General features: G+C 43.6%; 1 long non-coding RNA gene across 1 annotated transcript; it reads right to left on the reverse strand.

The window, feature by feature from the left end:
* Nucleotides 1-35,251: 35,251 nt before the first annotated feature.
* On the reverse strand, nucleotides 35,252-46,289 carry LOC311241569. Its single transcript, XR_014620555.1, has 3 exons — nucleotides 46,202-46,289; nucleotides 43,069-43,161; nucleotides 35,252-35,364 (listed from the first exon to the last, which is right to left on the reverse strand). It is a non-coding gene; the product is annotated as an uncharacterized lncRNA (long non-coding RNA).
* Nucleotides 46,290-72,089: the final 25,800 nt, after the last annotated feature.

Here is a 72,089-nt window from a genome sequence, read left to right on the forward strand (position 1 = left end):
AGCCCGGAGCCCTATTTTCTTTTTGAAAATCCACCTAAAATACATACCTAAGTAAATGGGAGATTGCTCCGCTTCTACAAGGTCCATTTGTATGTTCATGGTATCTAGGGACATCTATGGACCTCAATGAATGTATTCCCAGTGTCAAAAATACTGTGTCTATTACTAGGCTTGCTTAAATTGTGATGAAAAAGGAGAATATGAATTATGATTTTTCTTTGCATCTTTGACAGTGAACACCATGCTAAAAATGAACAGACAGTAGCTTCTTGAGATCACGTGTACAAAAAATCTAAGAAAATTAATAAAGGGAAGATGATTAAACAGAAGGTTTTGTAGATACAGTACTGAATTCTGCCATCCGGACCCATGCAATTTGAAATATTATTATAGAATATAGAATATGAGGCCTATAAATGACCTTATTATAGCTATGTTGCACATCTATGGATCGGGCCAAATCTACTCATTCCAATGGCAGAGTTCAATTTGGATTTAGTATCACCAGGCGTGCATGAAGAACAGAGAATGAAATCTACTGTATTTACAGTCAGCTTTTAATTTTTGAGACAGCTCTGCCATTTTGAAAAAACTCGGATTTATTTCTGGTCGAAATTCGCGATCTTTTGAATTCAATTCCTAAACTCATATCTCATTAACACATTGGGCGCCAAAAACAAGTTAAGTCGTTATTGGCTGCCATGCGTTGAGCGCCAAAGACGAGTTAACTCGCGTTTAGATTGTTTTTTCTTTTATTCGATTTTAATATCAATATTACACTCACAGACCTATATGTTACAGCTGAAAGCCATACTGAGATGCAGAGTGCAGTACCAGCCAGATCCTGCTAGGTGGCAGTATCGCCCACCCTTTGAAACCCTGTTCCAGACTGTGTGTCACATCTAATGTCCTCCGGGCGGAGAATTCTGGTCTAGCCAAGTCTAACACTTCACCCAAGCAACTTGAAACGCTTCTAGCACACTCAATCCATAAATTGTGCCAAATTATGTCCGGGACCAGATGGACATCAATACTTGAAATCGCGATCAGACAATTGGAATATTCTTTTTGGAATAACCCCGATCAAAGGTAAGGACTATCTGACGTCAATTCCACCTTGATCCTACAATGATTTCATATCGATTCAGCTGATCAGCGTGTGGTGTTCAAAACGAATGCCCCCCCCCCACCCCCTTTAACACATTGACTGCCGTTCACGTAGATCTACGTTTCTGTGGCCCGACCGCTGAGTGCCAAAAAACATAGATCTACGTTTCTGTTTCGTTATTTCTTTTATTCGCTATTGCCATTCATAATCCATCGAGGCACCTTGTGCATGCTGTCCTGAATGTGTCTGAGATCGCAGACGGCCAATACCGCCGCATAACGCCTTGCAGCCGCTATTGTACTCCATTTGAAACTATGTAGTTTGTTTTCTCGGGCGAGCTGCGGTGTGGGGGGCGGGTTCTAAACACTCCGGCAAAAGAAGCACTTATAGGGATGGCATGGACAACTGACACCGCCCGCCCATTCATGTGCAATGCTGGATAACGTAGGAGACAGGCTCGCTGTGGATATCTGGAATGGGGATCAGATAATTGGATTATTCTTTTTGCAGTACATGAGACAAGGTAAGAACTATATATTACCAATCTTGCGCTGATCTGATATTTTCCACCCCGCGATCGAAGCGTGTCTGTGTGGTATGTGTGTGTGCTGTGTCCCGGTCACATCACGGCACGGATGGGCGCCCCGCTCCAAACCACCTTTCATGCATGCATGATGAAAGATAGTACCGATAATCTAGCGTTAATTTCAGATTGATTGTTGATCCAAGCGAGGAATGGCAACGTGTTTAGTGAATTCCAATAAAACGCTGTTTTCGCGTCTTTTCCTGGGATTACTCAGAATCACTCAAACTATACTCATATTCGCCACAGTATAAAACGGAAATGTACGGATGAAAAAATTCTGTTTTTTTGCATGTTGACTGGAAGAAACTCACTGACAATCGACAACGTTATTAGATCCATAGCTATAATATTTAATAGTTTTTAGCACTGCAAACACGGCATTCTCATAACTTTTTGAACATAACACTGGCCCTGATGTCCCACAGTGCCCCCTGCTGACTGGCACTTGATGTGTTAATGCATTCATGATTATACATAATACCTATTATATACATTAGATTTGGAAATAGTAGCGTGTCCAGGCGAGAAACGCCAACAACTTTAGTCAAATTCACATAGCGCCCTATAACTTAGCCAGGATCACTAAGAAACTATACAATACTCACCACGGGATAACGCGCGAACGTATACATGAAGAAAATTTACTCTTTTTTGCAAGTTGGACGGGAGATAGTTCATCTCAAATGACCATAGTATTGACCCCATAGCTATTATATAGAATATAGATATAGCTCTGCAAACATTGTGACGCACAGTGAGTGACTGTCTTTTAGCATGGCACCGTGAGAACGGGATATGGATAATGGCTGGCGCCCAAAGTGTTAATAACACTTTAACCTATTGGTAAACAAACATATTGCTGAAAATATACACTATGACTGCTGTTGTGACATGGTTAGGATGTTTACTGTTGGATACATAAAAAATTTAAATAAAAATCAACATTATATATACAGTCTCTAGAGAATGATTTATGACGTGATGTCATTTGCGGTCTGGTACCGGACTGCACATGTAGAAGAGGTTAACACATTGACTGCCACGCTGTTTTCGGGCTCAATCTATGCACTGCCACGCTTTAAAAGATAGGAGTCTGTCACCTTGTTTGTAGAGCTATAACTATATTCTATATTATAGCTATGGATACAATACTATGGTCATTTGACAGTGACTTTCTTCCGGTCAAGATGCAAAAAAGAGACAAATGTTCCATGCATACATTTGCGCATTATACCGTGGTGAATATAAGTGTTTTTAGATCGTTCTGGGGTAATTCCTGAAATGCTGAGCAATAGCTTTATGCGTGTATTATACTATAACTATTGCCGTTTCTTGCCTGGACCTGCTATTATTCTCAAATCAAATCTATATCATAGGTATTATGTTTCATCATGATTGCATGAAAGGGGGGGGGGGGGGGGGGTCATTTTTGTATGCTTTGATCGTCACCAACGGCATACATTGTGGACTAATGTTACACACACACATTCGGATCGCAGTGAAGAAATGCTTGGATCAACGCAAGATTGATATCATATAGCCCTTACCTTGACTAGGATGTACCCCAAAAAAAATATTCCAATTGTCTGATCGCAATTCCAAGTATTGATGTCCATCGTGTCGCCAACATAATCCACCACACATCATGCATCGGGAGCATTTGATTCTTCTCAATCCGACCGTTATAACCGCTCGTCTTGCCAGGGGAAAAAAAGAAGACCCAGAGACATATAATCGACGCACAGGCCGATTTCAAAGGGTGCTCAATACCGCAGACTAGCTGGATGCGGCCGGTATTGGCGATCTCAGACTCATTCCCTATGATGCCACCAGGGTCCCTGGGTGGATAATGAATACAAATATTTAAAAAAAGGAAAAATGACCCAGAAACGTAATAAGTAGTTTTTGGGACAGAATGAGTTAAGGCTTCTGACCAGTATGAATGCGCTGGTGTATTTTTAATTTTGCTGACGCACGGAAGCTCTTCTCACACTGGTTACAGTGGTAGGGCTTCTCTCCTGTATGAATGCGCTGGTGTATCTTTAAGCCTCCAGTGTTCATGAAACTCTTCTCACACTGGTCACAGTGGTAGGGCTTCTCTCCTGTATGACTGCGCTGGTGTTGCTTTAAACCTCCAGTGTCAGTGAAACTCTTCTCACACTGGTCACAGTGGTAGGGCTTCTCTCCTGTATGACTGCGTTGGTGTATTTTTAAGCGTCCAGTGTTACTGAAGCTCTTCTCACACTGGTCACAGTGGTAGGGCTTCTCTCCTGTATGACTGCGCTGGTGTTGCTTTAAGCCTCCAGTGTTACTGAAGCTCTTCTCACACTGGTCACAGTGGTAGGGCTTCTCTCCTGTATGACTGCGCTGGTGTTGCTTTAAGTGATTAAGTAGACTGAAGCTCTTCTCACACTGGTCACAGTGGTAGGGCTTCTCTCCTGTATGAATGCGCTGGTGTTTCTTTAAGTCTCCAGACTGACGGAAGCTCTTCTCACACTGGTCACAGTGGTAAGGCTTCTCACCAGTATGAATGCGCTTGTGTATCTTTAAGAGTCCAGACTGACTGAAGCTCTTCTCACACTGGTCACATTGGTAGGGCTTCTCTCCTGTATGACTGCGCTGGTGTACCTTTAAATGTCCAGAGGTAATAAATCTCTTCTCACACTGGTCACAGTGGTAGGGCTTATCTCCTGTATGAATGCGCTGGTGTCTCGTTAATTTTCCAGACTCAGTGAAGCTCTTCTCACACTGGTCACAGTGGTAGGGCTTCTCTCCTGTATGAATGCGCTGGTGTAACATTAATGTTCCAGACTCAGTGAAGCTCTTCTCACACTGGTCACAGTGGTAGGGCTTCTCTCCTGTATGAATACGCTGGTGTATCTTTAAGCATCCAGCCTTACTGAAGCTCTTCTCACACTGGTCACAGTGGTAGGGTTTCTCTCCTGTATGAATGCGCTGGTGTTTCTTTAAGTCTCCAGACTGACTGAAGCTCTTCTCACACTGGTCACAGTGGTAAGGCTTCTCACCAGTATGAATGCGCTTGTGTATCTTTAAGAATCCAGACTGACGGAATCTCTTCTCACACTGGTCACAGTGGTAAGGCTTCTCACCAGTATGAATGCGCTGGTGATTCTTTAAACTGTAATATCTATTGAAGCTCTTCTCACACTGGTCACAGTGGAAGGGCTTCTCTCCTGTATGAATGCGCTGGTGCCTTGACTCATTCATATCTCTGCTTGTTGTTGGGGAGCAATGCAGCAATTGTACCTGGAGAAGAGAGAAGTACACCAATGAAGAGTTCAGATTTTGTGTGTGTTTTGCATTCGTACAGGTAAGAGCAATTTAACGTCAATTTCAGCTAGATTGTGCCTTGTTTACATAGCCATCGCCCTGATCCGTGTACGTCCTCCTCAGGCTCCCTCCGCTCTGGCACAGCCTACCTCCTCAAAGCCCCCAGGACTAAGCTGCACAGCATGGGCGATCGAGCCTTCTGCTCTGCCGCTCCCAGACTATGGAATGCTCTCCCCATCCACCTGAGAGCATCACAATCCGTCGAGGCTTTTAAAAGGGGCCTAAAAACATCTTTTTAACTAGGCTTTTGCCTGAATTTTTTATTTTTACTTCTATTCATCTTATTATTATTTTATTCTTCCATTTCATTGGTTGTTTTATTCATTTTAATTGTTTTATTCATTGAACTTTTTATCTTTCTCTCCTGTAGCACTTTGAGATTCTCACAATATAAAGTGCGGTACAAATTGAATCTATTATTATTATTATTATTGTTGTACTAACGAATGCCGTTATTGACAATCAATTAATCAGAAACGACGCCCCCCCCCTTCATGCATTCATGATGGAACATTATATACCGATCATATGTATTTGAATTCTTTATTGTAGCGTGTATAGGGACAAAATGCCAATGGATTGAGTATAATAAAAGTCGCAGGCTATTACTAGCCTCCCAGGAATTACCCATTTGTAATACGTTTATCGGATCAATCAGGCTTATAGCATCCAGCATATTTCCACCCTATAACATTTCAGTCTGCCCAGCACCAAGACAACTGTTGGCATTGCAGCCTTGATGCTGCTTGTTAATCCTGTTGTGGCCCATGGCTGAAAGGCAAAGGAGGAAAGACCTTTTTCTGTTGATTTGGTCATATCCATCTGTCATAGTAGTTACCTCTGTGTCCATAAATGTGAAATAAGGTGTGAACTAAATAAATTCTTTAGATCTATTATGCTTATGTTGATCTGATAAATATATTACAAACAAATTATCAATAGGCTACTCTTGGGCTAAACAATACTCTTGGGCTAAACAATACATCGGTATTGTCAATTGTCATTCACTGTCAATATTTCTCATACTATCCCTTTACTCCATTCACGAGAAACCAGCTAGCTTACGAGTAAAGGAAACCTAAGCCATGGGGACTTTCCACTAGTGTACAGAGAACATGTTTTGTCTGAAACAACTCCTAACCACCAACTTTCTCATAACAGTTAATCACACCCCCAGGTCCAGTTATTGCTTATTATTAGCTCACCTGGCTCGGTAACTGTAAGGAGGAAACATTTTTCACACATCCTTACATGAACATAGTCTGTACACCATGTTCTCAGTCGCTCTATAGCCTAGTGTTGCACGATACACCGATACTAGAAAAGTATCGCGATACCCAGCTGTTAAAAACGGTTCAATACTCCATTTGATTAGTATCGATACTTTTAGAACAATAGACTGATGCTGTATTTACCATGGGTTGAGTGGATGAATGACCGGAGCTTTGCGTAGTGGGCAAGTCAACAGTGTCGACTGAGCAAATGGAAAATAGTAAGTCAGATATTGCTGAATGTCTTATTTCATAATACAAAGTTTCTGAATGGACGTTTGGATTAAACAAAGTTGTATGCAGTGATGAAGGGTCTTTCCCAGCAAAACACAAGTTACTTAACGTCACACAGGTCGCGCTATGAATGCTTAGCTTGCTAATGTTAAGATAGCAGGAGCCGTCTGCCAACACAGATGTTTCAACAAATGTATTCTCTGGGTGGTCCAATTTGCTGCAATAAAAATAATTGAAGTGCGATGAACAGACTGAAAACTTTATTTGATTAGATAAAATATGTTGACAAAGTTTACTTTGCAGTTGAAAAAAGGTAAGAAATCGCAATACTCAGCATATCGCAATATATTTTGAATCGCAATACTATCGTATCGTGACTTAAGTATTGTGATAATATCGTATCGTGAGGCCTCTGGTGATTCCCACCCCTATGCGCAGTGCAAGCGTTTCACTCGCATTTGCAACTAAAATAGCAAACCGGGAAAATTCTTTAGGAGCACATGTGATAGTTCCATGACCTGTCCTAAACTAATGTTAGCTGCTAATGTCAACCAAGCTTGTTCCAAACAATTATAACTAATCCTGGAGCTGCTCAGTGGAGTGGTTTCTTTCTCCTACAGTGAGGGAGGGGCTGAGTGAGTCTCTCTCTCTCTCCTACAGTGAGGGAGGGGCTGAGTGAGTCTCTCTCTCTCTCCTACAGTGAGGGAGGGGCCGAGTGAGTCTCTCTCTCCTACAGTGAGGGAGGGGGCGAGTGAGTCTCTCTCTCCTACAGTGAGGGAGAGGCAGAGCGAGTGACTCTCTCTCTCCTACAGTGAGGGAGGGGCCGAGTGACTCTCTCCTACAGTGAGGGAGGGAGGGGCCGAGTGAGCCTCTCTCTCCTACAGTGAGGGAGGGGCCGAGTGAGTCTCTCCCTCTCCTACAGTGAGGGAGGGGCCGAGTGAGTCTCTCTCTCCTACAGTGAGGGAGGGGCAGAGTGAGTCTCTCTCTCTCTCTCCTACAGTGAGGGAGGGGCCGAGTGACTCTCTCTCTCTCCTACAGTGAGGGAGGGGCAGAGTGTCTGTGTCTGTCTGTCCTGGGTGGTTCGTGCACGGTTGAACACTGCCATCGATGCAGAGGCTGGAGATGTGCATTATCACACATCCTGTTATACAAAGCTGAAGAATGATGCCCGTGCAGCTAAGTCCAAATCGTCAAAAGCAATAAAAGGTTCTCACAGCCAGCAGTATGATCCAAGGTAATTGCGTAGCGTGTAGCATCCATGCAGTTCAATAATTCCACATTTTCTTTTTGATCAAGGTTTTTATTTTATTTCAAGTCTGTGTTTTACAGCCATAGGTCCAAACAAGGAGCAACAGAAATAAAGTAAAATAAATTGGGTCAAAGCCCTCCCTCCCTCCTCACCCTCCCCCCACCCCAATACCAGACATATAAACACTTTTAAATCGCCAAACATTAGGAGATAGATACATCTTGCATTTTGCAGATAAAAAAACAACAATGAAGTGGTAAAAAGGCTGGTTACATCGTCCTTGTCATGCTGTCAGCTTCCATGCCTTCAAAAAAGGTTAAGAAAGGTTGCCAAATAGTATGGAATTTTTCTGTACATCCTCTGACAGTATACAGTACCTGATTTTTTCCAGTTTAATATGATACATGACCTCCCTCATCCAGTGACTGTATGCAGGCGGATTTGGGTCCTTCCATTTAAACAATATCAGTCTCCTGGCCAAGTGTGAGCAGAAGGCCAGCATTCTAGATTCGCACCATCTAAGAGAGGTGTCCACTGGGGCTACCCCGAATAACGCAATAAATGGAGATGGCTCCACTGCCTTTCCAAGTATCTTAGAGAAAGTCTCAAAGATGGTTTGCCAGTAGGTGTGTAGCTTTGGACACGTCCAGAACATGTGGAGCAGAGTGGCTGTAGCCTGTCTGCATCGATCACACGTAGGATCTATGTCGGCATATATTTTAGAGAGTGTCTTTAGACCAGTGCAGCCGGTGTACAACCTTAAATAATAATAACAGCATGTTTAACCTCTTCCGCCCGTGCGGTCCGCCGGAGGACCGCAGATGACATCACGTCTGTTGAGTGTTGGATCTCATTTGCATATTCACGCTGTGTGATGTCATATGCTTGTTTACGTATGTTACATTCACGTTCCATATAAATGTAAGAGCACCAAATAAACCTCTCTTTCCGGCAAGTGAACCGATGCGAGCAGTCATGTGTATTCTTTATTACCAAAGACAATTAATCTAGCTAGCAGTTATGGCTGCACCACCGCCAACAGGTTATGGGCCCAGGCGTGAAACAGGAGGAAGCAGATGGTCTACTCTAGATTGTGCTTTGATGGAGACGAAAGAAATTACGAATTATGGGAAACAAAGTTTTTGGGTCACCTACGTCTGATGGGACTGAAGGATACGATCATAAACAACCCTGACCCCGATCAAGAGTCGGATGAGGAGAGAGACGCCGCGGATCTCGATAAAAATTAACAGGTGTACGCAGAACTGATCCAGTTTTTGGACGACAAAAGCCTATCCATAATAATGCGAGAAGCAACAGACAACGGGAGAAAGGCTTTCCAGATGCTGAGGGACTATTAGGCGGGAAAGGGAAAACCCAGAGTAATCAGCCTGTACACAGAGCTAACGTCTTTAAAGAAGTCTGCAACTGAAAGTGTGACGGACTACATTATCAGGGCAGAAACGATAATTACAGCACTTCGGAAGGCTGACGAGAAGTTCAGTGATGAACTGTTGATAGCGATGATTTTAAAAGGACTACCCGACTATTTTCAGCTATTCAGTATTCACATTACTCAAGGCGACGATAATTTGGCTTTTGCCGAGTTTAAAACAAAGCTCAGAAGTTTCGGGGACACCGAGAAATATCGTGCTGACACTGAGGACAACGTGATGAGAGCGAGAGCATCCGACGGGTGAGGGAGAGAGAGGACTACAGGACTCGACATCAAGTGCTTCAACTGCAATCTGTTAATAAACTGCAATCTTCAACTGCAATCTGTTAATAAACTTTTCAATCAATCAATCGTGGTAGCCCTTTACTATCGTATCAACATGTAACATGGCGCGACCCCGGTCAGTCTCCTCTGGTTTAGCTCCGCGACGATTGTGCACACTTTTAGCTATTATGTTTGTTTTTTTCTACTTTTTTTATTAAAACATCCCTGGCGGGTACGTCACACGACCGCCAGACACTTATGGACCTAAACTCCGGACTCAAAGAGGAGTTTGGAGACACTTAACAGCTCTGAACTCTCGCATCACTGCTTACAACCTGGGCAGAGAGTCAGGAAACATGGAGGAGTACAAGGCTACAGTCTATACTCTGCGCAAGGCTGTAAAACTTGCAAAACGGACATATGCTGATAAACTGGAGACACAAATGGCACAAAACGACACAAGAGGCTTATGGCGGGGACTGAGGACAATAACTGACTACAAAGTCAGCGCCCCCTCAATGGGGAGCGACGACGCCTCTCTCGCGGACAAACTCAACTCTTTCTACGCTCGGTTTGGTGTAGACAGTGGCGCCGCTAGCTCAACGGCTAGTGACGTCACTGGCGCGCCGGCTGTTGTGGAGGGGGGGGGGGGCAACTGCGGGGGGGCGGGGACGCTCTCTTGTTGTCGGAACAGTGTGAGAAGAGCATTTATGCAGGTGAACACCAGGAAAGCGGCTGGCCCAGATGGTATAACAGGACGCATACTTTAAGTGTGTTCACCGCCATATTTAATCAATCCCTGGCGGAGTCAGTGGTCCCTGCCTGCTTCAAGATGTCTACCATCATCCCTGTACCAAAGAAACCCTCCCCAACATGTCTCAATGACTACAGACCGGTGGCACTCACCTCTGTGGTCATGAAATGTTTCGAGAGGCTGGTCAAGGATCACATTTGTGCCTCCCTCCCCAGTGATATGGACCGTATGCAATTTGCATACCAGGTCCACTGACGACGCGGTCTCCCAGGTACTGCAGAGCACCCTCTCTCACCTTGACCACCAGAAGGGGGGCTATGTGAGACTGTTGTTCATTGACTACAGCTCAGCGTTCAACACCATAGTCCCCACCAGACTGGTGGACAAGCTGATCGAGCTGGGTCTGAGCGCCTGGGTACTGGACTTTGAGTGAAAGACCCCAGGCGGTCAGGGTGGGGGGTCAGACCTCCAACACCATCACCCTGAGCATCGGGTCCCCCCAGGGCTGTGTTCTGAGCCCCCTGCTGCACTCACTCTACACACACGATTGTGTGGCCAAGTTCAGCTCCAACTCCATAGTGAAGTTTGCAGACGACACGGTGGTGGTGGGGCTGATCTCGGACAACGACGAGAAGGCCTACCGGAAGGAGGTTGAGGTACTGGAACGCTGGTGCCAGGACAACAGCCTGCTCCTGAACATTGGTAAAACCAAGGAGCTGATTGTGGATTATAGGAGAGGACAGCAGGAGACACACACACACCACTGAGGATAAACGGGGCTACCGTGGACAGGGTGAGCAGCTTTATGTACCTGGGGATCCACATCTCAGAGGATCTGACATGGTCAACACACATAGACTCAGTCGTAAAAAAGGCGAAGCAGCGCCTCTACCACCTGAGACAGTTAAGGAAGTTCAGAGTATCTGGGAAGATACTCCAGTCCTTCTACTCCGGAGCTGTAGAGAGCATCTCGACTGGAAACATCACTGCCTGGTATGGAAACAGCACGGCACAGGACAAGAAGGCCCTAGAGAGTGGTGCGCTCAGCCGAGCGTACCAAGGGTATTGCACTACCTCCCCTGCAGGTTCTATACAACAAGAGGTGCAAATCCAGAGCCTGCAGAATAATGAAAGACCCTCACCACCCCATCAACAGCCTGTTCCAGCTGCTGAGGTCAGGCAGACGCCTGCGAACCCCAGCTACTAGGACAGAGAGGCTTCGGCTCAGCTTCTTCCCCGAGGCCATCAGAGCCTTGAACACTGAACACTGAGTGCCACAGAACACTGAACTCTCCACACACAAGCACACATGAGCACACATACGACACGCACACTGTACATGCTGGCACACTAGCAGCCACTTTAACATGCGCAAGCACACACTCATGTAGGGGTGGACGGTATGGTCTAAAATTTATATCACGGTATAATTTGAAGCATAGACGGTAACGGTATATATCACATTATCAGTGTTTCGTTAGAATTATTTTTTTTGCCTGATAGGTAGGCTATATAAATAATGACATCCTCAAGGCATGTAGATTTATAATATTTTAACTTAAAACCAGGCTACTTTTGCATATACAGTCGTTATATTCCAAATAAAATAAGTCCCGAGACTCCGTGCTGCTGCCGACTTTAAATCAAATGGGTGTCTGTGGGCAGTCGCCCGACATTAATAAACAGCAGTCTGTTATAATCACATTTTTATGAGCTAACGAATTCCGTTATATTGGACATTTGTATTAATTATATCAAGCGAAGAACTGAGAAATTTGGCAGAGAGACGGCAACATTATCGTGAGTTTGCGTGATGACTCTCCACCTCGCAACGACTTATTTGCAAAGAGTATGTCGCTGCAGAGCAGCAGATTCAGCTGTTTTAAGGCTCTATCTGGGGACCGCTCAACAGCGACCCCCACCCAACAGCTGAATTGCCAATGCCTGAATTGGAGTACTGCACGGTGCCGGTACAGATGGGTGGGTTATGGTGGATTCTGCGGCTCTGCAGCTGCATATGCTTCTCGCAAAATCCAACATCCAGCTCGCGCTGCCCAGCCGTCAGAACACTACACATCATAATGTTCACAGCAAACTGTAGTTGATCACCAGGTATGTTTTATTAACGTAGAATAATTCATAAAATGCCAAGAACTGAAATTGAAACTTGCTGTGCGCCGCGGTGATATGCGTTTATTATGAAATGACAATTGCGTGTTGACACACCCACTGCGCGAAGCCTCCTAAATAACTTTTTCCAGTTTGCACATATCTATTATCTATGACTAATTCTATCTATTTTTAGGGGCAAATGCGAGTGAAATAGTCGCGCTGTGGTTACATGACGTCATTGCTATTTTAGAGGTGCTCTACCGGTTACAAGGTATAGTCAAAATCCATACCGTAGAGCAAATTCATACCGTATATACCGTCCACCCCTACACTCATGCTGCACACGCCCACACTTATGGCCACAAAGGAAAGGTCACTTTAAAAATAGTATAGCAACAGTAACAGTGTATTGCACTACCAAAGGACCTAGCATGTCCTCCATGCTCTGTAAATAACTTATGTACAAATACCGAGATGCCCCACTATGTTACCTGTTTATTGCACAATGTTGTTTTATTGGATTCTATTATATGTTGTACTACTGTATTGCACATCGCTGCGGGCAAGAACACCCGCATTTCATTGTATATTTGTATGCCGTGACAAATAAAACTCTTGACTTGACGTGACGTGTAGCTAGCTAGCTTGCTAGCCGGCATGATGAGTGTGCAGTGCTTTGCCCCACAGGTCTGAGAAGAGGACCTGCACATTTGACTCGTTCCCGAAACTCGTCTACATGCCCCGATTTAAAATGGTTCACGACAGTAGACATAATGCTAACGTTAGCTAGCTAGCTTGGTACTATGACCTGTGACGGGGATAAGGCGACAGCCAATAGCGCTGCGTACTGAACAACAGGCTGCCTAGTGGTAAATGTAGTTCTTTTTTTACGACATTAAAAAACCTTATAACTACCTTTGTTTCAACAAAAAATGCAGTAGTAGCTGGTCCATCAAAGTCTCTCCGACGATTAAACCCATTTTCGTCTTGTAAGGCGTCCATTTTGCATCAAGGAAATGGCTTTCCGCGCTCGTCAAACTCCATTGTAGTGTATGAGAGGTAGGGAAAAGTTACCTGCAGTGACGTCAGGGCACTGATAGCGTCTGATAAGCTTTTTTCATTGGCTCCATACATGTTATTCGTGCGTGGACATTTTTAACCCTTTCTGAGTGGAATTTCCAGCATCAAATGGGGAAAAAAATATAATGAAATTAGATACCAATGATGTAAACTACACATAATTGAAGACTAGGGTTTAACCTGCAAGTGGCACTTTAAGGCTCAAAACCTTTTTCAACACCTGCATAAGCTGCTGCAGAGCTATACTAAAGTAGGAATGCAAATAATATATATATATGTTCTTTTTCCTTTTAAACTGTAGCATTTACAGACAGTGGTGCTTAAACTACTAGTATTCTGTCAAAGTTAAAATGGTGCATCACTTGCAAATATTGACTGAGGGTAACCCACCCCATATCTATTAGTACTTAACTCATTCAGCGCCAGCGATTAGCCTTATCCTTGTAATGGCTGCGCCAGGTTTCAATAGCCTACTTTCACTGTGCGTAACTATGTTTGGAGAGCTATATTATTTTATATTTTTAATGTTAAAAAAAATGCATGTTAAGCTCTCCTGGTCGACAGTCCAAGAGAGGCTGACGGTATCACTCCTTGTCTTTTTAAGAAATATCAAGCTGATGAGTCATCCTACGTGTCTATATAGCCAATTAACACCCAGCTCTGAAATACACACATACAAGACGAGACATGCCACAAGAGGGTGCTATCAAGTCCCTAAAGCAAAAACAGGCTCAATGCAACGAAAAGGGCTGTATAGAGCCATGACTGAATGGAACAATTTGCCGGATCATATCTCTAAAGAAAAAACTAAATCAAGTTTCAAAAGACAAATGAAAAGGCATCTAGAAACCCGAAGATCGTAAGTTAATGACACAGCAGGGCACACATTTAGCACACAAACAAACACACACACGTGAGTGAGCCCTCATCAGTGCGATTCATTATTTTATTTTATTTTCATTTCAGGTAGTTGTACCTTAAGAGAATTGTAGGCTGGCATCTGTAAATGCAGATATAAGTACTTTATTCTTATTTTATTATCATTATCATTATTTTCTTTCCAATGAAATAAAAATCAGAAAATAAGTGGTATATGTTGGAAAATATGAACGTCAATGCTTGAAGGAAAATGGACTTTGGAAATCAGTTTTCATTCTATTTATTTACTGTTCTGTAAAAGCCTTGTTGAATGTAATGTTTTGTGTGGACCCCAGGAAGACTAGTTGTTGTCATGCAACAGCTAATGGGGATCCTAATAAACTCAATAAACAACTCAATATCTATATTCTATATTATAGCTATGGAGACAATACTATGGTCATTTGACAGTGACTTTCTTCCGTCGAACATGCAAAAAATTATAATTTTTCTCATGCATACGTTCGCGCGTTATCCAATGGTGAATATAAGTATAATTTGTGATCCGGGATAATTCCTGAAAAGCTGAGTTATAGGGCGCTACGTGAATTCTGCTATAATCGTTGGCGTTTCTTGCCTGGACACGCTACTATTTGCAAATCAAATGTATATAATAGGTATTATGTTTCATCATGAATGCATGAAAGGGAGGGGTATTTTTTTAAGTTTTGATTCGCCACTAACGGCATTAGTTTTTAACACAACACACGCTGATCAGCTGGATCGATATGAAAACATTGTACGATCAAGCTGACGTGAGATAGTCCTTACCTTTGATCGGGGGTATTCCAAAAAGAATATTCCAATTGCCTGCTCTCGATTTCCAGTATTGGTGTCCATCTGGTCCCGGACATAATTTGGCACAACTTATGGATCAAGTGTGCTAGATGGTCGGAGTGGTCGGATGAAGCGACTTACTTGGCTCAGTCTAAATTTTGCGCCCGGAGGGGTTTAAACGTAAAACAGGGTGAGATATAAGGTTTCAAAGGGTGCTCGATACTGCCACCTAGCAGGATGCGGCCGGTATTGCACTTTGGCGATCTCGGATTCATTTTCTATGGTAACACCAAGGTCCGTGGATGAATAATGAATCAAAATATTGAATAAAAGGAAAACTGACCAAATAACGAGTATACTCGTTGTTTGGCGGGGAATGAGTTAAAGGAAAACTCCAACATTTTGGGAAATTACCTTATTTAACATCTTCCCTGGAGTTAGACAAGAAGATAGTGTCCGCCCGGTTCTGTGTTTGTTGGTTAGCTCCGTTAGCTAGCAGCCTATCAACACCAGCCATTGGAATACTGTTTTCTAAATTGGGGAGGCTTTTAATCGTCAAGGTAAGAGGATTTTAAGTCATGGTATCCATAAACTTCAATCGGTTCGGATCCTTTGAATGAATGAGAATGTCAACAAACACGGCGACACGTTGAAATCACTGACTGCGCCCAGAGACGAGTGGTTAGGCAAAAAAAATTCCAAGTATATTTGCTTAGAAAACGTAATTGTCTAATTCAATTATTTTTTATTTCTCCACGTGGTAAATACACAGGTCACAACATGTTTACAGGAACATTTTGTAGTTGTATTTAGAGTGTATTTCGTGACTGTAGGGCACTGTAGGGAACGTCAGGCTACAACTCTGACCCACTTCCAGGGATGAAGCTAAGCTACGCTAACGGAGCGGCTGTTCCCTAAGCCTAATGCATGCACAGAGACAAAAAAGGTATGTATCTTCTTGTCTAACTCCAGGGAAGATGTTAAATAAGCTAATTTCCCAAAATGTTGGAGTTTTCCTTTAAGGCTCAGACTTTTTCCAACACCTGTATAAGCTGCTGAGGAGCTATATGAAAATACAAATACATATATATTCTTTTTCCCCCTTAACACTTTGATTGCCACTCACGAGTTTTCTCTGATATATAATAGTTACGTTGAAAGCCACTCACGAGATTTCTCTGAATTCTTTTTAGCGATCTGAAATCATATTGAATCACGCGAGCCTACCCTAGCCTACCGAAGAGCCGCCGGCGATCAGATGTGGAAAAAAGCACCCCCTATCGTCTCCCAGATGACATCAGGGATTTTGGAATGGACTCAATGAAAATGGATGGGGAAAAAAAATCCTGTACTCCACATTTTCCAGTCCACTGATGCAGCCGGGGTTACCAGAGTTCATTATGGATCCTCTGAGCGTCGCGGATCATGAGTTCTACTGTATACACGTTAGATCTATACACTTATCGATTTTTTCGAATGGTGATCAGGAATTGGAATATACCAGTTGGATACCATCTGATGTCAGGTAAGGAATCTATGTTATCAGTGTTAGGATAATCAGACTCGTTTTGATGAAGATATAAGCTGTTTTGTGAAATGTGCTCTATCGGTTTCACTGTAAAATCCATGAGGAAATGAAAACGGCTATTATCAGCGTGCGGCTCGAATGGGCGTGCATGTACGTATAATATTGATCATCTAGCGTTTATTTGAAAACGATTCATAAATAGGCCGACAAATATCAACGTTCTGGAATATTCCAGTAAAAGACGATTATCACAGAATGGCCCAGAATGGGCTGTTTTTTACCTCAAAACGGGTGCTTTTCAAAATGCTCTCAAACGGAAATGAAGTGATAAAAAAACAATCTGCCTTGACAGCACTGACTGGAAAATTATTCTTTGATAAGCGACGGGCAGATTAGACACATAGCCATAATTTAAAACATAGATTAGGCGATATTAACGTTAACATTGAAGTGGATGGTGGCATTCAAGCACTAAGTCGTGCGCCCCCTGGTGGCACTGAAAGTGTTAAACGGTAGCATTTAGAGTAACCGTGATGCCCCGCCCACAGGGAGTATACTCGTTATTGGGCACCATCGCTTGACCGCCAACAACGAGTATACTCGTTATTTGGTCAGTTTTCCTTTTATTCAATATTTGTATTCATTATTCATCTACAGACCTCGGTGTTACCATATAAAAATGAGTTTGATGTCTAAAATGTAACTAGGGATGTTAAACTATGAATGAATGAAAACTTTATTTAACAGATTGCAGAATGGGTACGATACAGTACGCTTTACATCAGGGTCCCCCATTTTCAATTCATAGTGACATTTATGACATACCCAACATATATGACATCATGACATTTATGGCATAGGGACATACAGGTATATAGTACTGTTACATACATGACATAAATATACAGTACTTGTGTCCATTGTCCAATGTCCATTAATGGAACTCTTGACCTTTCTGCATTAGAAGAAGCTGACAGAAATGTACCCCAACATGTGGGTTGCTCTGAGAATCTCTGTGGCTCTTCCCGTTACAGTGGCTGCTGCTGAAAGAAGCTTCTCTAAGCTCAAGCTCACCTAAATTTACCTGAGATCTACTATGGTGCAAGAACGTCTCAGTGGACTTTCCATCATAAGCATAAATCATGTGGTCTCAAAGCAGTCGTCTTATGATGACGTCATACAGTAGATGACTTTGCTGCAAGAAAGGTTAGGAAAGTAAGACTGTAAAGTGAGCTTGATGAGGGGGCTTCTAAGTATGTTACAAGTTGAAGCCTTGTGCTTGTGTGCCTTACTTTATTCATGGCAGTAGGCTACTGGTTAATATTAAGATAATATATTGTAAATATTTATTATAATAATGTCAGTCACTTGTTCACTGTTTTGATGTTAACTGTTTTGATTTTGTGGGTTATTTTCAATAAAAGAAAAATGTGAAAACAAGTGTGAGTGCATATTATTGGTAGTGAATAAACTGATGCAAGGGGGCGCCAGATAGAATCCTGCCTAGGGCAGCCAATAGACCGCTAAACCACACCCCAAAATAGAATTTGTCCAATCATATCACAGCAAAACCTTTGCTGCAGAAAACTCGGTCAACACCAGAAAAGCCATTTGTGGGCTGCATCAAACCAGACGGCTGTGATCAAAACCACTGTGTAAGAGTTCAGTTTATATGTTATTATCTACCTAATATCCGATGGTGAAACGCTGTGCGTGGGGTACCTGTAATTCGGACACCAGGTACCCTGAAAGACTGGATGGAGTATATTTCATACGTTTCCCGAAGCCCAAACGAAAACTAGAGAAATGCAAGCGATGGATTATGTTGGTCGTCGACCATGTTTGCTCAAAGGTAAGGTCAATTCATAGACATAATATTTGACGGCATGTATTAGAAACGTAGACCAAACTATTAGACTTTGACTGCAAACTAGCTCTCGTATATCCAACCCAGTTAGCTAACGTTAGCAGCTAGCTAACGTTAGCTGCCAACATGTAACGATACCGCAGATATTTCTGCATCATAAGGTTAGCTTTCTGCATCATAACGTGAGCCTTCTGTATCATAAGGTTAGCTTTCTGCTTTTCACTGACTGAGGGCATCCTACCCCATATTCTCTGTCGCAGGGACAATGTTTTTTCTGACATAGCTCATCGCTTTGTCTGCGTCCGTGAATTCCTTTTCTTCTCCATCATGTGTGATGCGGAATCGGGCCGGGAACCTGATGCCTTGACGCTCGCGTAGTAGCTTCCTCACCTCCGTAAACGCAGCTCTAGCCTTGGCGACGCCTGTAGCATAGTCTGGAAAGATCACAATAGTCTCTCCATTGACCCGTAGTGGAGCTCGAGCGCACGCCAGGCTCAGCACCTCGACACAGTCTTGATAGTAGGGGAGTTTAGCCACGATGGCGAGTGGCTTTCCATCTGATCTCTTCGGGCTCAGACTTCTATGAGAGCGATCCACAAGCACTTCGTTATCTAGCTGTAGCGCGTCTTTCAGCAGTTTTGAGACCGATGCAGTAGAGCTTGATCGATTAGTTTCCGCTACTCCCAGTATCCTGACGTTAAACCTCCTCATTCTTCCCTCCATGTCCTCACATTTCCCTCTGAGTCCGGTCATCTCTGCTTTAAGTCCTTAACTGTGCTTTGCAAATCTGCCACCTCGTCTGTCCACGTTGATAGCCCGCTCTGCACTTCCTTGATTGTGGCTTTAATTTTTTCAATCTCCGTGTGGACTGCCACGGTATTCTTTTGCATTTCCGCTTTTACCTCTTGTAGCTCATTTTTAATAAAGTTGAAGCCTTCGAAAAGTGCACTTTTCAGTTCTGATTTTATTACCGCCGAAATGTCTGCTTTTAGCGAGAGAAGAATCTCTGACTTCAAGGCTGCGGTGTCCATTCCTGGCATTCTTGGTGGGGTCTTTGACGTCGGCGTGTTAGCGGGACTCTGTGTCAAGGCTGTGTTGGGCCTAGCAGTGGATGTCCGGTGTATTTATAATTACGCAAGTTCGCCACCATTTGTCCACATAAACATAGTCCACTGACTTAAGAAATATATCCTGAACAAAATTCACCTAGTTTTGTGAAGTAAAACGCTTACTTACTAACTTAATAAAGGTCCCATGTTTTGCTATTCCTTTCACTATTTGGGCAATTTTACACAATTCCTGAGAGTCTATGGAACACATTGTTTTGTATTTCTAATCAAGTACTCTAAAGCAGCATTTTTCCACTTCAAGATTTCAAGCTGTTTTGGGCTGGGCTCCGCCCATACTCGCAAAGCGCTTTGAGTGACAGTCACCCACAGTCTGCATTGGCAGACAGAGAGAGACAGAGATAGAGAGGGAGACTAATTGATTTCACCCCCGGGGGGGCATAATCCTACGGGACAATGCATTGGTAACTTGTTTCAAATGACAATATATACCCCCGTGAATATTATTGCACGGATCGGAATACGCGTGGGAGTGTGCGTGTGCGGTATGATATTTTACAACTGGTTGACGTGACGCGAGTGCCGACAGAGAGAGAGCAGAGAACGAGCAAGCGAGAGACAGGGAGAGAGAGGGATACAGAGCATTTACACACTCCTGACTGCGTCCCGACTGCGTGTGTGCGTTTCCCCACACACACGCAGTCGGGAGTGTATGTAAATGCTCCGTATCCCTCTCTCCCTCCCCCTCTCTCTCTCTCTCGCTCGTTCGCTGCTCTCTCTGTCTGCACTCGCGTCACATCAACCCGTTTGAGGAAGTGTCAGTATTTCCACTCGCTCTGTTGTTGAGCGAATTGTTGATTGTGGGCGGTGACTACAACCAGGGGCTGAGATATGCAGATCAGCGCCTTATTCACGTCAGCAAAACAGTCAAATCAGAATGGCTTAGGCCATGGTTACACTGGGGAAAAACAGAAACGTTGTATTTTCGAATGATTACGTTTGCATGTCCAAGTTAAAAGGAAGCACCGTTTTGGCAGGAAAACAAGTTTTTCTAGCGGCAACGCTGAAAGGGTGTTTTCGTTTTGGAAACTCACCGAAACTCGCCGACAATGGTGCCATGTAATTTGCGCAAGCCGGATACGGAGCCGTTCTGCCCAATGCCCATGCGCAGTAGAGACAGACGCCAAATTCTCCCCTGGCTGGACCTCGACTCCGTCCATTAGTCCAAACATCAGAACTATTTCTGGGAGTCACTTGCAATATCGCGCTATAATTAATATGATTTGCTGTCTCCCGACACCAACCGGCCATATGGGGAGGCTATACAGGATATCAGCTGCGTCCTCCTCAGATTGCTTATTCATGTGTAACACGCAGTTATTTCCAGTGTTTACAGCAGAGCTGTCCCAAGTAGCTGCGGCTACCAACGTGTTGTCAAATTATGTTATAAGGAGCCCAGTCCAAACTACAACAGTCTGCATACCCTTAACAATTGTGTGTATTGAGCCGCATTGTATTGTACCCATTCTGCAATCTGTTAAATAAAGTTTATCCATTTCTACTAGCATTAACGTTACTACGTTAATAGCCTCGATGCTAACTATATACATGGAGAATGCCATTCACATTAGCATGTAGCTAACAACACCGGAGATCTTTTTGTGAGACTAAACTATCCACTCTTGGTGGTAAATTGTGTTTATGTTGGTTTTGTTTCATCAACAAATGAGGCAGAACACAGTGAATGTATCCGTTTTTGTTTATTGCACTTTTATTGCAGTTTGTTTTCTTGCTGAAAAATAAATGCTACGTTGGCTAAATGGCTCACGCGAGGTATTTAAAGATGGTGGACTGTTGTTTTTTAGCAGGAAGTGTAGTGGCATGTTTTGGCATTGTACTACATGTATATAGTAGACGAGACAAAACGACGTCTAACTTAACTCTTACTTGCCTGCCAATACGCAGCGTTCTGAAAAGCGAAATGAAATGGCCCTAGTGTAACCGCAGCCTTAGTTCAGTGGGGGAGGATCTCGTGACCTGGACTGATGTGCCAAAATGAGAATTAGAGACACAGACCCCATTGATACAACCCCACATTGCTAGAAAACAATGCTAAACACTGGAAGAGGTGATTTATAAGACAGGGGACCTTTAAAATAAAACAGGATCTCGGCGAGAGCTCAAACTAAACGCGTGCTACTCCATTGTCAGCTCAACAGTGCCCCAATAATTCCACATTTAAGCTTGCTGACTTGAAGAAGCTTCATGATCATCATCTAGACTCTAGAGCAACTGGGCAGATTGGATTGGGGTGTATGTGCACCAGAAAAGGTTCAAAGAACACCTTCTAGAGAAGCTAGGGCCTGACTGGTCTGAATACTCAGAGGGCCATGATGTTTACATGTCTCACAAGAAGTCAGTTGGTGCAGCTTTGACAGAGACTGCTCACCTTCAGGAATCAATCCATATGACATCTGGAGCGCTGGACTGTACTCATGTACAGTAAGAACGAAGAAGAACTCTGAATGAAGCAAGGAAGCTTCTGTTCACCCATAGCCTCAAGACCATGGACTCATCCCCCCCCCCCCAACCCAGCATGCTTTATTCCAGCATGTTAAGAGTGCCCTGCTCACAGCAGCTTTTGTCTCCAAAACACCCTCTCCAAAACACCAGAGATCCCAGTGAATGGGGCTGGGAATGGAATGCCAGAACGAAAGTGTGGGTGTCATATTGGACAGATCTGGAAGATGTCAGCCAGGCATGGTCACTGCTCCTCCACTGTGGCTATGTGGTTGCCTGCCTGTAAGGGCAACTGTAAATGCCATCGAGCCGGACTCCACTGTAGCACACTGTGCGAAGGGGGCTGCACTAATAATGACAGTGAAACCTGATATTTTAATTTCCTCAATGCATGGCTGATTCAATGGGTCCATAATTGTGTTTTCAACCCAAATTTGTAATGCTTTCCTTTAACTTCTTGCTTTTCAGAAATATGTTATTGTGAAAGAATGAATGACATTTTTGAATAAATACGCTGTTGCATAATGTTTTTTTGTTATTTATTAACTAAGTATGTGTTTTGATAATGGATGCTTTATACATGGGGTCAAGCTGAAGATTATCTTTCTATGTGACTTAGTTCCATAGTTATGGCTGATTTCTTGCTAAAAGTGACTTTAAAATAGAAAAATTACTTTGGAAATGGATTCCTCACGCCAAAGAAAATAGAAAAAGTTATATTATACAAGGATCTAGTACTAACAGGAGCTTAGATATGACATTATCTCTTTCAGACGGTGGCCATATTGGATTTTATGCATATCAGCCACCCGGCGGCTACCCCAACTTGTATGCAGTGATTTTGTAAAACCATATGCCCATACCTATTACATAATGTAAATCACAAATTGATGATACTCCTTCGAACGTTATGAACGCCAAACATTTTGGCTTCGGTAAAGCGGCTGTGTTGACTACGTTTGTTTGTCACCTGGGGCAATACCACGTCAATTCCAAATCAAACAAGCGGAACGTAAACGCTGGGAGGCTTATTATAGCAATTTGCCTGCTATTGTCCGGGGATATTCATCAGTGTCCTGGCCTGGGATGAGTCAGGATGAGTCAGGATTTTATTCTGCCAAAATTCAACTCATTAATGGGCACAAATACTTTTTTATATTCTGTGGCACTGGAGTGGAACAAGCTTCCAGTGGCCCTGAAAAACATCGAATAGGGGGGAAGCTTTAGACGCGCCACAAAGAAATGGCTAGCCAGTGAAGTATAAAATAGCCACGTCTAGGAAGGAGAGGGTGGGGCGTGTTTTATGGGGTTGCTATATGTTTTATTATGATGCTCTATGTTTTTTATTATGATGATCTATGTTTTATTATGATGCTCTGTTTTATTATGATGCTCTGTGTTTTTATGATGTCTGTCCATGTCCAAAATCAGGGACCATGATGGAAATAAGTGCTTGTACTCTTGTAACTGAGGGGTACAATTCCCTGACTGTATTGTTAGATATGATACTTACTACCACTACCTCTTGTACTTTAGACTCTGGCCACCCAGTACTAGGCATAAATAATTATGGTAAACACTCCCACGTAGATGAAACGATCCAACACAAATGTACCAAGTCGAAAGTCTGTGTTTAATAATAATTAATACATAGCAAAAGGTATGTAGAGCAATCACTTAATTACATTTATGATTTGAAATAGGATGCACTTTTATGGCAAATGAGTATTCGTTGGTATATCAATAGAGAACGTCCAATCTCTGGTGGCGCAGGCGGTAAATATACAACCTGGAATATTTAAGGAATAATAGCAATGATACTTTAATGATTATAGAACTGGATACACTAGGGGGGGATTCCGGTCGCTTGTAAGACAACTGGAGAAGGGGGGGGGGGGGTAGAGTCTGGCTGTATCCGTCTGGCCGAGGGTATCCTGGGAGAACCCACGGTTGTGCGGCTCGGTGCCTCAGCGATCCTCGATCCACAGATGAAAGCAGTTGGACTCTCTGTGGGCCGGCTTCCTCCGGTCCACGATGGAGAGACGTGAAGCGACCTCGTCGTGTAGAGCGTCTCCTCACCTGTCGTCCTCTCCGGGGGGGGGATTTCCAACACACGGCAGTGTTGGTCTTTATCCATAGAATAATCACTGTATACAAAGCATAATCCGTGCCTGGGAAGGCGGGCTGTCGTCGGTAGAATAATCCGGTATGCAGGTCCACTCGCTCGTCGGCTCTGGGGCTCCTCGGGTGCAGCCTCACATGGGGTCGGCCACCCTGGATAAGCAGCCAGTTCTACCCGAAACGATGGGGGTACTGACTACGATAGTATTCTCACCGCACGAAGCACTACATATGAATAGACTATTATTAGCTTAATAGACTACGTCCAACTCGACGATATAGTGCCAAATATGACTATTCAAATATTAATATACACGATGTCTCAATACCGATGGTAGGCCGAACTTGGCCTTACTCCCACACGTGGCGTCGCGGGGAGGCTTTACGTCTGTCACTCTATTGGAGGGTAAGAAACTGGACTAAAAAAGGAAGTCCTACTTTAGTAGCGCAGTATATATACGCACTATGAACAAATAGTACCATTAGTGGTGCGGTAGCCAGATTCCTACGCGGAACTAGGACTTGTTCGTACATGTTGAGCGGTACGTTTGAACTGGGTCTGGGGGGTATGGCAGCCTGGCACCAAGGTCTCGACCAATAGTAGAATGGAGACTATTATGGGATGTTCAGTAGGCTAGAATGGATATTCAATGCATATTGTACAAGGAATATACAAGGGATATCAGGGAATATTAGAGAATATACAAATACAATTAAATATATATATATAAATAAATATATATATATATTCGGTTTAATCTGGCCCTTCACAACAACTCATGTTTTTTTATCCCTTGGATGCTGTCTTTTACTCTACAATAAAAATCAATCAATCAAAACACCATACCAAATTGCAAAAACGATTTTTTGGAATTCCCTCTCAGCTAAGTCATGAGCAGTTTTGTGGTACAGTTGTGCTCACATTTGCAATCGTTCCGTGCCCGGGGACACCGATTCGTTCCCCAGACCACCTTTTCAAGTGGTCTCGGACATGGAACGGTTATCCGTCCCCGGGGATGGAACGCAGTGTTCTCACTAAACTACTTTTGGGTGTGAAAGCAACATAATGCTCTCCACCTGATCAACTAAGACTACAGTGTCAAAACAGACTCTCTAATGCTCTCCACCTGGTCAACCAAGACCAGTGTCAAACAGACTCTCTAATGCTCTCCACCTGGTAAACCAAGACCAGTGTCAAACAGACTCTAATGCTCTCCACCTGATCAACTACGACCAGTGTCAAACTGACTAATGCTCTCCACCTGGTCAACCAAGACCAGTGTCAAACAGATAAATGGTCTCCACCTGGTCAATCAAGACCAGTGTTTAACAGACTAATGTTCTCCACCTGATCAACCAATACTAGGGGTGTAACGGTACACGTATCCGTACCAAACCGCTCAGTACTGGATTTTCGGTTCCGTACGAGCTATGTACCGAACGAATTGCAACGGTACGTTAACGGGACGCACGCGCAGAACTTTTTTTTGTGTGCAGAATATTATTAAAAACTCCCAAGTTCAATCAAAATATAATTTGCGCAAAGTGCCAGGTTAGCATAGCCTCATAGTGTGGCGAACACACACCCCCTCTCTCTCTCGTGCGTGAGGTGGAAGGCGCCGTCTCTCGGAGATCAAATTAATGATATGAAACAGGACATGCATGATGCTTTTTTCTCTATTCAATAACGTTTTACCCTGAGGGCTGATTTACAATAATGTTCAGAAAAAGAAAAGTAGGCTACTTACATTCTTGACGCTAGAACTCGAGCTGTAGTTTACATAGCTTGCATAAAACTGTCCAGTGTCTTGAGGTTCTTGAGGTTCTACGCCAAATGTATATACCGGTACACTCTTTTTCTGGACACTTTTGTATCACAAACAGTACTGTATTTGCAAATCTGATATGTCATAAATGTATAGATGTAGCAGTACTGTCTATCTGTATGTCATGTATGTCATATATGTTATGATGAGTTGAAAATGGGGGACCCTGATGTAAACAAGACGAAAGTTTTTCTCTGGTCTGCATCCCCTTAACAATTGTATGTACACTAGGATTCGCCTGTTCGAATCCAGCTCCCGGCGTTGCTATCAGCTTGGCTGTCCTCTCACGCTGATACAATTGGCTGTATCAGGGGGTGGGAAGCTGAAGGGTGGGTCCTGGGCGTTGTGTACAGCGACCCCTACAGTTCGGTCGGGGCGCCTGCTCAGCGAGGGTTGGATCTGAGGAGAGATAGTGTGGCCTCCCACACGCTACACTCTCCCCGGTGAGAACCTGCGCGGCCAGGTTGGCCTGCCCCAGGCTGCACATGCGTCGGAGGAAAGCATGTGACAGTCTCCGGTCTCCCGGACCAACAGTAGGGGAAAGTATGCAACAACCAGGAAGGGTGGGATGAGAGAAAAATCAGGAAAAAGGAGGGGAAGAAAGATAAAAAAAAAAAAAAAAAAAAAAAATTGTATGTACTGAGCTGTACTGTACCCATTCTGCGATCTGTTAATAAACTTTTCAATCAATTCAATCAATCAATCCACAAGTTAATCAAAATCCGAAGTATTGGGGCGCCCGAGTGGCGCACACCGCATACTGCCTCGCAGACCCACGCGGCCGACCCAAGTTAGCCTCCCGCTCCCGGACGTATTTGCCGCATGTCCTCCCCCACATCTTCTCCCACTCTCCTCTGTCGGTCATGTCTGACCAATAAAGCTGGAAAAACGCTAAAAAGAAATCTTAAAAAAAGAATCTGAAGTATTTCCAACCGGGGCTTGAGATGCTCAGAGTGCAAACCACTGTCTTCTGGTTGTTGTTGTTCATTATTACTTGATTATTTTATTATTACACGTTGTTCAGCTCAATGATGACGCGTGTCTCCCATCTGTCATGCAGCGCATTCATGCCGACGGCCACCAGGGACTGTTATTTTCACAATGCGTTTTTTTTTTATTATTATTATTTTGAATATAGAATATTCATTGACAGCCCTACATAACAACAACTGCACACTACATCACCCCTGAGTGGAACATGGAAAGCCAAACTTTTGCTTACTGTACCGAAAACCCGTACCGAACAGTGACCTCAAAACTGAGGTACGTACCGAACCGTGGTTTTTGTGTACCGTTACACCCCTAACCAATACCAGTGTCAAACAGAATGTCTAATGCTCTCCACCTGGTCAAGCAAGACCAGTGTCAAACAGACTCTAAAACGCCACCTGGTCACCCAAGACCACAGTGTCAAACAGACCGACATTGTCCACCTGGTCAACCAAGACCACAAAGTTTCTCTCAAAACTCAGTCCTGCAAACCCACCTGGTCCCACCAGGTCTGACATCAAGGCCACCCCATCATCACTTCGCCTTAATTGGCTGGTATGAATCCACGTTTCCTGAGCCTTACAGCCATTGTGTAGTGTGATGTGTGCCTGGTGCCAGTGTCTCGCAGCCATTGAGCCTGTAGCCCAAGGTTGGGTGCTACCCAGTGGGGAAAGGAGGCCATTTACATCCTACACTGTAAAGTGCTAGGAGTGTCTAGAAAAGCACTATATAAATACAATGATAATTAATTCATAGTTTCAGGTCATGACCGTGAATTACATGCATGTATTGATTCTGAATTCCAACTCAACTCCTAACATGAGGAGACAGTGGCTCAGGAGGTAAAGCAGTCGCCTGGTAATCGGAAGGTTCCCGGTTCGATTCCCACTCCTCCCGGGCAGCATGTCGAAGTGTCCTTGAGCAAGAAAACGTAACCCCTAATTACTCCCAATGAGCAGGTTGGCACCTTGCACCGTTGGTGTGTGAATGTGTGAGTGAATAGGTGAATGTGAGGAACAAAATTGTAAAGCGCTTTGGATAAAAGCGCTATATTAATGCGCTATATAAATGCGCTATATAAATGCACCATTTACCATACACATAAGAAAAAGACAGAGATAAAGTAACACTCTTATCCGACCCAGATTTGACCATTGGGCTTCAACACATTGGGCTCCGGGGGTTGTGCCCATCATTGTACCCAGTCTGCCACCGTTGAAAGCCTATGGAGATGTTTACCTTCTTTGCAGGGCTATAACTTTTTTAATTGTATTGCTATATTGACATTACTATGGCCCATTCAACATCGATTATCTATCGTTCAGGATGTGGGAACGTTATATTTTTTCATTCATACATTGTTGTTAATACCTTCGAGAATATAAGTATGTTTTTAATCTTTTCTGCTGTAATTCCAAAAGCAGTAGTTATAGGCCCTGAAGCATATATAGATTATCGATTGGTGTTTCTTTTCCATACACACTATATTAAAAAATTAAAATGTATATGATCGGTATAAATTATGCTTCATAATGCGTGGAGGAAAGGGGGGGTCGTTTATAATTCCTTGATCGTCGGTAACAGCTTTATTTACTATGGGTTGATATATTGATCAGACTGTTTGCAGTGAAATGAATAAACAATCGGGTTGAAAATAACGTTACTGCCCTCTTACCGTGCGCCGATGAGACTGGAGGAGAAAGATCCCAATTATTCAACGCAGATCACCTACATTTACATTTAGTCATTTAGCTGACGCTTTTATCCAAAGCGACTTACAAGTTCTGTACGACAGGTCATCAGGAAGGATACAACTCTATCAGCTGAGTAACAATATTCATCAAAGTGTTGCATGTTACAGTGTAGGTTAGTTTATTAGGACAAGTGCATGACAGTAAGGTTAGTTAGGTTTTTTTTCTTTTCTTTCAGATAATGGTTGAAGAAGTGAGTCTTTAGTCAACGGCGAAAGATTGGACGGGATTCGGCTGTCCTAACTGGGGTGGGTAGTTCATTCCACCATTGTGGGGCAAGGACTGAGAATAGGCGGCTTCTCTTTGATGACCCTCCCGGAGCTTGGATAGGAGTAGGTCTAAGGCGGCCAGAAGATGCAGAGCGTAGGGGTCTTGAGGGTGTGTAGTTAGAGACCATTGACCGGAGGTAGGCGGGAGCGGTTCCCTTTGCCGCACGGTATGCTAGGTCGAGGGCCTTGAAGCGGATACGTGCAGCAATGGGGAGCCAGTGCAGGTCCCTAAGAAGTGGGGTGACATGGGCCGACTTCGGTAGGTTTGAGATCAGGCGGGCCGCTGCGTTCTGAATGAGTTGAAGAGGCTTGGTGGCAGTGGCCGGGAGGCCAGCTAGCAGTGCGTTGCAGTAGTCAAGGCGGGAGATGACTGTTGATTGGACGAGGAGTTGGGTGGCTTCTTTTGTCAGGAAGGGGCGGATCCTTCTGACGTTGCTCAGGAGGAATCGGCAGGTTCTGGTTGTCACTGCGATGTGAGCAGAGAAGTTCAACTGGTCGTCGAGGACAACACCAAGGTTCTTGGCGGTCGGGGACGCGGTCACAGCTGCATTCTCGATGTGATGGAGAGGTCGGTCAGGGGGGAGGATTTGGCCGGCAGGTGGAGCAATTCTGTTTTGCTTAGGTTCAGTTTGAGGTGGTTGGTCGTCATCCAGGCGGAGATGTCGGACAGACAGGCTGAGATCCGCTCAGAGACGTGGATATCTGAGGGAGGGAAGGAGAGGAAGAGTTGAGTATCATCGGCATAACAATGATATGAGAAGCCATGAGACGTGATAATGTTACCCAGTGATTTAGTGTAGAGGGAGAAGAGAAGGGGTCCTAGGACCGAGCCCTGGGGGACACCCGTCCGCAGGGGACGGGTGGCCGACAGAGTCCCTCTCCATGACACTTGGTAGGAGCGGTCATTGAGGTATGATGTCAGCCATGTCAGCGCAGATCCAGCCACTCACATTCCTGCGAGGGCCGCGAGGAGGATCTGATGGTTGACTGTGTCGAAGGCTGCAGATAGATCTAGGAGAATCAGGACAAAGGAGAGGCCTTTCGCTTTTGCTAAGTGAAGTGCCTCTGTGACCGCAATGAGGGCCGTTTCTGTGGAGTGGCCAGTCCGGAAGCCAGACTGATTAGGGTCTAGGAGGTCATTCTGTAAGAGATAAGCAGTAAGTTGGTTGGATACAGCACGTTCAAGTCTTTTAGAAAGGAAGGAGAGAAGAGAGACAAGACGATAGTTGCCTATGACGGTGGGGTTCAGGGTTGGTTTTTTTATGAGGGGCGTGACTCTGGCTTGTTTTAGGGAGGTGGGGACCACCCCCGAGTTGAGTGAGGAGTTGATAGTTGCAGTTAGGAATGGGAGGATGTCCGGTGCTATGGTCTGGAGGAGTGGGGAGGGTAGCAGGTCCAGCTGGCATGTAGTCGGACGGTAGATCCATTTCCGGTTTGTATGGCGCAATAAACACCGAAATCATATCGTTGCAGTCCCATTTAGGGTCCCGCTGCAGCACCGGGGGTTGGTTGGATGAATTATGAATGCCATGGCAAAAAAATTTAATATTGATCTGAAAAACGCTGTACAGCGATGTTGGCGGTCAACGCATGGCGGGCAATAACGCTGTACAGCGTTTTTGGCGCTGGATGTGTTAAAAGTTAAACCCGCTCTGATTTTCTAATTCTCTGACACAAAAGTCAAAACACCACTTCAGAACTAGGGATGCCCCGATCGATCGGCCACCGATCGTTATCGGCCGATAATCAGTATAAATATGCGATCGGTGATCGGTGATAATGCTTTATTTTTGCCGATCGTCAAAACCGATCTCACTCACTGAGTTCTGTCTCAGACACCGGGAGCTGCACACACTCCCACACAGTGGTGCGGCGTCTGCTCCTCCCTCCAGCCCCTCCCGCACGCAAACACGGGTCTAGTCTAGTCTAAATAAATAAACATAATTACGGTTATCTACCTCAACAACTGCATGTACGCGTCTCCCTGAGCTAACGTTAGCTACAGTTACAAAATGACCCAGTCAACCATTCACTTCCAGTCCAATACATGATGAGGCATTGTCTAACCGAACGGTATCTAGCCGGCCAGCTACTGATAGCTCCTGACATCAACAAACGCTCCAGCAAGTCTAGTAGAGATGTGTATGATACCTCCGCTAGCTCACGTTAGCTGACGCCAGCTCACTGTTCAAAACGAAATGTCCCACTGAACTAAATAGTTCACTGAGGCGCTGTATCAACGTTATATAGCCGGCCAGCAGTAGCCACAGATAGCTCCTGATATCAATGTTTTATAACACTAATTCGATGCGTATTCGAGCTGAGGGCATGTTGAATGTGATCAATAGGGTCCAGCTGCAGCTCCGGAGAATCCTGGCCGTAGCTGCAGGCTACTCGAGTATAGGGTCCAGCTGCAGCTCTGGAGAATCCTGGCCGTAGCTGGAGGCTACTAGAGTACACACAGACAGTGGAGCTTGTTGCGTGGCGGCGATGTCACGCAGATAATACAAGTACAAGTCTAATTATATAATATATATATTTTATAAAAAAAAAAAAAATTATATCGGGGCATCCCTATTCAGAACCCTGACTTGTATTGTTTAAAGTATAAGTGTTTACACTCACTAGAACAGATATTATGGCTAGATGATGCCTCAACCACAATCAAAATGTTTTATTGATTTGCTTGATTTATTTGGATGTATCTTAGCTAACTGACTAATCGTCCAAGAATCAGGAATAATCCAATCTCTCTGAGCTGGGTTTTACTCACACTAGTCTGAGCAGGGTTTTAGTCAGAGATTAGTTAAAAAGGGTACACAACAGGGGGGTGGTCAGGTGGTGTAGCGGAGATTGCGCTCGTCACCAACGCAGGAGATTCTGGGTTCGAGCCCAGCTCTCTGCGTTGCTACCAGCTTGGCTGGTCGTTCATACCAATACAATTGGCAGTATTAGGTGGGAATCTGGCGTTGTGGACGCGTCTATGCCAAACGCAACGCAGTTCGGTTTCCGGGTTCCTCTGATTGGCCGCGACCCCCACGTGACCCGCGCTAGCACGCCCCCTTATCCACCGCTGCCGCTACAGCTCGCCTGTGTGTTGACGCTCGCCTGTGTGTTGACGCGCGTGCTGACTGAGAAAGTAAACATTACAGTTCTACTTTATAAAATGCTAATTGTAAATATGTTTAAGTCCACTCCACATTACAGTTGATGCGTGATGCTGCTGAGGCGGTCGTTTCTTGACTGGCGTTGCATAAGATTTACATTTAGTCAGCTAGCTGATAACTGCATATTAAGATGACTGCGTTTCTTGACTCAGAGTGGCGGCGCGACAATAGCGTTTCTTGACTCAGGCGTCTATGCCAAATACAGCTGATAACTGCATAAGCAGCATATTAAGATGACTGCGTTTCTTGACTCAGAGTGGCGGCGCGACAATAGCGTTTCTTGACTCAGGCATCTATGCCAAATACAGCTGATAACTGCATAAGCAGCATATTAAGATGACTGCGTTTCTTGACTCAGAGTGGCGGCGCGACAATATTACTAAACAAGAGAGCTCTGTCATTGAAGTGGGTGGTGTTACCAACAGCGCGTTTCTTGACTCAGAGTGGCGCGTTTCTTGACTCAGGAAGCGAGCGGCAAAGCCGCTCTGCCGCGCGCGCTGCAACACACAGGCGAGCTGTAGCGGCAGCGGTGGATAAGGGGGCGTGCTAGCGCGGGTCACGTGGGCGTCGCGGCCAATCAGAGGAACCCGGAAACCGAACTGCCTTGCGTTTGGCATAGACGCGTTGTGGACAGCGACGCCTACAGGTCAGGTCTCGGCGCTTGCTCAACGGGGGCAGGACTTGGTGGAGATAGCGTGCCCTCCCACGCGTTACACTTCACCAATGAGAGTCCTCGCTGCCAAGTGAAAAGACGTCACTGGCAGTCGCCACATGCATCGGAGGAAGCGTGCGGTCGGCTTCGGGACGCCCTTGTACCGACGCATGCATCGGAGGAAGCGTGCGGTCGGCTTCGGGACGCCCTTGTACCGACTCGTAGGAGAACATGCATACAGCAGCCAGGTAGGGGAGGGGGGAAATTGGCACGGCGACTAAATTGGACGGGGAGAAAAACAGAAAAATCTGAGAAAAAAATATATATATAAAAAAGGTACACAACAGGGGTACATTGTACATCCCACTATCAAAGTATCTACTTTAATCTTCTGCGCAAACTAAACAGAGTGTGTTTGGTTAGAGTGTCTCTCTCTCCACACCGCTCTCTCTCACTAAGAGACAGTAGGCTATAGACAGACCAAACTCAGCCAGGAACAAGACTAGGCAAGCCTAGTTAAACAAGACCCAGCCAAGAACGAGACTAGGCAAGCCTAGTTAAGCAAGACCCAGCCAAGAACGAGACTAGGCAAGCCTAGTTAAGCAAGACCCAGCCAAGAACAAGACTAGGCAAGCCTAGTTAACACATTGTCTGCCAGGCATTGTGCCCATCTTTGTGCCCTCTCTGCCAGCGCTGTAAGCCTATGGAGTGGCTCACCTTCTTTGCAGGGCTATAACTTTTTAAATATTATAGCTATATCGACATTACTATGGCCCATTCAACATCGGGTATCGTTCCGGATGTGGGAACGTTATATTTGTCCATTTATACACTGTCGTGTTAGTACCCTCGTGAATATAAGTATGTTTTAGACTGTATAGCAGTAATTCCTAAAACGCAAGTTATAGGCCCTGACGCATATGATACATTATCGATTGGCGTTTCGTTCCTATACACGCTATTAGGGCTGTCCCCGACTAAGGATTTGGATGGTCGACTAGGATTGGCCAAAATTTACCGTTAGTAGACTATTGGTCGACTTATAAAAAGAAATAAAATAAAATATAATATTTTTTAATTTTTTTTTTTTTTTTTCATTTGGGCTGTGGGGGGTGCTTAATGTCTGAAGGAGTCGACTGAAGGCTTCTTGTCCTCTGCAAAAGCATGCAATTGGTCCACTGATGGATACATCTTGATATTTGTCTAGTCTAGTGTGTTCATTAGATGGGTGAAATCCTCTTTCAGTGCCTCTGTGCCTGTTTTCATAGGCAGTTAGCCTCTGGTATGCGTGCCATTCTAGGCCTATTTTCTTTTGGAAAGAATGATAAAAAAAAATATATATATACACCGGTATTAATACTTTTTTTTTTTTTTTTTTTATATATTATATTCGACTAAGAGGTTGGCCAGTCAACTACGGCCCCTTTCGACCGATTAGTCGACTAATCGATTAATAGGGGTCAGCCCTACACGCTATATTAAAAAATTCAATCGGTATACATTATGCTTCATCATGCGTGAAGGAAAGGGGGGGGGGGGGGGGTCGTTTATAATTCCTTGATTGTCAGTAACGGCTTTTTTTAGTATGGGTTGATACGTTGATCAGATGGATTGCAGTGAAATAAATAATCGAGCTGAAAATAACGTTAAGATTCCTCTTACCGTTCGCCAATGAGACTGGAGGAAAAATATTCCAATTATTTGACGTCGATCTGCTAGATCCATTTTCCGTTTGTATGACGCAATAAATGCCGAAAACATATTGATTCTTGCGTTTCGAAAGCGATCCAATGCACTCGAGTGTGTATCTAGACCCACGTTACAATATATCTCTGCCGGAGGAATTTCCCCGATGCACCGAGCGCCACTTCCGGTTTGGCGTGGAGTGTAACTCGCCGAGATCCACCAGGGGGCGGTATTGAGGCGTTGCAATATCAGACAGGGTCCAGCTGCGTCCCCGGAGGGAGGCTGGATGAATTATGAATGCCATGGCGAAAAAATTTAATATTGATCCCAAAAACAAGTTTACTCGTTGTTGGCGCACAACGATTGGCGGGCAATAACGAATATACTCATTGTTGGCGCACAATGTGTTAAGCAAGACCCAGTCAAGAACAAGACATGGCAAGCCTAATTAAGCAAGACCCAGCTGAACAAGACATGGCAAGCCTAATTAAGCAAGACCCTGCCAGGAACGAGACTAGGCAAGCAATTATAAAAAAAAAATTAATACAGTATATCTATATTTTTATCATGTAAAAGTTTATATATAAAATCTGCAAATTGATTATGCAAATCAACTCCAAATGTTATTTTCTTCCCCATCTTACCGCTGGCAATCTCTTGAGCGGTATTTCCAAGAGTCTTGTTTGTAGTTTAGCTCCACTTTTCTCTCCAAGCTCCTCATAACCTTTGATTACAAACCAGTCTGAGTCCTTTTCTGAAACTGAGAGAACCATCATATTTTTATTTGTTTATTAAAAATGATCCCCATTAGCTGATGCCAATGGCACCAGCTAGTCTTCCTGGGGTCCGAAGTCCCACATATCAATATATACACATACAAATATACATACATACGCACACACATATATACATGTATACATACATACACACACACTATATACATACATATACACTAGGGGTGGAACGGTTCACAAAATCTACGGTTCGGTTCGTATCATGGTTTTGGGGTCACGGTTTTCGGTTCGGTTCGATATACGTAGTTTTTTTTAATTAAAAGAAATTATTTACACTCCAAAAATGTAAACATGCTTCGCATTTATTTGAAAGAAAAAAAAAGGTTTACAGCGGTTTGCCTTAAATAATGTTTGGCACACAAAGACCGAACTGACTGAAAAATATAGGCTACATTTGTCAAAGTATTAACTTAGTGCAAACTAAATAATTAAACTTTTCTATTTTTGTGGCCACATTATAGACAAAGGCCATCAACATAAAGTATGCATATGCTCAACCAGCACTAGACTTTCCTTTCTTTAAAAAAAAAAACACAAAAAAACAATGTCAACAATGTTTAAAGGGGCTATGTATTATAAATGTCATTTTTCAGTCTCTAGCATTGTATTATAGTAATAGGAGTTCGTATCAATGTGTTTTAGGGTCTAAATACCATATTTGGCGGATTGCTCAGATTCAGCCCAGCCCCTTTCGTCGTCTAGTAAATCAGGTCATATTTTTTTTGAACGGCCAATACGCGTCATATGGCCGCTGGGTAGCGCACAGTGATGCGATTGGCTCTGTGGTTGGAGCTAATGCCCGCCCCATTCTACCTAGACTGACTGTACACAGCGAAACCATTTCCTCATACTCGAGAGGGAGAGAAAGGAAGAGAGAGGGAGAGAGATAGAGAGCACTTGGGGGGGGGGGGACCTGCAGCGTGCCACACACAAGCAAACGGGAGATTGAAAGAAAGAAGAAAAAAAAACCACAAGCTGCCGGCGGACTGTCTTTTTTTTCTCTCTCTCTCTCTCTCCCACCCCCTCCCTCTCTCGCTCTCTCTCTCTCTCTCTCTCTCTCTCTCTTCCCCCCCCTCCCTCCCGAGAGGGAGAGAAAGGAAGAGAGAGGGAGAGATAGAGAGCACTTGGGGGGGGGGGGGGGGGGGACCTGCAGCGCGCCACACACACGCAAACGGGAGATTGAAAGAAAGAAAAAAAAAACCACAAGCTGCCGGCGGACTGTCTTTTTTTTCTCTCTCTCTCTCTCTCTCACCCCCTCCCTCTCTCGCTCTCTCTCTCTCTCTTCCCCCCCTCCCTCCCTCCCTCTACCAGTGCAGACTGTGTGGCACTGTCACTCAAAGTGCTTATGGGCGGAGCCAGGCCATAACAGCCTGATTTCTTGAGGCTGAAAAATGATGGTTTTGAGTACTTGATTAGAAATATAAAACAATGCATTTTTTTTAAAAAAAACTTACAAATGTCTTCAATAGACTAACAGGAATTGTGTAAAGTTGCCCAAATAGTGCTAGGAATAGCAATACATAGCCCATTTAAATTCCCTGATTGTCAGTTCTTAATGGAAAGATTAGTTTTCCGCTTGAAATTAAAGTGCAGTATTTGAAAGGAATATGGCTGGATTTCTTATCAAAAGGAAAAGTGTCACTGTTATTTAAAATAAATAAACAAACAAATTAGAAGGCCATCAATATAAAATGCAACATAAATCAAACTAACACACACTGTACCATTTCAAAACAACACTGCTCTGTTCATTCTATTTTTTAAATGTGTACATTGTCGGTCTACATTTATTTAGACGAACAACATTATTTAAATATTGAGTGCAACACTAATTGTGAAACTGTTGTGACCTAACAGCCCTGGGACCATGATGGAAATAAGGGTCTTACTCTCTCATGTTATCCTTTGGATCCTTGTGTGTTTTTAATCCATCAATAAAATAAAATAAACGTAATTTGGTGAGTTGGAACTGTCTATGGGTTGGGGGGTCCGCACGGACAATTTAGCGTGTGGTACCTTCAGACCTTCTCGACTCTAACGTTACCGGAGTTGAATCGAGTTGATAACATGCAGTGGGAAAGCGGTAATAGTCCCGGTTGGAGTTCGTAAACACAGCCTTCTTGGATGTTGAATAAACGCCTATCATTGTCTTTCAACACCCCGCCTCTCAGACTCCCATTTTCTCCTCTGCTAGCTAGTATCTACGGTAACATTTCATTGGCTGTATTAGAGCTGGCGGGCTACCATAGTTTTTTTTTTTTTAAATCTTTTTCCCCCTCCTTCTTTTTTCCGATTTTTCTCCCATCCCACTGTTAGTCGTTATGCCAATTCCCAACCCACTTCCTGGTTGTTGCACACTTTCCCCTACTGTTGGTCCGAGAGGCCGGAGACTGTCACATGCTTTCCTCCGACGCATGTGTAGCCAGCCGGCAGCCAGCCTGGCCTCGCAGATTCTCACTGGGAGAGTGTAACGTGTGGGAGGCCGCACTACCTCTCACCAGATCCTACCTTCGCTGAGCAGGCGCCCCGACCGAACTGTAGGGGTCGCTGTCAACAACGCCCAGGACCCACCCACGGCTCCCTTCCCCCTAACTCAGCCAAACGAGTTAGTATAGCGATCAGCCCGAGCCAAGGCAATGCCGACTCTCCGGGAGTCGAGACCGCAGCCTCTTGCATTGGTGACTAGCACAATCTCCGCTACGCCACCTGACCGCTGGGCTACCATAGTTAAACATGCGTGTGTTGTACAAACCGTGCTAACGTTAACATTATGGCAAGATGTGTGTAGGCCCATGTAATGTTAATGGCTATGTTTTTAAAGTCGTAATGAAGATTGATTTATATTGCGCTTGCCATTTGCACAAACTGACTAGCACCTGCTGCTGCTGCTGCTGCCAGCGCGTTATCTCCCACCTCCATGCCAAATTAAGATTTTTTTTGGCGCATCCCCTGAACCGAACAATACACCCACGCCCCGAACCGCGGAGGTCGTGCCGAACGGTGTACGGTTCCAATGCGTACCGTTCCACACCTAATATACACACACATATTCAGTATATAAACATAACAACAACCTAACTTATTACAATCATAGAAAAAAAAGATACAAAAACAAAAAAAACAATATTGCAAATGAAAGATGAAGAGCTAATGCTTGGCTGTAAAGGGCAGCATTACCATCTTCAGCTTGTCACAGCTAAGAAAATAATAAGAACAAATAATTAAAAACTAAAATAAATAACCAGTGGACTACTGCTCACTAGCTAAGTAATACATTCGTAATTTATGTTTAAATGATGATTTGCTATTTAATTGACGTATGTGTTCTGGGCAGCTATTCCAATAAGTAATGGCTCGATAAATTACAGATTTTCGTAAGGCATTACATTTTGGGCGGGGTAACATGATTTTACCTTCTCCTGCCATTCTAGTTACAGTAAATTATTGTGTAAGTGACTGCATCTGATCATTTGACTATATAAAAACTCAGGCTTATAGGCGTGGATGCTGTTATTGTAGAATGTGACTGTATTTAAGACGAGCCTTTTATCTACCGATAACCATAAGAGTTCCCTATGTATACTGTTTATGTTTGTTGTTATGGGGCAATATAGGACTAGTCTGGCAGCTCTGTTCTTGGTAATTTGTAGTTTCCTCTGTGCACTGTCGGATGCAGAGGACCAAACAGGTGAGCAGTAGTCCAGGTGGCATAAAATGAATGACTTAAAGACCGGTCGCAGAATATGTGCTGGAACATAAGGACGCCATTTCCTTGCCATATAAAAAGGCTAGCCATTAACACTGACGAAGGAACACCCGTTCCGAAACATGTTTGTTCCAGGCTGCAATTAAAACTTTGAATCTGAGAGTGCTGGTCCGGCTTCCTGCTTTCTTCTACTTGCCATATAAATGCCATTACCCATTTTCTTAGCCACTGTGTCAATGTGCTCTACCCATGTCAGTCGACTATCTATTATGACTCCCAGTAATTTAACCTTATCAACCTGTTGTATGGGTTCACCAGACAAGTGTAGACTCTGTGTAGGATTGGCTAATAGTTTGTGACTGGTTCCTAGGATAATTGATTTAGTCTTCTTTGAGATGTTTACATTTTATCCAAAGCGACTTACAAGTTTTGTACAACAAGACAGCAGGAAGGGTACAACTCTATCAGCTAAGTAACAATGTTCTTGTGTTGAGTGCTACTGTGTAGTAGGGATGCACCGAATGGGAAATTCTTGGCCGAAACCGATACCGAAAATAGGAAACAGTTGGCCGAAAACCGAAAGCCGAAAGGCCAAAAATGATTCATAGAATAGATTTTTTTTTACCAATGTTGTTCAGCTACCTGATTATGGAAAAATATATGATTATGGCAAAACTTAACTTAAATAATAAATAATCACTATTATGGGTCTTTTTGTATCACAAACAGTACTGTATTTGCAAATCTGGTATGTCATAAAAGTATAGATGTAGCAGTACTGTCTATCTGTATGTCATATATGTCCTGATGAATTGAAAATGGGGGACCCTGATGTAAACAAGACGAAAGTCTTTCTCTGGTCTGCATCCCCTTAACAATTGTGTGTATTGAGCTGTACTTGTACTGTATTGTACCCATTCTGCAATCTGTTAATAAAGTTTTCAATCAATCGAGAGAGAGAGAGAGAGAGAGAGAGAGAGAGAGAGAGAGAGAGAGAGAGAGAGAGAGAAAGAGAGAGGAGAGAGAGAGAGACATCTGTGCTCTACTGAGCGCACCTTTCTAGTCCCCAGATGACTTTGGCACAGTAGACGCGCGACAGACAGCGTCAATGTGAGAAACACAATCCCTCCCCCTCTCGCTCTGAATAATATGCATATTAGATCACTCAGTGATTAACCGCGACGGGCATATATAGTAAATAAGGATAAAGTATGTTAAAGACGCATTTATTGGACTCGTTGCGCGCGGAGTTTACATAGAAACAGCGCGACTCCCGAGGAGATGCATTGCTCCCGAGTCCCAAGAGGAGTATCATGCAGGACTGAAGAGCTCACAGCGCGCATGTAATCACTGAATCCGCGTTTTGATGACATCATCACAACAACACGCGTTAGGTTACAGGTTGCTTCTGTTTCGGTGATGTATTTTCGGCCAAAAACTTTCGGTCACCGACATTTCGGTGCATCCCTACTGTGTAGGTTAGTAGATTAGGACATTAGGGCATGACAGTAAGGTTAGTTAGGGTTAGAGTTATTTATACATTTTTTAATGCCAGCTTATTTAGTTGTATCCAATTAGTTACTGCATATAACTCTGAAGATAAAACTTTGTGTAGATCACCACTAGTGTTTGCAGCATAATACAGTGTGGAATCGTCCGTGTACATTTGTATACTTGCTTTACAGAAAGCAGATGGTAAGTCATTTGTGAATATAGAATACAGGAGTGGTCCAAGACAGCTGCCCTGTGGCAAGCCACAATCTAGCCCTTTGCAGTTAGACATGCTGCCATTGTAATACACTTAGTCTTCTAACATCTTGGAAATCTATGTTTAGGAAAATACTATATCCATGTTGAGGAAAATACTAAATCTATGTTGAGGAAAATACTATATGTTGGGGAAAATACTACCGTAATTTTCGGACTATAAGCAGCGGCTTTCCCCCCCCATTTTTCGACCCTGCGGCTTATATAACGGTGTGGCTAATCTATGGATTTTTACAGCTAACTGGGCGTGCTCCCTCAGCTCTGTGACAGTCAGATCAGACTCCTAAATCTGCTGCAGCAGTGCACGCCTTGCCCCTCCTCCTCCCCCTCACAGACCCACGTCAACAAACCCTTACGGCAAGAGTCTAGTGAATGAGCAGCTCAGAGCTCCTCTTTCAACATAACTGAAGCATTAAACAAAATGACCCAGTCAACAAACTATTCACTTTAGTTTATTAATGCATAAGGTGTTGTCTAATGTTATCTAGCTACTGATAGCTCCTGATATCATCAGTTTGGCATTCGATTTCGCAGGTGCTGGCTAACGTGGCTATCGTTCTGTGAGCTAACGTTGGTACCTAGCTGGCGCTGGCTAACTAATGTAGCTATCGTTCTGTGAGCTAGCGTTGGTACCTGGCTGGTGCTGGCTAACGTAGCTATCGTTCTGTGAGCTAGCGTTGGTACCTGGCTGGCGCTGGCTAACTAGCTATCGTTCTGTGAGCTAGCGTTGGTACCTGACTGGCGCTGGCTAACTAGCTGTCGTTCTGTGAGCTAGCGTTGGTACCTGGCTGGCGCTGGCTAACTAGCTATCGTTCTGTGAGCTAGCGTTGGTACCTGGCTGGCGCTGGCTAACTAACGTGGCTATTGTTCTGTGAGCTAACGTTAGTACCTAGCTACGTTAGTACCTAGTTACCGTTACTGTTTAAACAAAAATGTTAATAAATGGGAGCTTCCTCAAACAGCCATCTCTTTCCCAACAATCCCCTCTGTGCACGAACCCTTACATATGGTAATTAAACATTAAAACACCTGCGGCTTATAGTCCAGTGCGGCTTATATATGTACACATCATTAAATGTAGCTGCTGCGGCTTATATTCAGGTGTGCCTTATAGTCTGAAAATTACGGTATATATATGTTCAGGAAAATACTATATGTTGGGGAAAATACTATATATATGTTAGGGAAATTACTATATCTATGTTGGGGAAAATACTATATCTATGTTGGGGGAAATACTATATCTATGTTGGGGAAAATACTAGTATATCCATGTTGGGGAAAATACTATATCCATGTTGTGGAAAATACTATATCTATGTTGGAGAAAATACTACATCTATGTTGAGGAAAATACTGATTCTATGTTCCTTCAGTAAGATTAGTACAGTATGTGTACAGATGTAGTGAAGATGTCGCTGTTCTCTCAGTTAGTTTACTATGTGTACAGATGTAGTGAAGATGTCTCAGTTCTCTTAGTTAGTTTACTATGTGTACAGATGTAGTGAAGATATATCTGTTGAGATAATATTGTACACCACTCTATACTGCACTCAAGCTACAAAAAAACCAAGCTTACAGAAACAAGTATCTTATAATGATGTCACGATAATATTACTTAAGAGGGCTAGATGGTGTAGGGCCAGTAAGATGTTTGTGGCTGCAGGACTTCCATCCCAAGCTGTCTTAAGAAATCTTATGTAGAAATGTATTTGCCGGGTAAATGACTATAAATGAGATCATCTTGGTTTTGTCCTTCAATCCCAGGAAACACTGAGACAGTTGTCTTTATGTACGACTCTGCATTTTATTTTCTTATCTTTCAAACTGTTTTTTTTTTTTTTTTTTTTTTTAGATTTATTTGAGCATTTTCACAGCTTTTTATGGCCATACAAGACCGACAGAGGAGAGGGAGAACGGGAGAAGATGTGGGGAGGACATGCGACAAATGAACGGGAACGGGAGGCGAACCCAGGATGGCCACGTAGGTGTGCAAGGCACTATGCGGTGCGCCACGAGGGCACCCCTAAACTATGTTTTTATGGTGATTTTATATGTAATTTATTCTATGTATCATCTTTTATATAATAAAATGTAGATTGATTGATATCCATGAGGTGTTTAGGAATGATAGAAATTAAGAACAAAATTACTTTAAAGAATGTAAGGAATGTAAATTAAGTGGTAAAATTATCACCTCTGGCAAGCTCGTCTATGTCCAGCAGACCATCCTTGTTGCCACGGGTGATGGGAAGCGTGTGGACGTCTGGACAATCCATTAGGGGTTTCTCTAGACGTTGACACAAAGATGCCCAAAACAAATTCATCATGGTGGACACAGTGGATTATTTGCCAAAAAAACTAAAGGCTAACTTACAGCAGGTTAAGAGAAAAAGATACTTTCGTGTCATGGTTCATAATGTACCGACAATGGCCTACATCTGCCAAACTTTCTTCTTGTACTGTACTTGTGCTGTATAATGACAGCTTATCTAATCTAAATGAGGGGAACCTCCACTTCCTAACAAGTTGAAATAAAGGTTTGAAACGGAAAAAGGAAATGTTAGCTTTAGGCTAGAGCGTAAGGTAGTCTCCTAGCTCTCCAAATCAATCGAGTATAGCATGCGATCTATCGATCTGGATTCTTCTTTAAAATGCCCATCCCTAACAGCAAGTAGAGTGAACATCTATTTATTGTGGTCCCTCGACCATAGCAGCTTCCAATAATAAAATACAATACATTTAGTATAGAAAAAAATTAGATGACTAAAATAAAGATTACTATATACAGTTCTAAAAAGTGTGCAGTGCAATACGATAATTTTAGCTTAGAATAAAATAAGATGACTAGAATAAAGAATACTATAGGCTACAGTTCTAAAAAAGTGTGCAGTGCAGATCAGGATGTAGAGATTCTAAAGATTAAGGTTGTAGGGCTGACCTTCGATTTTTTTTTTGGAATTTGAAGCTTCGGGGCCGGGATTCGATTTTAATTCGAAACTTCGAGATAAAAAAAAATAGCTTTAAAATATATATATATTTTTTTTATGTTGTGAGACTTGTACAGCACTTTGTTCAACTTTGTCAGTGCTGTAAAGTTGAAACCTTTTTAAATCTTAGACAAACGAAACACTTTGCTTTCATGAAATATTGTAAGCTGTCATTTGAGGCTTTATAAAAGCAGCACAATGAACACAAATCTGTCAGTGCCGAGTCCGACCTCATCTTAAATAACAAACAGCATTGCTTGTTGTAATTAACAAAGAGAGGCAGAGTTGATTTTGCACTAAAAAATATATATATATATCCTAATCCCATGCCCATCGAACGAAGCTTCGAAGCTTCGAAGTATTTAAGACAGCCCTATGAGGTTGTACACATAAAACAGTTCAGTGGATAGTATAATGAGAAAAATAATAGACCCACACACTTTATCAAGATATTTAAATCAAAACACTACACCATCCCCTTAATTTGGAATCATGTAAAAGAAAAATTGACAAATCAATAAGTTACTCATTAACCTTTTTATTTTCCATTTAAAAACTAAATAGAATGCAGGTACAATAATACAAACAAATCACACTACCTACTGTATAACCCTAATCCCCTCACCCTATACATCCAAACCCCAGTCCACACCCTCATCCACCACCCAACCCCTCATCCACCACCACACTTCCCAGGCAACACTGTTATGAGGATGTTAATCATCCTCACCACTGTCATCGGAGTCATCATCCCATATGTAGCCCTATCCTCAGCTTCCTTAGAAACATTTGCACAGTGTTTCATAACAATTTACTCAAGCCTAGTAATAGACACAATATTTATGACACTGGGAATACATTCCCTGAGGTCCATAGATGTCACTATTGATTGATTGATTGAAAACTTTATTAACAGATTGCAGAATGGGTACAATACAGTACAGCTCAATACACACAATTGTTAAGGGGATGCAGACCAGAGAAAGACTTTCGTCTTGTTTCCACCAGGGTCCCCCATTTTCAATTCATCAGGACATATATGACATACATGACATACAGATAGTCAGTACTGCTACATCTATACATTTATGACATACCAGATTTGCAAATACAGTACTGTTTGTGATACAGAAGGAGTCAAGAAAAGGGAGTATATACATTTGACGTAGAAACTGTACATTGGAGGAGGTTGGGTGGGGGGGGTTGGGTACACTGGGATATTGACAACCATACTGGGTAATTTACATTGGAGGTGGTTGGGGGGGGGGGGGGGGGCACACTGTATAGACAAGCAAAACTGTACATTGAGGGGGGGGAGACTCTGTACAAACAAACAAAATTGTACATTGGACTATTGACAAAACCATACTAGGTAAATGACTGTACATTGGAGGGGGTTGGGTTAGGATATTTACAGGGGCCAGTGTTGAATTGCAGTCTCCCGTAGGTGTCTCTTGAGAGAGGTTTTGAAAGTGGGTAGTGATCCACATTCCTTTACAGCTTTGGGTAGGGCGTTCCACATTGATGTGGCATAATTGCGAAACGTGTTTAGTCCCTTATTTGAGCCGAATCTGGGTTTAACATGATTTGTGGAGCTCCCTCTGGTGTTGTGATCGTGGTATTCACTGACCTTTGGGAAGTATTTTGCCATGTACATGGGTACCTTGGTCGTGTAGTGTATCTTGTAGACCAGGCCCATTGCAAGTTGCTGTACTCTGTCATCTACTCTAAGCCATCCTAGGTTGTCAAAGTGGGCAGGGGTGAGGTGGGTTCTAGGAGTAAGGTCAAGCAGTAGTCTGACCAGTTTGTTTTGAGATGTTTGTAATTTTGTTTTTAGCGCCTTTGAGGTGCTTTGGTACCATGAGGTGCAAGCATAGTCGCAGTTACTAGATACCAAGAAGTGGAGCAATCTTCCATTTACTTAGGTGTGTATTTTTAGGCGGATTTTCAGAGGTTAGGAGGTAAAGATGTTAAAATCGGATCGGATCTGATTGAGATTAAAGATTTTGAACATGGAGAGACCAATCGCAAATCGATCAGCACTTTCTCAGCCGAGCTATAGTAATTTTTTTCCGCACCTACTCCCCAAACTCTGCATGCGCAGATTGATAAACCTAGACATCTGGACAATCCCAAGACTCCGTGGGCAATCTGCGCATGCGCGGGGAGTAGGTGCTGAAAAGGTGACTATAGCTCGGCCGAGAAAGTTCAGATCGACTTGGGATTGGTCTCTCCATGTTCAGGAGACTCAGATTGTACAACTTCAAGCCTCCTTTTGAGCGCCGCTGCTGCAAGGAAGGAGCAATAAGAGGAAAACAAAGTAAACATAATTGTACTTACAGATGGTGTGGTGTCCACAGTCTGATGTCTGTTTCCACAAGAAGAAAGTCTTGGTCCAGTAGAGTTCTGCCACAGAGAGACTTCACACTGTAAACACACAAAGCGTTTGTTGAATAATCCAAGAATTTATGTGGAGTGTATCGAGGCTTGTGTTGATGACGTGTGTGGTGACCATGAACCTCACGCGCCAGTCGTACCACGTGACTGATTCAGGACATTTGGCGCACGATTCGCAACGAAGCGCAATAGTCTCCTATGACTAGGGTTGGGTACCTTTCACATTTGAACTGATACCGGTACCTGTGAATCGATACCGATACCCAACGGTACCTTTTTTCAGTACTTTAGTCTCTAAAATATTCTATGTGTTGGGGGGGAAATCCAAACTTCTAATAATTTATTATCATTATTATTTATTTAGAACAATTTGTTAACACATTAATTGCCAAGAACGAGTATAGTCGTTATTGCCCGCCATGCGAATATCGCCATCGTTATTTCGTTTATTCGATAACTGGAATGGCGATCAGATAATTGGATTCTTTTTTTTGCATTACATCAGAGACAAGGTAAGGACTCTATATATAAAACCTTGCGTTGATCTGATATTTCTTTCAGATCAAAGCTATCCGCGATCAAAGCTATCTATGTGTGTGTGTGTGGCTGTTTACCGTTGAGTGGGAGGAGGTGGCGCCCCGCTACGAGGGCCATTTCATGTATGCACGCGGAGATATAATAATGATAATCTAGCGTTGATTTCAGGATGATTAGATAATCAGCCGAAAAATTACAACGTGATGACTGGATTACACTAAAATGCCTTTTTTTCGTCTTTTTCCTGGAATTACTCAGAAGCACCCAAACCATACTCTATTCAAAACGGTATAAAACGGAAATGTACGTATGAAAAAACAATCTGTTTTGTACATGTTGACTGGAAGCAACTCACTGACAATCGACGGGGTGTATTAGACCCATAGCTATAATATAAGATATATTTTAAGCACTCGCAAATGTCGCAGTCTAAAACTATATCCATTGAATAAAGAAGGGGGATCAGCGACCCCTGCTGCTGGCGGTCAATGTGTTAATATATATATAATATATAATATTGCAGCGAGTTGTCTGCATCTAGCTTTGTAAAATGTAACAACACTTGCGACCGTTTTCGGCTTGCCATTGCCCCAACTGCTTTGTTGTTGAATCAAGTCAATACAAATATTTGGCACCGGTGGTTCTTATGTGAATCGGTACTCAGTAGTACCGACGTGATTCGGTCTGTACCCTTAATTCGGTTCGGTACCCATCCCTACCTATGACCTCACATTGTGTCGACTTAGGTATTTATTGCGCGTTTGTTTGCTATCTGTTCAACTAACTGAGCTGATCTCTCTCCTAAGTATTCACATAGTAATATTAATAAATGTGACAACACAGCGTATCCCTTGTTCTAATTTCTGTTACTTTAAAAGGTGAAGTGTCTGTTGTGTTCAAAAGAACTTGGATACAATAACACCTCACCGATGTTGAGGCATTATAAGATAAGATAATCCTTTATTGATCCCCTAGGGCAGTGCTTCTCAAACTTTTTCTGTCAGGCCCCCCTTTGGCGGACCAAAATATTTTGGCCCCCCCCCCCTCGCCCCAACAAAATAGTCATGAAATGGGCCATGTTTAAATTGATTGAAATAACACCAATATCTTGACCTTTCAAATTGTGCAACCACTTTACAACTGTGCAATTGTGCAACAACATAACAATACAGTCCAATACACACTCAAAGACTGTGCTTTTTTTTAAATAGAGACAGCGTGTAACATTGCAATACAATTCAATGGACACTCAAGACTGCTTTTTCAAAAATAGAGACATCTTGTAACATTGCAATACAATTCAAGGACACTGCTTTAAAAAAAGAAAAAGAATAGATAGAAAACTTTGTGAAAAATGTGTGAAAAAACTTGTGAAAGAACTTTGCAATTTGTGCAAAAAAGAGAAAATGTAAGTAAATTATGTGAGTCATCACAGCATTAGTGGCTGCAATGAGCGAGACCCCCTTGATGAGCGCCTGTAGCCCCCTTCTTTTCCCTGCCATGGCCTGCACACCGTCAGAGCAAAAGCCCACACATAGGAAATAAGCAAACAGTCTTTATTGCTGTCAGTCTTTGACAAGGCAACACGCATGTCATCCTCAAGGCTCAACTTGGCCCTATATTTTGTTTTCAGAGCTGTCAAGTTCACACAGATACTGTATGTGGTGCTGAATGGTATCAACACCTTAACTGCTGCATCATGAGATACTTGGTACTCAGCACCACACTCTGAAACTAGCTCTGGTGGTATCAGATGAGATTTCAAAGAGTTCTTCCAAGAGTTTGGATGGAGATGTGTCAGGAAGCTTTGTCTCAATGTTGTCTGTAAAGTTTTTTTTTTATCCAGAGTAACTTGGTGATCCTTTTCTGTGTTTTATTAAATAATGATTTTCAGATTTTGAGAAATGGTATTTTCATGGAGAACAGTGCAGCTGCAACAGATAGCACTTTAGTGATCATTTTCTGTAATCAAAAAAATAAAAAATAAAATAAAAATGAATCTCAAGGCCCCCCCCTGTCATGCCTCTGCGCCCCCCATGGGGGGCGCGCCCCCCACTTTGACAAACACTGCCCTAGGGGAAATTCAGGTGGCAAAGCAGCATGGGGGGGTACAGGGTGGGGGATGCATAGTCACAGTACAGTACAATATAGTAATATAAAATAATAATAATAATAAATAATAATGAAGTAATATAAAAAGTTATATAAAATATAAAATAGTAATATAAAAGTACAAACACAATACTCAATTATTACGCATCGTATATGAGTCTAGTGCAAATAATCAAGATAGTCATTGATGCGAGTCTCTAGTTCTCATGTCCCGAGTTGAGACAGTGATAGCTCTGGCAGCAGAACCGGCCGCTCCGGCCGCCCGAGCCCTTTATTGTAGAGCCTGATGGCTGCCGGCACAAACCAGCCCAGGCGGTTTGTGGTGTGTCGGGGGGGGGGGGGGTGAGTCTTAGGCTGAACGTGCTCTTCATTCTGGCTAGCTCCTTGTAGAGTGGGTGAGAGGGGTTCTCCAGGATGGCTTCTAGATTTTTCCTCATCCTCCTGTCAGCCACCACCTCTAGATTATCTAGCTCACCACCCACTACTGAGCTAGCCTTCTTCACCAGCTTGTTCAGCTTGCTGGAGACCCTCGAGCTTGTCCTTATAGATGTGCTTGGCGGAGCCTTGCATGAGAACAAGGAGGCCAACCAAGGTGGACCAAGCTCAGGTAAGCCATTTTAGGATGCAAATGTGACCCATGTGTTACGTCTGCGTTGTGTTCTGGTGTGTGTGGCAACTCGATTTGTTCTACACGAACGTTAACACATTGCCAGCCGGACATTTGCGAACGCATAAACTATATCTTAAATTATGGCTATGTGTCTAATACACCCGTCGCTTATCAATGACTTGCTTGCAGTCAACATGTACGAAACAAATTGTTTTCTCATCAGTACATTTCCATTTTATACCGTTTTGAATAAGAGTATAGTTTTGAAGATTTCTAGTGATTCCAGAAAAATTCACGAAAATAGCTCTTTACTGGAATACACAAAACACGTCGTCATTTATGAATCGTTTTCAAATAAACGCTAGATTATCGATAGTATATGTGTACTTATGCACACTAGAGAAGCGGGCTGAAAATTGATTATCCATGACCTGGTCAGCGCTAACGTCATACACGCACACACACACACACACACACACGTTGTGACCGCTGTGAAAAAACATATGATTATTACCCCAAAAGTGGTAAAATAGATTCCTTACCTCAGATCAGATGTTCTGCAAAAAGATGAATCCAATTCCTGATCGCCATTCAAAATATCGATCGCGTTTATTGATCCAATGTTATACTCCGGAACAGATAATCCACGCTGCTTCCAGTCCCCTCATGGAATGCACTAGTATCAGGTTGCATGTAAAATGTGGACCGGAGTTCTTTTTTCTGATGCAAGTCCCATTGACTCCAATCCAATGATGTGCATTACCATCCGGGAGACGATAGGGGGCGGTATTTGCCCTTTTCGAGCTCCGAGCCATTCACAATGATAATGTCAGGCTGGACGGATGAAAAATTAATGGATATCGCTTAGGGATGCCCCGATCACGTTTTTTGCCACCGATCTATGAGCCATATCGGCCGATACACTGCAGATACCGATTGTTTTTGGTTTTATAAAAAATATATATAATTAAATATATAAATTTGTTTTTATAAAATATATATATATATTATATAATTATACTTGTAGTTGTATTATCTGCGAGACATCGCCACCACGCAACAAGTCAAAATGCTCGCTATCTGCAAACAGCTCCACTGTCTGTGTCCACTTTGCTTTGGTCAAATCACATTCAGCATGCCCTCAGCGTTCCCAGTCAGAGCGAACTTGACTAACCGGGTCTGAAAGTAATATTAGCTGGGTAGCGAACGTTAGCTCACGAGCGATAGCTAGTTAGCCAACGCTAGCCAGCACCTGCGAAAACGAATGCCAAACTGATGATAACAGGAGCTATCAGTAGCTAGATAACATTAGACAACGCCTCATGTATTAAACAAAGTGAATAGTTGACTGGGTCATTTTGTTTAAAAAGTAACGTTAGCTAGGTAGCGATAGCTAGTTAGCCAATGCTAGCCAGCACCCACGAAAACGAATGCCAAACTGATGATATCAGACAGATTTGTACTGTGCGTGTATGTGCAAACGGGACACACATCTGTGCAATAGCACATACCAAAGTCACTGGCCCACTGTGTGCGTGTGTGTGTATCATCTGCGTGTGCAAACGGGAATGGGACACAGACATTTGAACTATTAATTAAGTGATTAATGCCTACGGTGGCAAAGTTGTAGCCAACAACTAGGCCTAATAAGAAAGGCAGTGACATTGAACAAAAAGGAGACACTGGCATTACCACCAGGGCCATCAGTAGAGGGGGGAGCTAGTGTTGCTCTTCTAGAAAAATAATCCTTTCAGGGTTGCCTATTGAAATACTGTACACCTCCAGTACAGAAACATTGTTTATGAGTTTGCGTGTCAGGTAGACCATTGATAGACAGGCGATTCTGCCAATTACGACGTCACACCGCTTGCACTCTGGCCGTCCGGCGCTGCAGCTGGACCCTATTGCCCACCTCTGCTGCTTGCACTCTGGCCGTCCGGCGCTGCAGCTGGACCCTATTGCCCACCTCTGCGGTTGATAACGCTAGCCAAGTTAGCTGTACACAAATACACAGTGGGCCAGTTACTTTGGTGTAGGGGTGTAACAATGCATTGCAATGCATCGATCCTACTTTGCAATATTTACAAAACATGACATTGTTTTCTAACTCTAGCCATGGGAAAAATGTTTAGCCAATTCACGTTAAATTTGTATGTCTTCCCTCCGGCTCCAGTGGGTGTAGCTTCGCTAGCTACAGTGGGTACATTGGGTGATACAGTGGGGGTAGTAGTGGGTGTAGCCTCGCTAGCTTGGCCAACTTCGCTAGCATGCTGGCTAGCGTCAGTATCTTGGTTAACGTTAACTATCACCTCTGTAACATGAGCTGCCTCGCCTGACTTCTCATTCTCCGGTATCTTTCGCGCAAAATAAAAATGAATGGGCTTCGACATGGCTGTATTGTCTGACTCAGACAGACGCTGATCATTACTTTCAGTTTCCAGTCGCGTGACCACAGGAAACTCTACTGTGATTGGAACGTTTATGCGGCTGTGAACTGTGGGACTTGTAGTTTAACGATTCTCGCAGCGGAGAAAAAAAAGAACGAATGAGGCTGTAATCTGCACTTGCACGCCGTGCGAGTAATTGATTTTTCAGGTTCGCACACACATATTTTTAGGGGCATATGCGAGCAATATGGTCGCACTGTAGAGCCCTGGACTGGGTAATTTTGTTTAAACAGTAACGTTAGCTAGGTAGCTAACGTTAGCTCACGAGCGATAGCTAGTTAGCCAAAGCTAGCCAGCACCTGCGAAAACGAATGCCAAACTGATGATATCAGACGTTGATATCAGGAGCTATCAGTAGCTAGATAACATTAGACAACGCCTCATGTATTAAACAAAAGTGAATAGATGACTGGGCCATTTTGTTTAATGCTTGTTATGTTGAAAGAGGAGCTCTGAGCTGCTCATCCACGCGACTCTTGCCGTAAGAAGGGTTTGTTGACATGACATGGGTCTGGGAGGGGGAGGAGGGGCAAGACGTGCTGCAGCAGCAGCTGTGTGGCTGTGAGAGAAGAGCGAGTGAGAACTCCGCTGAGAATTGGATCATGTTTTCCGTGCGTGTCATCGATCGGTTTTCATGATCGGCGAAAATAAAGCAATCGGAATTCACCGATCTCATATTTATACTGAATATCGGCCGATACCGATCGCTGGCCGATCGATCGGGGCATCCCTAATATCGCTAATAAAAGAAATAACGATTAAATAACGAGAAAACTTGTCATTGGCAACCAACGCATGGCGGCCAACAACGAGATATCTCGTTGTTGGCACCCAATGTGTTAAGAGCTACGTTACGAAGCAGCTCCCCCCTCTTGGACAATCTGTTATCTGTGATGCCTAGCTATTCTCCTGTTATCCAGAGACAGCCTACTAAGTCTAAAACGGTGCGCGTGTGGTCTGATGACAATTGTGATACATTACAAGGGAGCTTTGAATGTACCGACTGGTCTGTAATTTTAGACGATGATGATCTTGACCTGGAGCTGATAAGAGTCACCGCTTATATACATTTCTGTGTTGATGATGCCATCCCCTGTAAAATTATTAAAACTTTCCCAAATGATAAACCTTGAGTGTCTAGGGAGGTGAAGGCTGCAATTAACCGAAAGAGGGCATTTCTTAGTGGTAATAGGAGATATGATTAAACATGATTAAACATACTCAAAAGGAGCTGAAAGCTAAAAATAAAACATGAAAAACTTAAATATAAAGATAGGGTAGATTAGAAAGACAAATGTCCAAAACCAATACCAGGGGCCTTTGGAAAGGCTTTCAATCGATCACTGATTGGACCAACAATAGACCTATCTCAAACCCTGCCCTCTTTTCTTGATCCTCCAATCACAACTGTCGCTTACCTCGGACAAACTTTGTTGCTATAGGTTTGTTGCAGTTCTTTGCTATAGGTTCGACAGATTTTATTTCTCAGCTGATCAGGAGAGTATCCTCTCCTCTCTGGCTCAGCCTAATCCTGAGGACAGTTGTCCCCTCTTGTTATTTCTACTGAAGAGCTTCGTCAGGACCTATTGTTATTTCTACTGAAGAGGTTCGTCAGGGCCCTGGGCCGGATGGTATTTATCCTGCACCCTCCTCAAGGTCTGTGCTGCTGACCAGTAACCCTAACCTCCATCAAGGTAAACAGGGCCCTGCCGCCTGTATCAGTTCCGCAACCGTTTCCATTTCCGGGGTAGGCCTGATTGGCCGAGACGGCCACGTGACGCGCGTGGCACGCCCCCGCGGCAAGCGCGCTACTGCTGGAGTTCACTTCGCCTTTCACATCGCTGCCGTTGGCGAAAGCAGGATGAGGCGAGAGCGTAGATTTCGCTGTGTATCATTTAACATTTGAAAGGCATACATTGTTGTCATACAGAAGTACAGAATACTTTTATCCAAAATGCTTCTTACTGTTACACTGTACACAGAGACAAATGAATGACTAATTCGGTCAGAAATAACGTAACTAATAACGTTAGTAAGCACTGCTTATATGCTTATTATGTCTGCGGGGTACAGTAAACGTTTCTCCCGGTACATTCTGAAGAGCACACCGCTGTATGTTGGAGAACCAGCGGTCTTCCGCTCCTCCTCACTCGAGTGAGAGCAAAGCCGTGCACAGCTCAGCCCTGTCCCTGTGTGAGACGCGAGCAGGAAGGAGGAGATGGGAGTCCTTCCAATCGGAATATGTTGTTTCTTTACACATATGGATTATGAATATGTCTTTATAGCTACAAATGAATGACTAATTCGGTCAGAAAGCAGTAACACAACAGTTGCAATGTTGTGTTACTGCTTCTTCGGCATAAGCCCCAATAAGACCGTCGTCACCAGAGCTCAGCGATGCCGCTCGCGTGAGCATATTCTCCCCGCTGGTGATCGCAGCACGGAGGGTCGCGGACCAGCCTGGCAGCATAGCTATAAAGACATATTCATAATCCAACATATGTGTAAAGAAACAACATATTCCGATTGGAAGGACTCCCATCTCCTCCTTCCTGCTCGCGTCTCACACAGGGACAGGGCTGAGCTGTGCACGGCTTTGCTCTCACTCGAGTGAGGAGGAGCGGAAGACCGCTGGTTCTCCAACATACAGCGGTGTGCTCTTCAGAATGTACCGGGAGAAACGTTTACTGTGCCCCGCAGACATAATAAGCATATAAGCAGTGCTTACTAACGTTATTAGTTATGTTATTTCTGACCGAATTAGTCATTCATTTAACATTTTGGATAAAAGTATTCTGTACTTCTGTATGACAACAATGTATGCCTTTCAAATGTTAAATGATAAATGATTAAATGATACACAGCGAAATCTACGCTCTCGCCTGTATCGCCTCATCCTGCTTTCGCCAACGGCAGCGATGTGAAAGGCGAAGTGAACTCCAGCAGTAGCGCGCTTGCCGCTGGGGCTGCCGCGGGGGCGTGCCACTTGCGTCACGTGGCCGTCTCGGCCAATCAGGCCTACCCCGGAAATGGAAACGGTTGCGGAACTGATACAGGCGGCCCTGCCGCCCTGGGCCTGATGGTATTTATCCACGCTGCACCCTCAAGGTCTGTGCTGACCAGTTGTGCCATGTTTATCATTATTTTCTCTCTATCCGTCTTCACCTGCTTTTCCTGCAATGTGGTTAACATCATGTCTTGTCCCTATTCCCAAAAGGAACAATGTGCGTAGGAGCCTCACTAACCTGAGACCTATTGCTCTGACATGCCACATTATGAAGTGTTTTGAAAGGGTTGTGCTGGGCCGCCTCAGGGAGCAGGTGGCACCTTATTTAGAACCCTTGTAATTTGCATACAGGAAGAGTAGGAGTCGATGATGCACTGATTTTTATGTTGCATCAAATTTATAGCCTTGAATCATTTGACATTTGCCAGCTCTTGTTAGGGAAATGTTATTTGATTTTCTAGCGCCTTCAATACAATCCAGCCACATATCATAGCAAACAAAATTATCCAGTTAAACTGCATAACTCAACCAGCACCTGGTGCATGAAATATCTTGTTCCCTTGACCCATATTCACCTCTATAACAAATATGAAAATAAAACACATTATAATCACACAGTATCATTCAAATACGGCGTCAGTAACCTTAGAACAACATGTAACTCTGTTGCGTTATAATAATAACAATCACACTGGCCAGACTCAATTTATATCGTTGAACTAGTGTGGATTAGCTATAAGGCTATTAGGCCTACAGCCTTTCATTACACTATAACGACGTTTTCAAAAGAAACAGACACAAATAGTCTCCATACCTGTGTTGACACACATCAGATGCACAATCATTGGGTTTGGTGTAAAGTAGCTTGGTTTCACCTGATAAACAGAACAGAACTTTACGATACACTCACCAACCAACTAGCTCCTGTAGTCAGCGTAGAGCACTGGAGCTGATAGCTAGTAACGGACAATATAGTAGTTGTTGAGAGCTCCCCACTCTTCCCCAAGACAAACACCCCAAGAGAGCGACCACTCCACTTAATAACGTCCGACTCCTCACTAATAATATAGAACACATTAAATAGCTTACATAAGTAATAGACAATAGCTAGTAGCAAGCTAACTGGTATAATAGCCTATAGCTAGTTCGCCAGCTATTAGACCACTGCACTTCCGCGTTACATTGAAACAGCTAGCAAACAGGTTGTCTCGTTAGCATTAGCCTACTTTCTCCGAGACTAAACTAATACAAAGGTGGGTTAGTGATCTTGGATCCCAACAGAATGTACATATGATGAGTGGAATATTTTACGGAACATGTAGCAACAAGTAGATAACGTTTAAAATACGAATTACTTCTTCTTCTTCTTCTTTAATGGCAGATCGCGACCACAAAAGGCGCATACCGCCACCTACTGTACAATCCATTTTACAATGTCTTCTTCTTTGGAAGTAATGTCGGGTCGCAATCACAAAAAACCTACTGCACATCAGGGGCGGGGCTAGGGAGTGGCTACTTGGGCTCAAGCCCCGAATGTTTTCTGAAAAGCCCCGAATCTATTTAATTTTTTTTTTTTTTTTTTTTTTTTTTACAATTCATCATTGTTACATGAAAATATGTTTGCACCAGATTTAGCAGAAGCTAATTTCCATCTGTGGTCTATCCAGCTGCTAACTGTATTTGAGTGAGTTAAGTCTTGGTGTTATGGTACAGTAGACTCAGACCTAAGCTTTAAATCACAATCAACAAGTTGACAAAAACATAGCTAAAGTACGGCCATTTATAAATCAAAAGGACGCTGAAAACCAGATCCATGCCTTTATCTCAAGCCAACTCGACTACTGTAATGCACTCCTTACCGGCCTCCCGAAAAAATACGATGATAACTATTTTATTGCAATGCACTATTGCATTATTTTATTCTATTTTACTAACTATTTTATTGCACTGCACTATTTTACTTTGTATCAGTGATAATCAAACCGTAAACAAAGACGCATATTAACACTTTCAAGGTGGTGGTATAAGTTAAAAATTGTGGTGTCAAAGTAAAAAAAATCCGTGCCCGGTATCGCGGGCACCTATCTGGGCTAACCCCCGGATCTCCTACAATCCTAAATCCGCCCCTGCTGCACATCCCAGCAACTGGCCGGATAAACAAGACCCGGCAAATAAAAGAAAACAATAAAGAAAACCAATAAACCCCATAACACACAAAACAAAAAACCCATCCCTAACATCGCCACCCTATCCAAACCTAATCTATGAGTCACTCATTGCCTCCTGTGGGCTGACTCTGGCCTTCTTGATCACTCACCACCCCCTTCCCTAACTCTCTTACTTGATCATTCACACAACAACCCCCTTCTAATCTTCTTCTTCTTCTTCTTCTTCTTCTTCTTCTTCTTCTTCTTCTTCTTCTTCTTCTTCTTCTTCTTCTTCTTCTTCTTCTTCTTCTTCTTCTTCTTCTTCTTCTTCGTGTGATTTCCGGCAGACTAGACACCTTTCGGCGTATTGCTGCCTAACTGTTCGATCTTCTCACAAATTCTCTTCTCCTTCTACTCTACCGCCATCTACTGGAATCCTTCATCCCCCACATTGTCCAATGGCGTGCAGCTAACGCTGCTTCCTCCTGACTGATTCCCCCTCCGCGATACATGCTTCGGCTCCCGTGGCCTGACTCTGAACTACTCGCTCACTCACACCCCCCTTCTCTAACGCTACTTGATCAGCCACCCTCTGTAACTCCCTCATAACATCCTCCACTGTCAACCCCTTCATATCCAAGTGTCCCACTGCTGCTTGAACTATCAACTTGGTCCTATCTGTCCTACTGCTAACCGTCGCTGTTGTAATCACTACTCCTGCCACAAAGGCCACCATATCCAACTTCTCCCTAAACACCCTCTCTTTCTCCTCCTGAACTTCCTCTACTGACAGATGCCCTTTCCTAAAACCCTGTTCCCTATCTTGCTTTCCCTGATCCTCCTGCACTATCCTTACTGCCAACTGCCCTTCTCTAAACCCCTGTCCCTTGTCTTGCTTTCCCTGTCCTACCTTCCTAGCTGCCTCTGCATATGAAATCCTACCTTCCCTTCGCACCTGCTGGACCATTACCTCTAGTTTCATCGCCTCACAACCCCAATATGCTACACTATGCTTCCCACCACAACTACAACACCTCAGCTCCACTCTCTGCTGGTCACAATCCCCATACTCATGCTCCCCACTACATCTAGCACATCTCTGCCCCTTCCTGCATAACCTAGCTATATGTCCAAACTCCTGGCACCTGTAACACCTCAACGGTTTCGGCACAAACACCCTAACCCTATATGCCATATACCCTAAAAATACCTCTTTCGGACTAACCTCACCCTCAAACTGAATAACTATCGTCCCTGTCTCCTCCTTCTCTGCACCTCTCTTCATCCTTTCTACACTCAAAACGTTCCCATTACGTTCGTTACTCCTCAAATCTCCTAACAACTGTTCTTCACTAACCTTAATTGGAATTCCACTAATCACCCCCTTGCAACCACCATCCCTTTTCTCCCCTACTATCACTATTCTACAGACATTCACTTTGCCAATGCTCTTCATTTCCCTTGCCCTCTCTACCTGCACTACACTTACACACCCTATAAACAAGTTCCCATCCCCCAACACCTTTCCGTACCTTACCTCACCTAACTGCGCTTTAATGAGCTTTGACAGCTGCCTCGGCTCTATACCCCTAACTCCGTCTTCTCCCTCAAATCGCACCACTACATTCAACCCTACAAAACCCTGTCCTCTACCCTCATCCTCTGACCCACTCAAGCTATCTCCCCTCTCTTTCTTCCTCTTACTCCCCTTCCCCTCACTTTCACTACTCTTCTTCCCCACCTCTTTCCACTCTTCTCCCCCACTCTCTTCCCCACTACACTCCATACTGGCCCCACCCGTCCCCTTCCCTTTGTCATGGCCATTCTTATCCCTATCGCTATCTTCCTCGCCCTTCTCACACCATTTACTTCCATCACAATCCTCCCAATGCCCCGCGTCTATATTAATCCCAGCCGAAGAGTGCGTCGTGTTTCTCTGATTGGCCATGACGCCCATGTGACCGCGGCGCACGGCAGAGCGGTAGAGCAGAAATAGGCTGCTGCCTCCACGTCAAGAAAGACAGACAGGCATTCTATTGCCATGCTCTGCGACAAACCCTAACCTTAACCAACTCCGAAATAATGCCTAACCTTAACCCTAACCTTAACTTAACCCTAACCTTAACCAACTCCGAAATAATGCCTAACCTTAACCCTAACCTTAACACTTTGGCTGCCTAAGGTTAAATTCATGATATACCATAGATTGCCAGCGCTATTTGTCTATGGAGAAAGTCCCCTTCTTTGCAGGGCTATAACTTTTTAAATTCTATTGCTACATTGCCATTATTAGGGCCCATTCAAAGTCCTATATGTATTGTTCATTGTGTAGCAACGTTAAACTTTTTCATTCACATATTCATAGTAAAGTATGGTCTAATGTATAAGTATGTTTTCATCTCTTTCTGCAGCTTTCTCCAGAACGTGATATATAGCCCCAAATGCATTATATTGATGATGAAATACAGTTTGATGGCAATCAGCGCGATATAAAAAATTCCAACTAGACGTACTTCTAGAAGTTACTACACGTCATCTGATGTTGACCGGATGGGCGAGGGGGCATTTATAATTCCGTGGGCAGCGTTATACCAATCATCTAATGTGGGTCAAATGTTGATAATAGCAGTTAGTATCGAAGACGGTAACGTTACAGGCTGAAACTCACCCCAGTCTCCGCGCGCCGTTGGGCGATCATCGTAGAGTAGAAATCTTATCATTATGGGATATATTTTTACCCGGTCCATCTCCAGCTTGTATAATGGTATATACGTCCAAATCATGTTGTTTATCGAGTTATTGCCAATCGATCACTGTGTAGCGTGACGAGCCAGAGTCCCATGACCTATAGCGAGCGCCCGGAAGTACTACGGACGTCTAGCACAACCTCTATGGCACATCCTGTTTGGCGATTGCGCCGATCGGCCACCAGATGGCGCTCCTGAACCGCCAGAGAGCTCAGTGGGTCCTGCTGGTGGATCTCAGGCCAGCGGAGGGGACATATGAATCCGATCGCAGATTTTTGAAATATTGATATAAGGACGACGTAACGCGTCCTCCGGCAACTTTAGCATGGCCAGCAAAGACGTCTAAAGACGGTTCCCGGCACCCAAAGTGTTAACTTAACCCTAACCTTAACCAACTCCGAAATAATGCCTAACCTTAACCCTAACCTTAACTTAACCCTAACCTTAACCAACTCCGAAATAATGCCTAACCTTAACCCTAACCTTAACTTAACCCTAACCTTAACCAACTCCGAAAGAATGCCTAAACTTAACCAGCGAAAGAATGCACGTTTATAGCGAGAGATGATAAACGTAAAAAAAAAAAAATAAAAAAAATTGAAGGGATTCAAACTTACTTGTCACCAACCGCACCGCAGGCTCCAGAGCAAGGCGGCAAACGAGGTGAGCTAAGCGTAGATGGAAAAACAGTGGGGATTACGGCTGCATAATGCCACGGCCGCTCTGCCGCTCCGCGGCCCGCTCTGCCGCTGCCGCGGGGCGTGTCGCGGCCAATCAGGGAAAACGCGGAAGCACTCGGCAGCACTCTTTGGCTGGGATTAAAGAATAGGCGCCCCGGCCTGTGAACGGCTGTCCAGGGTGCCTATTCTTTAAACCCAGCCGAAGAGTGCTGCCGAGTGCTTCCGCGTTTTCCCTGATTGGCCGCGACACGCCCCGCGGCAGCGCCACCAATCGCAAGGTCTTCGCTGTTCCCGATCCTTTATAACTTCACCGGTCGCCTCCCACCACCGACTACTACTCCCACGCATGTGTTCGCTGCACAGTTCCGACTGACGCAGATGCCGCCACTCGGCGCACCTCTCAAAATCCATCCTCCCCCTTCTAATCAAATCTGTTTGTGGAACTTATCTTCTTCTTTCGCTGTGGAAGAGCCAATAGAGAGCCAATTGTCTCGGCAGCTGGCAGTCAGCTAGTGGGTGAGACAAGCTTCTTCTTCTTCTTCTTTAGAATTTCCGGCAGTGTATTACTGCCCTCCTCAGTTCCAGACTACGCCCACAATTTAGGCCTTAAAACATAAAAAAAAAAAAATAATAATAATAATAGTAATAATAATAAATAAAATAACACTATATCCTCTGATACAACTCTGACTCGTGCAGAAATGTCAGCACTGACTCTGTGATCAGCTGGTGGTTCTCATTATCCATGCCAAAGAAAAAGAGAGAAGGAAGAGACTCCCAATTCTGATAACCTTTTATAAAAGATTTCCCTTTCTTTCCTATACGAACTTGATTCTTGTACCGGATCTCCTCTCTGGTAAACAAGAATACCCTGAAGACTCTGGCAGTGTTATGGTTTGTCAACAACCCCAATAGCACGGCACAGACAGGTAGTTCAGAGTTAGCCAAAAACCAGGGCGTATTTATTTACAAAACAGAAATGAGCGAAAACAACTAAAGCACAAAGGGAGAATGTTCTTGGCAGAGTTGTCTGTGGCTCTGCAGCTCGTCTTCAGAGCAGAGACGGCACTGTGGCGTTGCGCCTCTGACTCTGCAGCTCTGCAGCTACTTGACGATCCACTCGGGAAACAGAGAGAGAGATAATGTCAACAAGACGAGCGAACGGAATACAATGCAGTCCAGAATTGTTTAGCTGAGTCAGTAACAACAACAAGCGGCTCCTCTTCAGTGTTACCCAAACACACAAAAAACAGAAAGGTCCCGAGTCCAGGAAAATGCGAGAAAAACAGAGTATCCAAAAAAAAGTACGTTCCAAAACTCACCAAGGCGCAATTGCGCAAAGCGGTCTACGAGGCTGAGATCCAACGGATGGCAGAGCAAAGCAACAGCGGCGACTTCCATAGACGTCCTGGAGAGAAACAGACGAGGTACAACACAGGAGGAAACAAGCAGCAGCCAGTGGTAATCCAAAACGACCCGACACAGAACGTTAGGAACACCAGAGTATATAAAGGGCTCCACCGAGCTGATTAGAACTCACTTCAGGTGCGCGAGGGTAATTGGTGTTAAACGGAGTGCGTTGCGGTGGCGATTGAATAGAACTCAATTGACTCATTGATCATCTTTAGCCTCTGCATATTTATTTCTCAGGCGGGGCGAGATGCGGTCGTAGTGCCGCTATATATATCAACAACAATCATTGACAAATAATAGACCGGAACAGGAATGGAAAGGAAACGTCAGTGACGTCACATACTGGATTTACTACATCGCTCTCTGTAGAACACAAATGAGCAAGGGCGCACATAATAATAATATATTTAACACCCCCACTCGAACTTAGCTTATTGTGGTACAAAACAAAAAAATATATATATATATATATTCTCCCTCTTTGGCCTTCAATACAAAATAAACAACAACAAAAAAAACATATTGGCACATCCATGCTTTTCTTTCACTCTAACTAAGTGCCAAACAAATACTGAGCAAACTTCTTCAGTTGTTGCTTAGTGGCTGGTTTTGTCATCACATCAGCAATCATGTTGTCAGTAGGACAATATTCCAAACATATCCTCCCACTATTCACAGTTTCTCTTATGAAGTGATATTTTATATCAATATGTTTACATCTTTGCCTGTTTACAGGATTCCTGGCTAGTGCAATAGCTCCTTGGTTATCATCATAAACCTTGGTTTGTGCATACTGACATCCATCAATACCCTTGAGTAGCTGTTGCAAATACATACACTCCTGTATGGCTGATGCTAAGGCCATGTATTCTGCCTCGCAGGTAGAAAGAGCAACTGTTGGTTGTCTTCTACTCTTCCATGAAATGAGAGAGCTTCTCTCACTTAGACTGGCACAGTACCCTGTGGTACTACGTCTGTCTACAACGTCTGATGCCCAGTCAGCATCACTGTGGACTATTAGGCCTAGTTCACCTGTATCATTCTTTTTAAAACATAAGCCACGGTCTGTTGTACCCTTAAGATACCTGAACACATGTTTTACAGTGTTCCAATGCTCTTCACTTGGTTCAGAAAGATGCTGGGAAAGTTTACCGACTACAAAACTTAAATCTGGTCTAGTGCATGTAGCCAAATAGATCAAACTTCCCACTGCCTCTCTATACATCCTCGGGTCTCCAAATTTTTCTGCATTTTCTGTGTATTCAAGTTTTGATTCACATGGGGTCTCTCTGGACCTACACTCTTGCATTCCAAATCTGGAGAGGATTTTGTTCACATACCTCTGTTGTGACATTGTGACTTGACCCTCTGACTGGTTAAAATCTATCCCTAGAAAATGTTTTAATTTTCCCAGATCCTTCATTTTAAACCTCTCAGCAAGCATCATTTTGACACCTTTCACAACCTCCTCATTGTTACCAGCAATGATTAAATCATCAACAAATACAATTAGAATCACTTTTTCATTTTGTTTTTCCCTTGTGTATTGGCAGTTATCAGCAGGATTTTGTTCAAAACCATTCTCAGTGAGATATGCATGTAACAGAGCATTCCAGTTTCTGCCTGACTGCTTTAGACCGTATAGGGATTTCTGTAATTTGCATACTAGCTTTTCTCCTGTTTCTGACTTTATCTCATAACCTTCAGGTTGTTCCACATAGACCTCACGATCAATTGGTGCATGCAGGTATGCAGGGGTGTAAAGTACTTGAGTAATTGTACTTCGTTACAATACTTAAGTACTGTTTTGGGGGATTTGTACTTTACTCAAGTATTATTAGGTTTGTATACTTTGTACTTTTACTCCATTACATTTCAGAGAAAAAAAACATACTTTTTACTCCTTACATTTAAAATGCAGACCTACAAAGTACAAAGTACAAATCTCACAGGTCCAACTATTTTAATTGGAATATTTGAATTGTTTATCTGGTCGAACTAACGTTAACGTTATTAATCCTGCGACCGCAGGTAAACAGCCAATCAAATCCCCATCAATGGAAAATGAACCCGCCCATACCCATGCTGATTGGTCCTTGTGCAACACTAGAAAGTGGGGATCTTTGATTAAACACCTGCTATCAGAAGAATAGACAGTCAGATCGGCATTATGCTGTGGTTAATATTGTGATATTAGTCAGGGTACTCCAGTATTCTGTCTTTAATATTGTGATATTATTCAGGGTACTCCAGTATGCTGTGGTTAATATTGTGATATTATTCAGGGTACTCCAGTATTCTGCCTTTAATATTGTGATATTATTCAGGGTACTCCAGTATGCTGTGGTTAATATTATGATATTATTCAGGGTACTCCAGTATGCTGTGGTTAATATTGTGATATTATTCAGGATACACCATTATTCTGTTTTTAATATTGTCATATTATTCAGGATACTACAGTATTCTGTCTTTAATATTGTGATATTATTCATGCTGTGATGTGAATGCCGTCCATGTTAGTTTACCTTCAATGGAGAAGTGCATTAAATAATTTTAATGCAAAAAAGTGTCATTTCAGCATTGTCTATCACAGAACACATTCCATTGTGGGCAGCGTGTGCTTGGTTTCATTCCAGCCTTGCCTAAACACCAGCTGATGATTTCACTAATTGGCTCACCTCTTCAACTAACTCACCTGGTGCAATGTATAGTTAAAATGAAAACTTGGCCCACGATGGAATGAGTTTGAGACCCCTGGTTTATCCCTTTAAACAAAAATTACTTTTACTTTTTAGTACTTAAGTACATTTAAAAGTAGGACTTTTTTACTTTTACTCAAGTGTGTTTTTAGCCAGATACTTTGACTTTTACTTGAGTCAGATTTTGAGACCGTACCCATACTTTCACTTAAGTATAATTTCTGGGTACTTTTTACACCTCTGCGAGGTATGCAGTTTTGACATCCAATTGATGTAAAAATAAATCTTCCTGCACTGCCTTTTGCATGACCACTCTAACCGTTGTCATGTCAACTGTAGGTGAGAATGTTTCCTCGTAGTCAATACCTTGCTTTTGGCTGTAACCTTTTGCCACAAATCTTGCTTTACATTTGTCTGATCCATCAGTATCACTCTTGAGAGCATAGACCCACCTCGCCCCCACTGCCTTTTTGCCTGGTGGCAACTGGGTGATCTTGAATGTGTCATTCTCTTTCAGTGACTGTATTTCATCATTCATTGCGTCTACCCACAGATGTGACTTGGTTGAGCTTATGGCATCCTGGTAATTTTGTGGTATGTCACAAACTGCTCTATAACAAGAGTCTACACATGTTACCAGTCTGTCTGCTGTATCCTCAGTCACATAATCCTGAAGGTACACTGGCTTTCTCCTAACTCTAGGTGGGTACCTTCTACCCTGACACTCAGTGCTAGGCTGTTCACATTTAGCCTCAGAAACATCACTTTGAACACTTTGACCTGATGCATTTTCCATTTCTTCATCATCATTTCCCTCATTTTCAAGGATTCTGGGGTGTAACTGTGCATCTCTGTCCTGATATTCAATGTGTGATCCATGTGTCTGTGTTTCTTTTTCTTTGGCTGTCTCATTTGTGAACTTCACTAACCTGTGTTTTCTGACCTTCTCTGTGTCTGGATAGTACACAAGATAAGCTGGGCTGTTTTTGTCATAGCCAATAAAAAGACCCTGCTCACATCTGGGATCTAACTTCCCTTTCTCTTGTGTGTAGGCAAAACATACAGATCCGAATTTCTGAAGTTTGGACATGTTTGGTTTCTTGCCTGTGAGCATCTCATATGGTGTCTTCTTTGTGTGTCTACCGTAGCACCTGTTTCTCACATAGGCTGCCGTCTGTACAGCATAACTCCACAGCTTGTCTGGCAACTTACTGTCTAACAGCATACACCTGCCCATTTCATAGAGGGTTCGCCAACCTCTCTCTGCTGTGCCATTTTGGTGAGGTGAATAGGGTGCAGATGTCTCATGCTTAATCCTATTTTTGGTTAACAGTGCTTTGAATTCCTTGCTTGTAAATTCACCTCCATTATCAGATCGTAAACATTTAACTTTTCCATAAGGGGCTGAGTCTGCCAAGTACCTCTCTGTGGCGTGTACTGCATCACTCTTGGATTTGAGAAAATACACAGTCATGGCACCTGAGTAGTCGTCTGTAAAAGACTGTGCATACTTATGACCTTCTAAGCTTGGGGTTCTCATGGGACCGGCTAAATCAGTGTGGACCATCTGTAAAGGTTCTGTAGCCTTTCTGTCCGGCTCCCTATTCCTTGTCTGGGTGAATTTACCTTTTGTACATATTTCACACAGCTGTGCTGGCCTCACTGCACTGCCTCTTATCTCCATACCTTTTACCACACCCAGTAACTTTTGTACATCCTCATAATTGCAATGACCCAATATTTCATGCCAAGTTTGCATGTCATGACATATATTGCATGTATCAAATTTTTTCTGAACAGTTGGCAAATAAAACAGATTACCACTTTCATGGAGGTCAAACCTGTTGTCCTTCTTGGCGATCATGTGGCTGTCCCCCTTTTTGAAAGTCACCGTTGCTCCTGCATTGGTTGCTCTTGCCACTGAGAATATGTCATGTGGATACGTCGGCATATACAATGCATCCTGTAGCTGTGCTCTTTGTTGCCGTCCCTCGTTGTCTAGTAGGTAGATCAGCGCCGTTCCTCTGCGTTGTGCCAAACCGCTGCACTTGGTCCCATCTGCCAGCTCCATTGAGTGGGTGTCAGGCTGGAATGTGTTGTCAAAGCTCTTGAACTTGGCAATATCATTCACGATGTGGGATGTCGCTCCGGCGTCCACCATGATCCCCTTTTTCTTCACGTTGGCTGACGGCCTCTCGTTGTTTGCATGCTTGGCCATGAAGCATTGATCGTCGTCGTCGGTGTCCACCTCTGCAACCTTTCTTGCTCCTTCTTTTCCCTTTTTCCTGCACAGGGACTCTGTGTGTGTGTTGCTCTTGCAGTGACTGCACCACACTTTTCGGGTGCACCTGTTTCGGGTGTGTCCTCTTTCTCCACACCTGTAACATGTCAGAGTGGCTTCCCCATCCTTCCTATATGTCTTGGTGCCTTGTTTGCTAGTCTTCATCACACTGTCTGTATATGCAGTGCCAGTTGTCCTCATTTTCTCAGACTCTTCATAGACTCTTAGTCTTCTCTTGAAGTCTTTGAATGTAACATTGTCCTCATTCTGTGTTACATGGACAGCTAGTGGCCTAAATGAGTCTGGTAATCCATTCAGAATAGTGGCTACAAGCAGCCCATCACTCATGTTCTCTCCTGCATCACGAAGAGCTGAAATTATATTCTCAGCCCTTATCATGTAATCAGTCACAGTCTCATTGTCTTCCATTTGTATGGTGGTCAATGATGTGTACAGGTTTAGAATCCTGGGCCCTCATTCATCAACGTGATTTACGCACAGATATGTGCTTAAGCTGTGCGTACGACCATTTCTAAGTGTGTGGGATTCATCAATTTCAACTTGAACTTGACTTCGTGCTTATATTTACGCACAGCTCGGACCATGCGTACCTGGCGCCCGTTGGTAGAATATATTATTACAACAAGGAAATGAGCTTCTGTGCATTAGTTTCAACACTGGCATGTTCTGTATGAACCGTAATTCATTATAGTTCATTGTAAAATAGCAACAGTAGTGTAATTATGGTCTAAACCCTATAAATAGCATTTGGAATAATAGATCTTTCTCTCAGAATGAATGCAGCATGGTTTATATAGCGTTATCGGAATATACGGGGTGCACTGACTGACTGCGCTCCACGTAGCTCAACTCGTTATTATTTTGCGCACAGACCGCAGAAACACGGGAACGTTTTGATTATATTTAAAAGGCTTTACGTTAAACAAAACAAGTGGAATTTCGAAGCTGTAAGCAGAATACAACTCATATGAACACCCACGATATAGTGTTCTTCCCCCTTTTTACTGTATAAGAAAGAATAAAAAACGCATTGCAATGACACCAGATAGTGGACAGACTATGTAAATATGATGATGGGATTCAAGTTCGCGTTTTTGTTGATCATAGGCATGCTGTCAGAGTATGATATCTTAATCAAACATTCTAGAACATTTGTCGTCACAGATCATGTCATAATAGAACATAGGCTACATGGCATGGTCCATCGTGATATTGTGTAGACTGTTATTACTGTACCACTACCACCCATTGTGACAACAGCCTTGTGAGTCCCGCACACAAACATGTTGGAATTCAAGTTCATGTATTGAAAGGCAGGCTACATCATACAGCAGTGAGATTCATTGTTCTTGTATATGCTCTCGTATTATTGTTTATATAGGCTACCCAATACTGACATCAAAATAGATTGTATGCCTCTAGAAATCATATGCAGCAGGTAGAAAATTGACGGAAAATCCGTCGCGATTTGGAATAAAATTGAGGAGAACTTTAATCCCTGGGTATTAATCAAACAAAACGGGAAAAGGCAGTCATATTCCAGCACGGTCTTTATTAGTGTTTGCGCTGCCCAGGCAGCAATGGTTAATAGATATCATATCCGACATCACCGTACGTGTACACGTCTGTCAGCCTGTCACATAACACGCTTCCCTCGGCTTAGTCCATTTTTCCACATTTCATGGGGGTATTCCATTACCGTATATGGTTAATCGGGGCGGTTCTGGTATGCAAATACTTAAAACAGTGCACGAGCTCAAACGTAGGATCAAAGTCATATTTATCAAGACAGGTGTGCGTAGAACCTGTGTACGCACGTGTGATAAATCCCGTTTTTTTTGTGCGTGCACAGATTCTAAATTCTGTGCTTAAGTATGGAAATAGAACATTTTCTACGTCACGTTGATGAATGAGGGCCCTGGGCTTGCTTTTTCCCGAATAATGCTCCCTCAATAATTGCAGGGCTTTCCTCCCATCATCGGCCGCATCATGTCTTATCAATGAAAGGCTCTTATCGTCTAGCGCATTCACTAATTGGGCGTAACAGTCTGCATTCCTCGCTGCGTCTGCAGCTAATGCAGCTTCACCAATGGGCGCTCGCAAAATCGTGTCTTTTAGCTTCAGAATGTGTAAACGGCTAAGGAATCTTGTCTCCCACAGATCATATCTATCTTCTTTTCCATCGAATATAATCTGCTGGTGTATTGTTCCTGCTACAGCCATTTTCACGTTTCTTCAGAGTTTACTATATCCAAACGTTCGGTTGCGGCTTGTAGAAACTCTGTGACGTGTCTTCACTGTTCACGGAAATCTCCCGGTACCGTCTTCATTCCCGGTTTAGTTAGTATATTATTCACCTTGTCGCTCTAGACTGGCATTCCTGGGCCCATAACCTGTTAAACGGAGTGCGTTGCGGTGGCGATTGAATAGAACTCAATTGACTCATTGATCATCTTTAGCCTCGGCATATTTTTTTCTCAGGCGGGGCGAGATGCGGTCGTAGTGCCGCTATATCAACAACAATCATTGACAAATAATAGACCGGAACAGGAATGGAAAGGAAACGTCAGTGACGTCACATACTGGATTTACTACATCGCCCTCTGTAGAACACAAATGAGCAAGGGCGCACATAATAATAATATATTTAACAATTGGTACCTTGAAGCGTGCGGAATCGGACCAATCCTCACAGGCAGGAGCACTCATTCAAGGGTACTACGACTATGCTTGCACCTCATGGTACCAAAGCACCTCAAAGGCACTAAAAACCAAATTACAAACATCTCAAAACAAACTAGTCAGACTACTGCTTGACCTGACTCCTAGAACCCACCTCACCCCTGCCCACTTTGACAACCTAGGATGGCTTAGGCTGCAGTTAGACTGACTGATGTTTCATTTCGTTTTGAAGATGAGTTTCGCTTTTCCAGGTCGCAACGTAGCGGTAGCCGAGTGAGACATACGTTTTGCAACCTGAGCACTTTTGTTTTGTCAGAGCGAGGCGTGGTCAGACCGCAACGGATCGCGTGTCGAATTCGGCACTGAGCATGCGCGGGAGGTAGTTACCTGCACATAAATCTTGAGAGCGCATTCCCGCCTCACGCATCCACAGCAACACAACAACAACACAGCTATCGACCACACTATTTTGTTTGCTATGGCGAAAGTTTCAAGAGACATGTTTACTTGGACCGACGACGAGGTCATACTGCTGCTTGAAGTCACGCTGGAGTACAAAACCAGCCATTTAGCCTCGAATGTCGACTGGGAGTCCGTGGCTACAAAGTATGCTGATCTGTGCATTAGATTTTGTGATTTGATTCCGTCTGCAGAAGAGGCTACAGCGAGTGGGAGACAGTTTCCACACAGCCCTCAAGATATCACAAAAGGTATGTTGTAGAGCTAGCGTTAGCTGGAATGTTTGGGCTTGTTGATAAAAAGTGATGTGACTGTGATGATTGTCCACATGGCTAACGTTATGTACCACTGGGTAGGTGGGTAGCACACGGTGTGTGTTCATAATATAACAAGTAATGTTAGGTAAATTGAAGAACATGATTATGTGGGTAAATCATTTTAATTGGCACCTTCTGTGATCTGCTCGCAATATGAATATTATTACCTCAAACTAACGTTAGCAACCCTTTGTCTGTGCTGGGGGGAAGGGGGGGTTCAAGTTCAGTTGAGCCCATCGGGATTTGCTCTCTGTGCTGTTTGATTGGTTGATCGAATGTTATTAAGATTGCAGAATGGGTACAACAATACAGTATACTGTACTGTTTATGATACAAAATAGCTGTTTATTGGTTCCTCACATAACCATGTATGTAAACTTTTTTTTCTGGTGATTTGTGTTCACAGAGAAAGTGACCACCAAGTTGAAGGGCATTCGGAACAAGTACAGGAAGGCCTGTGACGATGGGAAGCGAAGTGGCCATGGGCGTGTCATCCAACTGCACTACGAGCGCTGCCAAGCCATTTGGGCAGGATGTCTAGCAACGGAGCAGCTACCTCACGGTGTGCAGTCCATCAACACTGACGTGGGCCCCCTCGACGACAGCCTGGACGAATCCATGGCAACATCGACACAGGGACATGAGGAGAGCCGTGAGGAGAGCAATGGAGTCTCCTCTCCTGAGGTTGCGTTGATGACGGAGCGACGTCATTTACTGAACGCTACCTTGAGTAGCCACAGAAGAGACAAACTCAAGCGAAAGCTGTCCCCCATTGACCAGTCTCTGTCCTTACAGTGTGACGACATGGCCTGGAGAAAGCAAGAGAAACTGGAGGACAGAGAGAGGGACAGAGAGGACAGACAGAGGGACAGAGAGGACAGAGAGAGGGAGATAGAGAGGGACATAGAGAGGGACAGAGTGGCCAAAGAGAGGGAGAGTGAGAGGGACAGAGAGAACAGACAGAAGGACACAGAGACCTCGGAGGCTCTTGTTGCCTCTTTCAACACGATCGCCTCCATCTTTTCACAGTTCATGCAGCACATGGGTCCAGGTTCCATGGTGCCACCACAGGCACCCATAATGCCACCTGCCCCCTACTACGGCCACCAGCCCATGGAACCACGCTCACCCTTGGTGTCAACCCACAGACCACCCTCCCCCTACTACGGCCACCAGCCCATGGAACCACGCTCACCCTTGGTGTCAACCCACAGACCTCGCCAGCTCTCTGGCCTGTTCACGGGGAGGAGGTCGTTGCTTGCGCCAACATGTGGCCAGCACAGCAGAGAACCGGCTCGTGATGATGATGTGCACTACGCAAACCTGTAACAAGAGTGACATGGTGCATTTTGGGTGTTATGTGCAGCATCCATGAGGAAGAGGAGAGCAAAAAGAATGTGTGTTTTTTTTTATTACTTGAGTTGTGTGATGTTCCAAAGGTAAATGAATAATAAAACAAATGGCTGCAACCATGTCCAGACCTCTTTCTTCAAGTTTCAGGAATGTTGGTGCATAGTGAATGCAATCCTTTTATAGTATGATAATTTGTGTAAGATGTAAATTGGTTGTGGATGCTTGTTGCACTGGGTGTGGGCATGCATTCTTTTGTGGTGTAAATAGGTGTCTGCAAAGCCAGACAGTATTGTGTGGCAATATACATATACATGTA

The sequence above is a fragment of the Notolepis coatsorum genome (genome assembly GCF_963971535.1).
Source record: "Notolepis coatsorum genome assembly, chromosome: 15".
Taxonomy (NCBI): domain Eukaryota; kingdom Metazoa; phylum Chordata; class Actinopteri; order Aulopiformes; family Paralepididae; genus Notolepis; species Notolepis coatsorum.